Here is a 72,089-nt window from a genome sequence, read left to right on the forward strand (position 1 = left end):
AGAAACTTCTAGAAGCTTGACATCATTGCAGTTGTGAGAGGTCAGATGACTTGACCGCCACTTTTAAGGCTTCTTGTATCCATTTAAAAGATAGATAAGCTTTTTTTTACAAAATATATAATATTAAACCTCTCTTTTTCTCTTTCCTCCTCTAGGACACCTCTTAGTGCCTCTTTGACCAAACTTTGGCCATCTGTTATTTCCTCATATAGCTTAGTGCCAACTTTGTTTTATAATGCTCCAGAGAAGTGCCTTGGGATGTTTTATTACATTAAAGGCACTGTATAAATATAAGTTGTTGTTGTTCTTCTACTCCAGGAGAAAATTAAGGGTCTGCATCTTTCATGACCATAGCACTTTAAAGGCAATGAAGTATTTTTGAAGTGCAGTCACTGTTGCAATGGAGGAAATGTAACATGATTTGTGCAGAGCAAGCTCCCACAAGGATCATTGTGATAAGGACCAGATAATCTGGTTTAGTGGGTTGGTTGACAGATACTGTAAATGTTGGCCTGGACACTGGGTAAAACTCACAGAATCAGAATCACAGAATCACACAGTGCAGAAGAGGCCCTTCAACCCATCGTGTCTCCACCGACATGTGAGAAACACCTGACCTACCTACCTAATCCCATTTACCAGCACTTGGCCCATAGCCTTGAATGTTCTTTTTGCCATGGGATGTTCTGCACTCGCCTGAGAAGGCAGTAAGGGCCTTTGTTTAATGTATCATCCAAAAGAGAGTGCAGCACCCCATTAGTACCAAAAGCTGGATGCTATAGATCATAAAACCATAAGACGTAGGAGCCGAAGTAGGCCATTCGGCCCATCAAGTCCATTCTCCTATTCAATGAGATCATGGTTGGTCTGATAATCCTCAACTCCACTTTCCTGCCTTCTCCTCATAACCCTTGATTCCCTTACTGATTAAAAATCTGACCATTTCAGCCTTGAATATACTTAACAACCCAACATCTACAGCCATCTGCAATAAAGAGTTCCACAGATTCACTACCCTCTGAGAGAACAAATTCCTCTACAGCTCTGTCTTAAACGGGCAACCCCTTACTCTGAGATTATGCCCTCTGGTCCGAGACTCTCCCACAAGGGGAAGCAACCTCTCAGCATCTACCCTGTCAAGTCCCCTAAGAATCTTATATCTTTCAATAAGGTTGCCTCTCATTCTTCTAAACTCCAATGAGTTCAAGCCCAACCTACTCAGCCTCTCCTCATAAGAAAGTTCCTCCATACCTTGGATCAACCTAGTGAACCTTCCCTGGACTATGTCCAATACCAGTATATCTTTCCTTAGATAAGGGGACCAAAACTGTTCACAGTATTCTCGGTGTGGTCTAACTAGTGCCTTGTATAGTTTTAGCAAGACTTCCCTATTTTTATAGTCCATTCCCTTTCAAATAAAGGCCAACATTCCATTTGCCTTACCTATTACCCGCTGAACTTGTATGTTAGCTTTTTGGGATTCATGCACGAGGACTCCCAAATCCCTCTGCTCTGTAGCTTCCTGCAGTCTTTCTCCATTTAAATAATATTTAGCTCCTTTATTCTTCCAGCCAAAATGCATTACTTCACATTTTCCCACATTATATTCCATCTGCCAAGTTTTTGCCCCATCACTTAACCTGTCCATGTCCCTCTGTAGACTCTTTGCATCACCCTCGCCACTTGCCTTCCCACCTATTTTGTGTCATCCACAAATTTGGTGATAGTACATTCATTTCTCTCATCAAAGTCATTAATATAAATTGTAAATAACTGTGGCCCCAACACTGATCCGTTAGTTACAGGTTGCCATCCTGAAAATGCCGCCCTTCTCCCAACTCTCTGTCTTTTATTAGTTAGCCAATCCTCTATCCATGCTAATATACTTCCCCCAACGCCGTGGGCTCTTATCTTATTAAGTAGCCTTACATGTGGTGCCTTATCAAATGTCTTTTGGATATCCAAATATATTAAACCTACTGGTTGCTTTTTATCTATCCTGCTTGTTACCTCTTCAAAGGATTCCATTAAATTTGTCTGACATGATTTCTTCACAAAGTCATGCTGACTCTGCTTGATTATATTATGCATTTCTAAATGCTCTGCTATTACATCCTTTATAATAGACTATAACATTTTCCCAATGATGGATGTTAAGCTAACTGGCCTGTTTTTTTTGTCTCCCTCCATTTTTGAATAATTTAGCCTTGGCAGTTTTCCAATCTTCTGGGACTTTTCCAGAATCTAAAGATTCCTGGAAGGTTACTACCAGTGCATCCACTATCACTGTAGCTACTTCCTTTAATATCCTAGAATGCAACACATCAGGTCCAGGGGACTTATCAGCCTTTAGCCCCATTAGTTTCCAAAGTGCTTTTTCTCTAGTGACAGTTATTGTATGTGTTTCCTCCTCTCCCTTTTGCCCCTTGATTATTTAATATTTTTCCAATGCTATTAGTGTCTTCTACTGTGAAGACTGATGCAAAGTATTTATTCAACTCTGCCATTTCCTGGTTGACCATTATTATTTCCCCAGCCTCATTCTCTAATGGTCCCATGTTCACTTTGGCCTCTCCCTTTCTTTTTATATATTTAAAGAAGCCCCATTTTTATATTATTCTTAAATTCCTTGGTTAACCATAGTTGGTTTATCCCCTTCCTAGAATCCTTCTTTCTCGCTGGGATATATATTTGTTGTGAGTCATAAACTATTTTCTTAAACGTCTGCCATTGTTCATCAACTGTCTTTTCTGCTAAACTCCTTTCCCAGCCCACTCCAGCAAACTCTGCCCTCATTCCTTTGTAATTACCCTTATTTAAGTTTAACACAGTTGTTTCTAACCCAAATTTCTTACTCTCAAACTGAATGCTAAATTCTACCATGTTATGGTCACTGTTTCCTAGGGGGTCTTTTACTCTGAGATCATTTATTAAACCTGCCTCATTACACATTACCAGATCCAAAATAGTCTGATCCCTGGTTGGATCCACAACATATTGTTTTAGGAAACTGTCCAAATATACTCTATGAATTCTTGCTTGTGGTTACCTCTGCCAATTTGATTTTCCCAATCTACATGATGATTAAAATCACCCATGATTAAGCTACTGCCTTTTTTAAATGCCCTCATTATCTACTGATTTATTCTCTGTCCTACAATATAGCTACTGTTAGGGGCCTATAGACTACTCCCACCAGTGTCTTCTCCCCTTAGTTATTTCTTACCTCCACCCATATGGATTCTACATCTTCCTATCCAAGATCATTTCTTGCTTTATACTTATTCCATCTCATACTAACAAAGCTACCACACCACCCTTTCCTTCCTGCCAGTCTTTTTGAAAAGTCACATACCCTGAATATTTAGTTCCCAGCTTTGGTCTCCTTGTAACTATATCTCTGTAATGGCTTTTAGATCATACACATTAACCTCCATTTATGGCATTAATTCATTTATTTTGTTCCGAATACTGCATGCATTTAAGTAAAGAGCCATCAATTTTGCCTTTTTAACATTTTTTCTCCTTTGACCCTATTTGCTGCTTTTTAAAAATATTTGTACACTCTGTCCCTTCCTGTCACACTCTGGGTATCATTACCAAACTAGCTGCCCTGCAATGCTGCCATATCCTTTTGCTTTGTTAGCCTACTTATCCCCTCTCCAGAGCCCTTCCCCACTCTATTTAGTTTAAAGCCCTCTCAACAGCCCTAATTATTCAATTCACCAGGACACTGGTCCCAGCACGGTTCAAGTGAAGCCTATCCCACTGGGACAGCTCCCTTCTACCCCAGTACTGGTGCCAGTGCCCCATGAACTGAAACCCATTCCTCCCAAACCAATCTTTGAGCTACACATTTAACTCCTTGACTTTATTTACCCAATGCCGGTTTGCCAGTGGCTCAGGTAGTAATCCCACAATTATTACTTTGGAGGTTCTGCTTTTTAAAATTTAGCTCCTAGCTGTTCAAATTCTTTCAGCAGAACCTCTTTCTAGTCCTATCAATGTTGTTGGTATCAACATGAACAATGATAACTGGATCCTTCCCCTCCCAATCCAAGTTCCTCTCCAGCCCTGAGGAGATGTCCTTAACCCTGGCACCAGGCAGGCAACACAGTCTTCAAGACTCATGCTCATGGCTGCAGAAAACAGTATCTATCCTTCTAATTATACTGTCCCCTATCACTACTGTGTTCCAATTTCCTTGCCCCCACTTGAATGACTCCCTGTACCATGGTGCCATGTTCAGTTTGCTCATCCTCCCTGCAGTTGCAGGGACTGAGGCTCCTCAAACACTACCCCCTGTGTCCTCATTCCTGCCTCACCTCCTGTCCCTGATCACAGACCAAATTTGAATGACCTAGTCTGAGGGCTGTGACTACCTCCTGGAACAAAGTGTCCAGGTAACTTTCCCCCTCCCTGATGTGGTGCAATGACTGCAGCTCGGATTCCAGATCCTTAACACAATTCCAAAATTCCTTGAGCTGCACACACTTACTGCAGATGTGTTCACTCTGTATCACCTTGGTGTCCAGTGGTTCCCACGTGCTGCAGCAGCAACACATCATCCGTCCTGCCATCGCTATCATATTTTATTTATTTATTTATTTAATTGTGCTAGTATCCCCGCTCATTACATTGAAAAATCCCCACTCTTTACACTTTATTGTCATTTTTTTAAAGAGTGCTGTGGTCCCTGCCCCTCCAGCAAAAAAGTCAAGGCAAGCCTGCCCATGACCCTTACTGCTTCCCCACAGCAATTTGATGCTGGGTGCAGCATTTATTGCCTCAAGGCAAGACTTATGCCCTAACTCGGGAGGAAGTCCCATCTTAGAGAGCTGCTGGCCAATTGGATGGCCAACAGCTCTGCAGCAGCGCCAGCTGGGATTGGTGGCCACTGCTGGGACTACAGGCAGTCCCATCATGCTAAGGAGCCCACATAAGCCTGGGATCAGGGACCTCACCAGGGGAAGGTGGTGGGGGGTGGGTCTGGGGAGTGTGCTGCGGTCCATGTTCAAGAGACCAGGGGATTATTAAAGGGAGGTATGACCTTTGGGGCTGGTGCTTCAGATAGGCTCATGAAACCAACAAAATAGGTGCCAGCCCCCCTCCATCCCTTGCCTGACACCTGTCCTCGCAGTTAATTCTGGTCTTCCTGCATAGCTTGGGCCTCCCACGCTCATGGGTAAAATAATGACAGAGGGGTGGGGGGGCGGGTGTGTGAAGAGGACCTTCAGTGACCAATTAATGGCTGCAATAGGCTCAAGGATGGGTGGGGCTCCTGATGCCTCCCTTGGCCCTCACTATAAATAACAGGCAGATCAGATGGGGTGGGGGGGGGGGGGTGGTGTTTGGGGTGCAGCGAGAGGGTAGTGTGGTGCGAGTAGGGGACAGAAAGGCCAGCGATGGATTTTACATGTCCCCTATTTTCAAACCCACTGCCAGGTGAGCGTATAATCCTGCCCAAAATGTCAGCCTAGATTTTGTGCTCATTTCTCTGGAGTAAACCCACAAACCTCTGACTTAAAGGCAAGAGTGCCAGGAACTGAGCTACAGCTATAATACACACCTCTTACAGTGTCTTTTCGTGATATTTTTAAAATGTCTTACCTTCCCATTTCCTTTTATCTGACTGCACTCTTCATATTCATGCTGTACATCAGATGATGTTTTAATTCTATAAGCTTCCTAAGGAAATAAATAATATTGCCTCTCTCTTTCTGTAACTGCCTCTCTGCTTCTCTCCTGCTCTGTAATTCTTTTTTCCTCACACCTTCTCACCTGTTTTCCATCTACTCTGTGGCTGAGTATATTAAACATGGCAGTCATTAACAAAATATCCAATATTAAAAATAACAATCATTTTTGTAATAAATAGCTGTAGTGATATTGTAACAATCGATAATGCATTAAAGGTCTTTCATATAACATTTGTAATAAATGTAATATTTATGTCCTATAATGTTCTTCTCTACTTTTTGTCAGCCTTGCTTGTTCTTCCATACTTTCTTAATTGGCTCAAAATAAAACAGCAGCAAATAAATGTTAACCTATTAAATGCTTAAGCAAACTAGGGGAAATAGCCTGAAGTTTTATGAGGTCTTTGGAGATGTGCTGGGAGGAAAGCCAGAAAGTGGTGGTTGCAAGGCATTGTGCGGGGTGCCCAATGCTTTCATACTACCATGCCATTTACCCATCAGCAGGAACAATGGCACATGGTCTGCCCACCCAGAGTCCAACTGGGTCACCTAAGTGGCCAGTTAAGAGCTTCTTCACACTCCCACTAAAGTTTTGCCTCCCAGCAGACTCTGGGACAGGGTGGGGGGGGTGCTCCTTTTTGGGCACACTTTGGCCCAGGAGGGGCCACCCAGTGGCAAGGCCATCCAAGCAGGATTGGCAAAGCCTGCCCTCAGCCATCACCTCCCTTCCATCACTGGGGCCTAGCTGACTGACGCCAGCATCTCCACACCCCACTTACTTTACTTTGAGGGCACACGTCCATCAATATACCCTCTTCCTCCAGCTGCCACCCCAGCAGTGGCCACCACTAGTGGTGGCACTGCTGAAGCTGTTGAGCTGCTGGCCTTCTGATTGGTCCAGTCGCTCTTGAGCACAGGCTGCCACCTGTGGTAGCCCTGGTCACAGTCACTTAATTGGCTGCCATCAGTGAAATACAGACCTGGGTCCTGCTGCCTGCCAATGCAGAATCTCTCCTCTTCACCAATCCACACATCCCGCACCCTCCCGTCCCTCCACCCCTGCAGCAGAAAATTTCCAGCCTGATCTCAGGATAGATTCAGCCATTTTGAATTGAATTGAAAAGGAATTTCCTCCTTCAAGGGTTGTGAATTTTTGGAATTCTCTACCTCAAAGGGCTGGGGATTCTTATTCATTGAGAATATGCAAGGATGAGAGCAATAGATTTTTCAGCTTTAGGGGATTGAAGGAATATAGGGATAGGACAGGAAACTGGAGTTGAGGTCAGCTTGAGGTGGATTCAGATCGGCAATAATCTGAACAGTAGAGCAGACTCAAGGGGCCTTATAGTGTACTCCCGCTCCTACTTATTATCACCTAGTGCTCCAACTAATTGTGAAAGACCAGCTAACAAAAGAAAGGGAGATAAACTAATATAACCACTCAAAGCCAAGAAAACCTATCTGCAATTATTTTCTCTGAAATATATATTTCTGATATCCAAAATAAAAGTAAAAAGATCCCTTGGCATTGCTTCGAAGAAGAGCAGGGGAGTTCTCCCCAGAGTCCTGGCCAATACTTATCCTTCAAATAGCATCACAAAAATAGATTACATAGACATTTCTGTTTTTGGGAACTTGCTGTGCACAAATTAGCCCCCATTTTTGCATCATTGTGACAATAATGCATAGGAATTTAGACACAGAAATATACCATTCAGCCCTTTGAGCCTGTTCTACCATTGCAGTGGATCGTGGCTGATCTGGTTATAATACATGGCTGTAAAATGCTTTGGAAAGCCTGGAAATTGTGAAGGGTTCTTTTTAAACGCAAGTATTTCTTTCCTTCGTTTCTTTAAATAAAGATTGCGACTGCCGTTAGTATTTTTCATTATACTGTCCCCTCGCTGAGCAAGCGACACCCTCGATGCTGTTTAAAAAATAATGCATATTGCATATATAAATGGCCAATCTGCACCTTTGTTCCAATGTTTTCCTTTGATCAGCACAGCTCTTTGAAACCAGGTCTAATGCGCGGGTAACTATAGCAGCCTCGCCACAAAGCATTAAAGATGACATTTCAGTGAGCTTCCCCTTAAAATGCAGATTGAGACTAACGCAACACGTGCAATAGTAAATAGCCAGCAAGGAGGGAGGGAAGAATTCTGATTTCCAGGGTTGGGATTCTATGCAGATTAAACGATGACGCAACATGGGCGTGTCATCTGGTCGCCAGCCCCATTCTCCGCCAATGTAATTATGTACTTCAATGAAACCTTCTGAACTGGGCATGTACTCTATCTCCCTAGACAATTGTTAAGGTTTCTTTAAAACAAATACCAGATTGGTCGAAACCTACTTCATCAGCAGTGAGTGAGGGCGAGAGATCCAGCTGAGTAGAGGAAATTGGTCAGAGAGAGACAGAGTAGGAGCTAAAAGTCCGAACTAAAGTGCAAGACAAAGCAAGTGGAAGGCGAGCAGCATTTCAGTACCATGAGGGAAGGACAGCGACCTGGGCAAGTCCAGAGGGTCGCTTGAAGAAGTGCGAGCAATGGTACAGACAAGTTAACGCATGGGAACCAACGTCAAGTATCTGGAGCTGGTTTTATTGAGGAAATAATAGACATGCCCCCTTCTGCCACAGCGAACCATGTCTGAAACCCCTATCATTTGACCCCATCAACAGTGTTTCCTCGGTCAGTGGGGATCCCGAAGTGACGGGACCCACAATGGACACTCCAGCCGGGGGGAGATCAGCAAATGTATTTTTATTTTGTCTTACCCTCATCTGCACACTCCTCATCTTCCTGGGCAGCGTTTATTCGCTGGTTTGTCTGCTCAAGACGAGAAACAAGAATTTCCTGGTGGTCATCGTGGCTTCGCTTTCTGCAGATGACCTTCTTTGCGTGGTCGCTTTGTCCATGTTTATGTCCATGCAGTGGGTAAGGGAGATGGTGCCCAGCTCCCTCTGCACGGTATCGGCCGTCCTCTATTTATTACAGGGGGTCTCCAGCGCTCTCAAGTCCTCACTAATCGTCTCCTATAACTACTACACAACCAGGCGATCCAGACTTCACAAAGGCAGCCAGCGATCTGTCCCCATGACCTGGCTCCTTGCGATTCTTTGGGTCATTAGTCTGTTAGTGAGCGTCCTTCCTGCCTTTGGGTGGGGCACTTTCATCCCAACACCTTGGGGCTGCCTCGTCGACCACAGAAGCTCTTACGTGGCACTTCTCTTCGGTGTATACTCCGTTTGCCTCATAGTCCTCATCACGTTCTCTGTCCCCCTCACTTACAAACTGCTTTGCTCAGACGGGCAGCAACAGGGACTGCTCTCTCCCAGTTATCACCAAGTGACGGATGGTATGAATCCGGCGAGTAACGTGGAGAATCCCGTGGACAGAACTTTAAGGTGTTTGCAGCCCGATAGAAACTGGAGCTCGGATGCAAAGAGTCTGTCTGATATGAACAATTCACCGCATTGCCAAAGCGGCGGCTTCAAACACAGGAACCCAACAGTCGAGTTCGCCCAAAAGCGCTTTTCCTTGATTTTAGCTATGACAAAGGTTGTCTTTTGGCTGCCACTGATGGTAAGTGAAAATTATCTAAATATATCTATTTAACCCTAAAACATAAAAATCGACTTTTACCTCAAACTGCTACTTCTGGAGATAAACCATTCCAACTGATTTAACTCAACAACTTGTCTAACACCACAAAGCGATTACACAACATTCTAGGTTGAGAGCTATTGATTGTGAGAGACAATGGGGTTTATGTGCAATTTACCACAAAGGCTGGGTGCAGCATGTTTCACGGTGACCGGCTGGTACCTCACCCTAATCCAATCCATCTCCCACCGTCATCTCAATGTGCCACTCTTCGTCTAATCCTCAGATTAGGCAGGGACACCAAGTGCAAACTGGAAGCTTTAGGGTGTAAGAAATGTGAACTCTGATAACTTGACTGCTGGGTCCTGCCACCTTCAAGTTATAGAATGCTTTCAGTCCAATGCTCAACCACAACTTTGCCGAATCACAATGGATACCTTTGTTCCTACAACGCACAGGAAAACGACCCACATGATACTTTGAGATAGATGGACTTTCAGTTTGCAAAATATAAAATCCGAAAATATATGAGCACATTCATAGAATCATACAGCATTAGTCTGCTGTCTGTGCGGTCTCTTTGAAAGTTATCCAATGAACCTTATTCCCCTGCCCTTTCTTCGTGGCACTACAAGCATTCAAGCATTTGCCCAATTCTCTTTTGAACGTTGCTATTGAACCTGCTTTCATTGCCCATCTAGGCAATGCATTCCAAGTCATTTCAACAGGCTGGGGGGAAAAAAGTGTCCTCATTCCTCGTTTAGTTATTTTGTCAATTAAATCTGTGCTCTCTGTTTACTGACTGTCAACAATCCCAGGTACCAATCCATTAAATCACCTCTGTATCCTCATCCACAGCCTTGACACCTTCAAATGTAGTGCTCAGAATTGGACCCAGTGCTCCAGCTGAGGCCTAACCAGTGATTTATAAAGGTTAAGTAGAACTTTTCCATTTTTCTATTCTATGCCCCTGTTAAGAAAGTCAAGGATCCCATTTGTTTTCTTAACAGCCTTATCAATTTTTCCTGCCGCCTTCAAAGATTTGTGTGTCTACAGCCTCTGTTCCTGCACCCATATTCAAATTGGAACATTTAGTTTATATTGTATCTCATTTCTCTGCCAAAATGCACAGTATTTCTGTTCCACTTTTTTAAAAAAAACTTGAATTGTATCACCAACATTTATCTCTATTTTCCATAAAGTGAACAAAGATTCTACCTTCCGTGGCTATGATCTGCATTTTTGTTTCAGAGATTTACAGTTTTATTGCTGTGTTGTGTGGGTGGATGACACTTGACCATTCCCTATGTTTCACAGATACAACAGCTCATCCATCATATTACCAAACTTGAGAATGCGTCCTTCGAATCTCTGTGTTTTGTCCTGACCTTGCTGGCAACTGCTATAACGCCAGTGTTTGTTCTGTCTGAGCGATGGATTCATCTGCCATGTGGCTGCATCATCAACTGCAGAAAGAGTGTGTACACAGTCGCCTCGGAGCCAGCCAGGGGTAAGAAACATTCTATAAGACCTCTGACATGCTTACAATTCAACACATGCCAGGGGACCAATGCATGTGATGATAGGGGTAATGATAACAAGGAGGCTTCTATTCATCTCTGAAATAAAACTTCTTATTGAGACTAATGCAGTTCATTGTTAGTGTAACAGCATCCTTGATACATTGCTAACCCTGCACTGGCAACTTACACTTACAAAACACTTTTAACATAGTTAAAGGTCCAGGGCATTTTTACAGAGTGGACTCCAACACCCATTAAGAGTTTGAAGAGGGGTTGGGGCAGTGGGCAGGTGGTTGCAGGGCTAACTTAATATACAGTTAAAGAAGTCAGTCTTAAGACAATTCAGCTAAACTCACGAACTCAAGATACAGAGAGTCAACTGATCAATTATCCTCATCTGTCAATATAAACTCAACAAATGCAGGACATTATGAGGTTGCTGCCTTCACATTCAAATATAATGAAATTATGGGGATTTTTGACCTAAGCCCCCTAACTACTCATGTTATTCAAGTCAGGACAAATAAATCAATCAGGGAATTCAGGAAAAACTTCTTTCTCCAGTGAATGGTCAGTATGTGGCGGTCAGTATCACAACCATGGCTTCATTGGTAGAGTCATAACGTTCTGGGTTCAAGTCCCACTGCAGGGCTTGAGTGCAAAATCAATCATTCTAGTGCTGTAGGAGGCCTGTATTGTTGGAGGTGCCAACTGTTGGACGAGACTTTAAATTGAGGCTATATCTGCTTGCTTGGATGGATGTAACTATCCCATGGCACTACTTCAAAGAAGAACAGGAGAGTTATCCCTGGTGTCCTGGCCAACGTCTATCCCTCAGTCAAGGGCACAAGAAATAAATTATCTGGTCATTATCACATTACTATTTGTGGGAGCTTGCTCTGTGCATATTGGCTGCCCTCTTTCCTACATTATAACAGTGACCACACTTCAAAAAATACTTAATTGGTTGTAAGTGCTTTGAGATGTCTGATGGTTGTGAAAAGTGCTATATAAATGCAAATCCTACTGTCTTTCTCAAGCAGTAGCTGAGGTGAATAGCATCAGTGCATCCAAAAGAAGCTAGTTAAATACATGATGGAGAAAAGAATAGAGAGTCATGCTGTTAGGGTGAGACGAAGTAGGGTGGTACAAGACTCATGAAGAGTTAGTACATAAGCATAGCTATGGTGTAAAAGTTGATATATAAGCCTGCTAATTCATATGGAAGCACGCCAGCATTCGATAGATCAATTATCTCTTCTCACACATGCACACTACAGTTCGGTGTGTTGTTTTCCAAACACATCGCACACTTATCTTTCACACTGGCCATCTGTGGGGTGACATCAGGGCAACACTTCATTATCTCTGATGACATCTCTCACACTCAAACATTTTCCCATCCCTGTTATCACATTTTGTAAGCATGTTGGCACCTTGCACTCACTTAACTTTCTACTAGCAGTGTTTTCACACCTACATCTTCTCTGATGCGGAATTCGAGCCTGATAAATTTGTAACCACTACCATCTACTGATATGTCACCTAATAGTTGTCAAGGGTTTCTTCTTTTAAAATGGGGAGAGATGTTATGAGATTTGATGTGATGTTCGGGAGACAATGGTGTAGTGGTACTATCACTGGACTAGTAATCCAGCAGCCCAGGTTAATGATCTGGGGACTTGGGTCAAATCCCACCACTACAGCAGTTGGTGGAATTTAAACCCAATTAACAAAAAGAAATCTGGAATTGAAAACTAGCCTCAGGTAATGGTGACCATGGGTGGGATTGCCCAGTCCCATCGAAAGTCAATGGACTTTTGGCTGGCCCATCGCAACCCTCACAGCGAGTCCCACCATAGCAGGGCCAGAAAATCCTGGTCGATGAAACTGTCACCTGGTTCACTTCCCTTTAGGGAAGGAAATCTGCCATCCTTACCTGGTCTGGCCTACATGTGATTCAAGACCCACAGCATTGTGGTTGACTCTTAACTGCTTCCTGAAATGGTCTTTGAAGCTTTTAAGTTCTAGGGCAATTAGGGATTGCTGGCCTTGCAGTGACATCCATGGAAGAATAAGGAATGGAATTCCAGAGTGTTTGGTAGATTAAACAAGGTGCCGCCAATGGTCTATTCAAAGGAGACCCCAGTCAGAAGGGTAGAGTCTGTGGCTCAATGCGAGAAGTTAAGGAGGTGTGGAGGAGTAAGGGCAGGAAGGGATTTATAAGCAAGAATGAAGGTAAGCAATCTAGAATTTGCTGAAATGGGGCATCTTGCAGCATGGTCAGTTAGTTAGGCCTTTTCTTCCACCCTTCAGCTCAAAACAATTTTGCCCTGGAAGGTGCATTTAATTGTGAGTTGATAACAAAGCGGCAAGGACAATGGAACATCTGGGACTGAGGTGAGTGATTATGCGCCTTCTTAAACAATGAGATTTCAGGATTAAGAAATAAACAGCTCAAAGATCAAGAAGGAATTAAAAATTAGAATTAGAAATCAAGCAGATGTAGAAAGAAGAGTAAAGATATGAATGAAAGGCTGGGCTGGGAGTGAGAGAACAAGAGACAGGAAGGAAAAGTAAACAAAACAATTAAAAAACAAATTGAAAGTGACACTTTTAAAATCTCCAGCAATAATTCACTACCTGAAGGACTGAGTTTCCACACTTTTATTGTTCACTTTCTGGACCAGAGAAGTCAATTAACAGTCATTAAAAATTATCATTCTATTAAAAGTGTAATTACATTTTTAATTACTACACATAACTTTTTGTGGTGGGCATAACTGGCAATTAGTGTGCACAACTTCATGAAAGTCACAGCAATGTTGAGGATCAGCTGTCGTATTTGCGAAGCTAACAGTGGAGCGGTACAAAACATTGAGAAACTTGCAGTGATTCACAATTCATGATTACCTCTTCCTTGCCACAAGTTGCTGGATGCTTTACATTATCAACAGTGTGTGCCATTCAGAAATCATTATTTTTTCAGCAAATTTGTTTTCTATGGCTTCTCACAACTGACCAACACTAAATTTTAGTGAACAAGAATTCTGTATGGACTTTGTACAAATATATGTACGGACTAATTGTTTATCCACATTTCATTATGGTAATGCTCACAAATATTGGCACAATCATTGCTGTAGCAGAGTAATGACTGTTGCCCACAGCTAATTAGACTGGCCTTTGCCCATTTAATGTCAATGATATTTTACCCTGCAAGTTGGTAGAAGTGTGAGCTAGAAATGGCATGGTTCCTTCTACAGGGCATCTGAGATCTTAGTGAACAAGGTAAGCAACTATGTAGCTCCATAACCAATCAGATTGACAGTTGTGAAATTAACAGCACAAAATCTGAGAAGGAAGAGTCAGTTAGACTGGGTGAATTCAATGATAGCTCAGGTACTGAAAGGGAACTCAAAAGAGAGCCAGAACATTTGGATTAAGAGAGAGAGAAGAAACATATACAAAAAGATTTTAAAATGTGTTTTTAATATTTCTAACAATAATTAAAACTTGAAAAATGAAGACTCCATGCTTATAATAGTTAATTTTCAGTCCCAAAAAGGTTGACTGGCAGTACTTAACTTACCACATTGCTAAAAGGAAACCGAGACTTGAAGGGTTAAAAACTGACCAGGCTCATTACTGGACACAGGGATCATAATATTAGATCACCCAATACCTGGTGGATTTGAGGCAGACAGCATACAAACACAATACAGAGCAAGCCTGCACTTTTTAAAGGCAGTCTGCCCCTCTTAAAAGGGAGGTGCACTCATGCTGCAGTGGCTGCTGGAACTATGTCAATGGCTCCTGCACGACAGACACTAGGGAAATGCAGGGAGAGGAAGAGTTCCATTTTGTTTATATTATTAGAAGTGTTGTTATGGATTTTTTGTACGTGGTGTCCATTATTACAGGATATTGGCCATGAGGATGCTGTGATGCTATGTAGCAGAGGGATGGGAAGGTAGGCAGCTGTGGAGCAGTGTTGACGTGAAGGTGATATTTTAAGGGAACAGAGCTGGAGTAGTCTATGTGGGACAGCCCATCTAGTGTGAAGGTGTTCCGGAAGGCTCCTTCCTCCCTCCTTCTCTTCCTCATTTGTTTCTTCATCTACCCCCTCTTCCTCATCCTGAGGTGACCCCAAATGCCTCTTGGCAAGAGCTGTGCCCTCATGAAAGGGACCTTGTGGAGGACGCCACACACCACCATGAAAAGGAGTCACTCACTGGCCATTACTGGAGACTCCTCCCTAACATTCCAGGCAGCAGAACTATTTTTATCAGAATGCCGATGGTTTTTCCATCAAACCCACGTGCCTACTCCTACCGCTTCTCTTTGGCAAGAAAGAAGTCTATGAAATTGCCTGTGCTGGCATACATGGCCCCTGTCACTTCACTAAAGTATCAATACATTGCAAACATGATATGTTAGCAATGTTGTCTGCTCCTTCCTGGAAGGATCCGCTGGTGTTGAAATTAAAAGCCACAATGATCTTCACAGCCATTGACAGTGCTGTCTTCACCTTATTGTGCGGCTGTAGGCCTGGGCATCACACTTTGAGAAAGATGTCAAGGCATTGGAGAGAGTTCAGAAAAGATTCCCGCAAATGTAACTTTGGTTTTTTTGTAATCATTCACAAGATGTGGGCATTTATGAGCTGAGCTGAAAGTGACTGCCCTGGACATCAAGGCTGCATTTGACCGAGTGTGGTATCAAAGTGCCCTAGCAAAACTGGAGTCAATGGGAATCAGGGGGAAAACTTTCCACTGGTTGGAGTCCTACCTAGCACAAAGGGAGATGATTGTGGTTGTTGAAGGCCAATCATCTCAGATCCAGGACTGCAGGAGTTCCTCATGGTAGTGTCCTAGGCTCAACCATCTTCAGCTGCTTCATCTATGACCTTCCTTCCATCATAAGGTCGTGGGTGGGTGATTTTCGCTGATGATTGCACAATGTTCAGCACCATTCACAACTCCTCAGATACTGAAGCAGTCCATGTCCAAATGCAGCAAGACCTGGACAATATCCAGGCTTGGGCTGACAAGTGGCAAGTAACATTTGCGCCACACAAATGTCAGGCATTGACCATCTCCAATGAGAGAGAATCTAACCATCGCTCCTTTACATTCAATAGCATTACTATCGCTTGCTGATTTAAAGTATTTGCATAGGTTTAAAGTATTTGGCAAAAGAAGCAAAAGTGACATGAAGAAAATCTTTTTCACGCAGTGAGTGGTTAAGATCCAGAACACGCTGCCTGAGATTGTGGTGGAGACAGGTTCAATCGAGGCATTCATAGGGTAATTAGACTGTTATCTGAAAAGGAAGAATGTGCGGGGTTGCGGGTAGAGTGCAAGAGAATGGAACTAGGCGGATTGGTCACTCAGAGATGACAGGCTGAATGGCCTCCATCTGTGCTGTAATAATTCTGTCATTCTGTGAAGTCCCCCTTGAAGATTCTAGGCGGGTAAGGCTTTCCATTGAACGACCTCCTCCTCCTCCCTTCTGAACACATTTTCCCCTCACTGCTGCCTATGCCCCAACTCCCTGTCATGTTGCAGCCAAGAGGGAATATCTCCTTTTACTGAAAGCAGCCTCCTTGCTGACAGGCCTCCCAACCCCTCTGGCCTCCTTTTCAAATTCCAGTAAAAGCTTCCTCTGGACCCCAAAAATATTTCCAAACTCCTGCAACACCATCAAAATCAATACTTCCACATACTCTGCAGCTGCAAAAGAAAGTCATAAATGCCTCACCTGCAAGTCCCATTTTGATGCCTTTAAATAGCACTAGTGTGGTGGCGGAAAAGGGGGGGTGGGGGTGCTGGAGGGCCTGGTATGTTTAAGAGAGGACATTAACAAGACCTGCAGGGTCCAAAATGTAAGGATGTGTCTGCGTGCTTCTGGCGCACGCGGCACTAAGGAGCTGAATTTTGCAGCCGAAATGACTTAACCTCCTGTGGTGAGTTTACTTCCTACCTACTGTACAGGTGCAGGAACATCACGCTGCTCAATGGAATTGAATTGTCAGCCGGGCAGTGAGATTCCCTTCTTGTGAAGCTAATGACGGAGCAGTGCATCTCCGACAGGAATTCCTTGATTTCCCTATTGAACCGAGCAGCTACCTTTGACTGATCTTGCTGTGGCTTTTGCAGTTAAACCACAGTGAACGCCATTCACCTCACCATTATTTTAGCCAATAAACTGCACTTCTTTATCGATCATGTTTTGAATTTGGCTCTTCAAAAATAACACAGGAAAAATATACAGCAGACCTGGCTTTACACCTCTTCCCCTGAAGTCTAAAGGTCACCCCCACTATTCAGCAGATCTCTTCTGTGGAGTGCAGCTATGAATGCAGACTTATTCACAATTTGCATCTAATCCAAAGCCAGATGGACCAAGGTAATCAAAATTTCTCTCCATTGTAAGGCCACATTGGAAAGGAAATTGTTTCCTCCTGACTAATAGTTTTTAATCAGGCTTCCAGATGAGGCATGGGGTGGAAATGACCTGGTGAGTCCAGCCTATTATGTTACATACCCAGAGGCCCACAAATAGTTTAGTCCTCAGATAAATTATACAGTTTAGAAAGAACATGTGCACACATTACGCCTGTTTCAGCTAAACAAAATAAGCGACAGCCATTCATTGACTCATTCCTCAGGGCAATGCCTTAGCCAGTCAGGGTCAAGACGCCTGGTTTGAATTTCAAACAATACTTGGCAGTTAATTGTCAGTCACCATCACTGGTGCATTCTCCATGGCAATGCCTCTGCCAATCTAGAGTCTACTTGCCAACCAATCAGGACTCTCTTCTCATACAGTGTAAATTGTTGTTTTTTCTCTGATTTGGTATTCTTGCGAAGTGTCCTGATGAGTTCAAGATGAAAAGCTTTAACATGTCCCTTTTTTCAGCAACACTCAAGTTCTGTACTACCAAATGACTATCAGTTTAGTAATGTTGTCTCTCAAAACGTAAAGACCATTCTCTAAAAGTGCATTTAACTAACAACCGTATGCAATTTTTTCCCCAATCTGCTGTGAAGTGGCACATTATCAAAAGAGAATTGCTTCCATAAGAGATATTTCATTCACAATAGTCAGGGTTACTGGACAACCAGCAAACGTGAAAGTCATCATGAGGAAGTAAAATTTGCATGTCATGAGGAGTGAGTGAGAGTGTGAGAGAGAGTGAGAGAGAGTGAGTGAGAGAGTCACCCCATTTACTACTCTTGTAAATTATTGCAAACTAAAAATAATTACCTTCCGAGCTTTCTCTTTATTTGCCGAAAGGGTACGAGCTCATCACAAGCCATCAAGGTGCTAGAAAAAAGCTGTCGGGGTGAAGTGACTATAGAAAGATGAAACGGAAATGATTCTATAGCTGCCAAATCCTAATAGGACATCTGATAGCAAACTGTTACTGTGAATAAGCTGAAAGACTTCTGAGGAGTGATATTGGGGTCAAAATAAAAATCTATCAGTCTTATTTGTAGCAACATCATAAATTTATTTTTGTAAAGATTTGTTCTGCTTCACATTCCCAGGAAGTCCATGAACATTAGATTAATAATGGAACCATTTATACCATTCAAAAGATCTTACATATGCCTACCATTTTTTCTCTGAAAATTCTTATTTCCTATTCAGTGAATCAGTATCACAGAATTTTAACAACTCAGAAGGAGGCCATTCAGCCCATTGTATCTGCACCGACTCTCCAAATGAGCATTATGACCTGGTGCCATTGCCCTACCTTTTCCCCGTACCCCTGCACATTGTTTCTATTCAAGAAAATCATCTAATGCCATCTTGAATGCCTCAATTAAACCTGCCTCCACAACACTTCCAGGCAGTGCATTCCAGACCCGAACCACTCGTTGTGTGTAAAAGTTTTTTCTCACATCACACTTTTTCCTTTTGCAAATCTGTGCCCTCTCATTCTTGATCCTTTTACGAGTGGGAACAGTTTCTCCCTATCTACTCTGTCCAGCCCCCTCAAGATTTTGAACATCTTTATCAAATCTCTTCTTAGTCTTCTTCTCTCCAAAGACAACAGTCCCAAACTCACCAACCTATCTTTCTCATCCCTGGAACCATTCTTGTAAACCACTTCTGCACTCTCTCCAATGTATTCACATCCTTCCTATAATGAGGCACCCAGAACTGTACACAATACTCCAGCTGAGGTCTAATGGGTGTCTTATATAAATTCAGCATAATCTCCATGCTCTTGTATTCTATACTCCTATCAATAAAGCCCAGGAAACTATATGCTTTATTAACTGCTCTCTCCAACTGTCCTTCAACTTTCAATGACCTATGCTTGTATACACCCAGGTCTTTCTGCTCCTACACCCCTCCAAAATTTCAATCCTTAGTTTATATTGTCTGCCCGTGTTCTTCCTACCAAAATGCATCACCAACACTTCTCCATATTGAACTTCAACTGCCACCTATTTGCCCACTCCACCAACTTGCCTATGTCCTTCTGAAGTTCTACGCTTCCCTCCTTGCAGTGTACAACACTCCCAAGCTTTGTATCATCCACAAACTTTGAAATTGTCCCCTGCACCCCAAGATCTAGATCATTAATATATATCAGGAAAAACAAGGGTCCCAATGCTGACTCCTGGGGAACTCCACTACAAACCTTCTTCCAGCCTGAAAAATGTCCATTGACTATTGATCTCTGCTTCCTATTTTTTAGCTAATTTTGTATCCACTTTACTACTGTCCCTTTTATTCCATGAACAATAACTTCTCTCACACATCTGTTGTGTGACACTGTGTCAAATGCCTTTTGAAAATCCATGTACACCACATCAACAGCATTACCCTTATCGACCTTTTCTATTGACATTCCTTGTCACGCTTCCATGGAAACTGTTTCCATTATAAATTCTGACAACGAGCTTCATAATACTGACTACACAAACTTAAACCAAAGTGGAAAAATGGTGGTGGGAGAATTGGGAAGAGGATATAGCAAATTGGAGAGGGAGGGTGGAGAGAGGAGTTGAGGAGGGAAGCAGGGAAGTGTGAAGAGCGAGGGAACAGGGTCAGGAGAGGAGGAGAGAGAAAGGAAAGGAAGGAGAAGTGAAGAGGGCAGTGGGAGATGAAGGGAATGGAAAAGGGAGAAACTGAGACAGGAGGTGAGAGAAACAGAAGGAAGCAGAATTCAGATCAGCAATGTTTGGGAGATTAGAGCATGGAACACCCCATAATTAGAGGAGAAGGAATACAGCCTGTGGCAGAATGTACAGTGTTTACAAAATGCAGTCGGGGGTTCTAATTGAAGAGAATTGAAGTGAGATAGAGATAACCTATGCAGGGAAAATGCAGCTGGTGCAGGAATTCAAGGAGAAGGGATTGGCACCTAGTGCGAAGTAAGGCATCAAAATTTTATTCCGTGACCGTGCGAGTTACGGGCTGGAAACTTTATTTGAGGAGAGTTGAGGGTAACAAGAATAACCATTGGGATGTGGCTTGTAGGCCACTAACCTGCATGGTGGGTGACACAGAGCTGAAGTCTTGCTAAATGGGATTGATATGGGGCATTACGGTTCAGGGCTGAAATCTTGCTCAGTAGGGAAGGATTATGAGTAAGAATCTTACACAAAGAGTTGGGGGAGAAAATTCCTTGTCAATTTTGAGCTTGGCTTGAGGGCTAAAATATCGCTTGGTGCAGAGAGGGGTCACATAAGTGAATGAAAATTATCCATGCTGGGTGTTCATTTGGGAAGATGTGGTGTTAGAACAGCACTCCCTTTGGTAAGGGGTTGATTACATTGACACCTACAGGGGTGACGCCATTGGAGTGCTTGAGCTCAATCTTCACACGGACTTCAGGACCCCAATACTGGGACCAGACGGGGGTCCCAAGCCCAAACTTGCAGCACGCCTGATAGTGCAATCTTCCCAAAGATAGCCTCCTAATTGAACGTCTCCACATTCAGTATCCTGTTAAATACAGGAGGCGAGCGCTTGATGCTGCTGGCCCAATTAGAGGGCCCAAAACTCTGGAGCTTCAGCAACCACATCAGGACAGGTGGGTGCTGCTGAGGCAGGTCAGAACCATGAGAGCACCTCAATATGGAGACCCTCTCAGAGGCAGGGAAATAATTCAAGCATTAAGAAGGCCAAAGCCATTAGAAATTTCAGACGGGGGGTGGGGGAGGTGGGGGGTGGGGGGGAACGCCTCCACAGGAATTGTTTGAGCCGCGTGTATGGCTTTTCTTGCCTGGGGCCCCGTCACTGAGGCATGGAACCTCTGGTTTCGAAGAGCTTCCAAGATTGCCGCAAGGATGCTGCCTCCATTTAGCTGGTGACCCACATATTGGTGGGGGGGGGGGGGCAGGTCCGTTCCACCAGTGGAAAAACACCAGCGATGGTACAAAATTGCTACAATTGAGGCATTTTGAATCTTAATTGGCTGTCCACCCCCATGGAGCAAGTGGCCATTATGGTTCCCTGCCCCTCCCTGGAAAACTTCCCCAGCCATAGGAATGCATCAGGGAGCCAGCCTGATGCTGCTCTCTTATATTTTTCCGGTCCTCTTGCCTCCAACCCTGTCACCACAGGGCCAGGAAAATCCAGCCCTTTGAGTCAGCTTTTGAAGCCTTTTGACTGCTGTGTAAAGTCATATTACCAGGTGCACTGTCATATTATCACTAAAGAGCCTCAAGTCCCATGCACCCATCACCACTGTCCACAGGGATCCATCTACATTGGTTCCCTGTCTGGAAATGCCATGATTTTTAAATTCTCATCCTTGTTTTCAAATCCCTCCCTATCTTTGTAACCCCCTCCAAGATCTGTTCTTTTCCAATTCTGACCTGTTTCACATCCCCAATTTTCAACTATCAACATTGGCAGTCATGCTGACAGCTACCTAGGGCTTACACTGTGTAATGCTTTTCCTAAATCTCTCTGCCTCTCCACCTCTCTCTCTCTTCCCTCTTTTAAAATACTCAGTCATAGTGTCATAGAGGTCTACAGAACAGAAAAAGGCCCTTTGGTCCACCGAGTCTACACCGGTAAAACAAGTACCTAAATATTCTAATCCCATTTTCCAGCACTAGGCCCATAGCATTGTATATATATTCCTTAAAACATGACTCTTTGACCAAACTTCTGATCATCTGTCCTAAAATGTCCTTATGTCATTCAATGTCAAATTGTGTTTGATAACTCGTGTGAAACATCTTGGGCAATTTTATTACATTAAATCTGATATATGAATGCAAGTTGCTATTATGTAATAGAGGAGAAACAGGCAACTTTCTGATGGTGGGAGACCTTAATTGTCATCAGCACACGTATTAAACAACTGTGGGGAGAAAATTGAACATATCATACATGGCAAGGGTTCCTGGAGCAAGGAAATTTGTACTTGGGAAATTTGTTTTTAAACGAACTGCGGTGATTTATAATGAGGGTTTAATGAAAATATTTTTCTTTAGCTGCACATACAGAATAAAATGATTCAACTGTGAGAACCTGCTTTCCATCATGATCTGTTATAATGCTATACCTCCGTCCCAACAAGAGACAGGAAATTTGAATATATGGCCTGGAGTGTATTTCAATGCAATGATGTGTTGGCAAACTAAGCTAGGATTCATTTGGAGTTGCTTTCTTCATATGTTTTTCTTCCTGTTCTTTTCCTAAAAGTATTCTTCTAACTTCTTTACCCAGCAAGTGTTTCGAATGTGAACTTGCTACCACAGGGAGTAGTTCAGATGAATAGCATTGATGCATTTAAGGAGTAGCTGGTTGAGTACATGAAGGAGAAAGGAAAAGAAGGATGTATTCCAGAACAGCCTGAGCCATTGTTATGCAATGAATGTGCTGAGCAGTATGCTTTAGTTTAAGAGACCAGGAAGATGGACATGGCTTTTTTTTTGTTAAGAGATTCCCTGGAAATATGAAATCTATATTTGTAAAATGTGAAATATGCTATACCCATGTAATGTGCAGTGAAGTAAAGCTTGATATCATTAGCAGTTTACATCACATGGTACAATAACACTTCATTCCAAAATTACCCCATTCCCTTATGGGAGATCACCATCTGTCAGTGTCCTTACAACAGCTGCTGTCAGCCAAAGTCTAACCAGAAATGAAAAGCTGCATTTATTAGAGAGAAATGCCACTGGTCAGGATATATTTCAAAGCATCTGAATGTTGAACATTCTACAAGGACACACTGTTGATATATGTACATGAATAATGGTCATTTATGCAATGAAGGCATCTGGAGCCAATGGAACCTAGTAAGGGATCAATAACTTTTTATTTAATTGTTTTTTTTTTTAACTCACAGGCAAGGCCATTACTTATTACCAATTCCTATTTTCCCTTTTTTAGAGTGCTAATGAGCTGTCTTCTTGAATACAACTGAATGGCTAGTAAGACCATTTCAGAGGGCAATCATCTACTGTGGTTTTCGTGTTACGTATAGGTCAGACTGGAGAGGATGGGAGAATTCATTCCCTAAAGGACCTTAGTGAACCAGATAGGTTTTTACAGCTATCCAGTAGTTTCATGGTCATTATTACCATTACCAGCTTTTTATTCCCAATTTATTTAATTAAATGATCCTAAATTCCCAGCTACAGTGGTGGGAATTGAAGTCATATTGCCAGGTCATTAGTTCAGGCTTCTGGATTACTAGTCCAGTAACATAACCAGTATGTCTACTGTACCTCCCCACATTTATGCAACATTAAAATAATTTACAAAACCGTGGGCGGAATTTTCCCAGAATTGCTCTAAGTGCAGAAGCGGGCGGGTAAATTGTAGTCCTACCCGCCGATGAAAATGGTGGGCTTTCACATCATATCTTCCCGAACCCACCTCATTATATATTCACTCCCATGAAACACGCCGTTTCTATGGTGGACGGGTTCTCATTCGCCCGCTCGCCATCATCCCATTGTTACATCACACCTGACGCCATCTTTAAAAGGCAGCCACCAGCAAAGCGCTCATTGCCACCAGCTCACCACCGCTGCCTGGGAGACATGGTCAGCAAAGGCAAAAAGACTGCAACTCCTCCCCCCTCTTCAACGATGGGTCCCTCGAGCCACTCCTGGATGGCATGGAGGCCTGTCGGGATGTGATCTATCCCCTGCGCTGGCCACAGGATGGGTAGCAATGTCACCAACCCAGCTTGGGAGGCGGTAGCAGCGGTGGTCAGAGTGAACGCCCTGCAGAGGAGGACAGCCACCCAGTGCCGCAAAAGGATGAATGATCTCCTCTGTTCTACCATGGTAAGTCACTCTTCTCATCACTCCCAACTCACAGTCACAAATCCATCACACATCCACAGGGCCCTCATTCACTTCCAGTGCAAGGGACATCACCATTCACTCTTTCACACACAATGTCATTGTCCTCATCATGTTCATGGGACCACTGACCACCCACACAGGCCAGGCATAATTATCATCTGGCCCGGCCGGTGTCCTGATACACTCTCCTCATCTCTATCCATGCAGGACAAACTGGCTCACAACAGGAAGGAGGGATGCTGGAATTCAAAGTTCTGACAGAATTTGAAAGCAGAGCCATCCAGCTGGCCGGCAATGGTCCTGCGCTAAAGGTAAGGTCGCCGCTGCTCTACCAAGTGAGGATCCAGCAGTGCAGCTTCCATCAGACAACTATGCCATGAGTGATGTGTCCTCTTTCACAGGTCACTGCCGTGCACTAATTATCCCCCCTTGCTTTCGCAGGCACATCTGGGAAGCAGCCAACGAAGTCCATGACCCAGAGCCTCCACCCAAGCTCTGAAGTAACCTCTGAAGAGGAATCTGAATGCACCCTCCCTCAAGTACCATCACAGTGCTCAACCACACCTTCCACCAGCGCAGAGGCACACACCTCAATAGGACCTAGCTTTAGAGTAGCCTTGGGGTCACAAACTGGTGAGCACATTGCACTTTCTGATCCACAGCATGCAGAGGCATGGTCCCTGGCACTCGGGGGACTGCTGGAGGCCAGAACATTGCTGAGTCCAAGTCAAATGATGAGTCTCTGGACTCGGTCCATGTCACAGTTGCTGAAGCTGCAAAGGCAAGCTCGGGAACTACAGGAAGGGATGTCTGCTGCACTCCTCAGATTGCAAGGCATGATGGAGGAGTCCATTCGAGTTCAGGCTGAGGTGATAGCACCAGCATTGCAATGCACCAAGGTCAACACTGGCAGGATAGTGGCCGCCATGGAGATCTTGCTCCAGGACATCACTGCTGCATGGGCTTAACTCCATTGCTGATGCCATAGTTGGCCTCCAACAGTGTGTACAGAAGAGGGGTGCTGGGCAACTTGATCTCACTCCAACTATCCCTGCTCCTCAAGGAGTCAGCCTGGGGCCCTCAAGCACCCACAGGGAGGAGGATCAATAGGCGCTCGATCTAGGGCCATCCATGCAGGTGACTCTGGGATTGACCAGCCCATTGACTCCTCTCTTCCTGTGACCTCCGCAGATCCAGCTTCACAGGCCGAGGAGGGTGCCACTGCCACACAGCAGGACCCTGAACGCAGGCCGGGGCCCTCCAAGTCTTGACCCTCCAGAGGACGCCCGCCAAAGTTGTCACAGACACAGCGTCACAGTTAGCAGACTGCCTCCACCTCCGCTGTGGATGTCCGGGGAGCACCAAGATGTAGCAGCAGGGTTAGGAAAGTTAAGGAGAATCAGTTGCACAGCCTGGCCACAGATGTTAATCACTTGTACATAATGTTCACTATTGTCAGTAAACTCCCAAGTATGTCTCCCTGCCTGTGGCTCCTTGTTCTGATGAGCAGTGTTCTTGTCACTCAAATAGGAAACCTTTCTGAACAAGATAAAAGGCAGGTGTCTCAGTCCGGGGCCTCTTCCCTGTGCTCTGTGCAGCCTTCAGACCACAGTGATGGTCTAGCCTCACACTCCTTGGAAACATTACTTATGCCTGCACCTCAGCAGTGCTGGTCATTGCTGCTAGAATGTAGTGGGCAGGCACCACAGAGTTCTCGCATTCTCTCTGTGTGCTCTCAGCACCTTTAAGGGGTGGCCAGCCCCTATCTCTTCAGCATCTGTGACCAATGATGCTGAGCACCAGCTTCTGAAGGGCTGAGGTGCTGAAGGCGGACACAGAATCAAATGCGTCTAAAGTTTCATGGCTGCATCTCTGAGATGGCATTGATCATGGAGCACAAATGAACTGCCCTCAGCCAGTCAGGAGTCAGAGATTCTCAGAGGCTATGTGAAGACTTAGGGAGTGTCCTTACTGCATGTTGTCATCATCCTCCTGCAATCAAATGGTTATTAGGGCCTCCACTGCATCTCCATGACAGGAGCATTCTCACAGAGGGTATTGGCGCTGCCATAAGCCAGACTGGAGTCAAACGTTCACAACTGCGATATGAGGATCTATGGGGGCATCCCATTGCATGTAGTCATCAACCTCCACAAATCTGGCAGCTATGAGGGCCTCCTGAGTGCGCCTGCTTGTCTAACCAGTGCGAGAGCCTCATCCCCATCGTCATCACCACCAAAGACCCCCTCACCCACTCATTGGAGAAGACATGCCAGTCCTCCATCTCCTCCTCAGCCAGTTCCTCACCCTGTTGCAACGCCAGGCTGTAAAGGGCACAGCAGATGACGACGATGTGTGACACCCTCTGTGAACTGTATTTCAGAGCTCCACTAGGCTGGTCCAGACACCAGAACTGATCTTCAGTATCCCGATGGTCTGCTCCACCAAGTTGTGAGCTGCTGCATGAGCCTCATTATAGTGTCACTCTGCTGCAGTCTGAGGCCACCACACAGGTGTCATCAGCCACGGCCTCTGTGGGTAGCCCTTGTCCCCAAGGAGCCAACTCTGCAGCCTCTGTGGACCCTGGAAGACTCCAGGGATCCGTGAGTGACTCAGGATGTAGGCGTCGTGCACAGTCCCTGGAAATCGTGCACATACCCGCAGGATGCGTTTCTGGTGGTTGCATACCAGCTGCTCTTTCAGTGAGTGGAAGCCCTTGCAGTTGATGAAGTCCACTGAGTGTAGCGATGGAGACCTGAGTGCCACATGGGTCCATTCAATTGCATCCTGCATCTCTGGAAATCCTGAGATCAGGGCAAATCCTTGCATCCTGGCTGTCCCGGTCCCAGGCTAAATGCACAAAGTTGTGTGCCATGGAGAAGATGGCATCTGTGACCTCATGGATGCATTTGTGGGTGGCAGCTTGTGAAATCCCACAGAGGTCACCTGTGGAGCCCTGAAAGGAGCCACTGGCATCAAAACTGAGTGTCACGGTCACTTTCACAGCCACTGGCACTGGATGCCCTCCATGTCCCCTTGGTGCCAAGTCCTGCAGTAAGTGGCAGATGTGAGCCAAACTAGACATGCACAATCATTGATGACACTGGATCTCAGTCATCTGCAGGAATGGCAGGCAGTGCCCATTGACCCTTGGCGTTGCTAGGCGCTGACCAGCCACGGCTCAATGTCGCTCCTGGGCCGTGTGTGCAGGAGCCCCTGCTGCCCTTTCTTCATGAGGTTGCTGCTCCTGCCTTTGCACAGCCAGGAGCCTCAGTCGCCCTCTCCTCTGTCTTTTACAGTCTCTGTAGGCCATCAAGCATACGCTAGATCACCAGGATCCATGATCCTGATGTTGTCCTCCTGCAGCATGAAAGAGAGAGATGGTTTTCATGGCTGTACTTAGCACCTTTCCTGGCCCGGTGTGACTACCCCTTAACGCTTCCCAGAGATTGCTGGTCACCCCTTGGATGGCCAGAGATGAGTGTGCTGCAAGGCAGCCCTATCAAGCTGTGACATGGGAGACACTGGTCCAAACCAGGATGTTGAGATTGCAAGGGGCTGTGAGCACCTCCAGCAGTGACTGCTACACGGTCAGTGCTGGCGAGGGGATTGTACAACTGCTCCAATAAAGTGGTGGCGAACTCAAAGTCTGTGCTGGGGAGTGGGGGAGGGGTGGTAAGGTATAGAGCATTTGATGGTCCTTTGGTGCCTCCATGTTGCTTGCATGGGTGGACAGGCTAGGATCCTGACCCCAATCATATCACTGTGGCTGCGCCCGATCTGTTTCAGTTGCAGAGGCATGGTCAATTGATATTGGCATCCCTAATGCGTGGCCACTTCCCTTGCCTACCCTGCCCCCAACCTGTTCACAGCATGCAGCCCCAGGGCAGCACTTGACCACCCCCCACCCTCAGCAGTCACCTCTGAGGCTGGCCAACACTTGTCCTTAGACACCCCCCACCCCTCAGCAATCGCCTGTGGGGCCAGGCTTCAGTTTCCCCCACTCCCCTGGTGCCCCTGAGGCCTGTAAAATATGGGCAAGCTGTGGAGAATGCTGCTGCTCACTCATCTCGGTTCCCCCAAAGTGAAGGCCGCCAAGTGCATGTCACCTGCGTGCTGTTGTGAAATACATCAGCATACTTTCCCGCCAACGTGGATGGGAGATACAGTGGGGTTCCAAGAGCCTTGCAGGTTGGCCTTTTAATTATATGCTAATATATTACAATTAGCTCCCTGCTGACCAATGGTGGGAGACGGGGCCCGCTGTCAGCGGGCTGAACAGAAGATCATGACCTGCCTTCATGCTGTTGTGAAGTGGGTCCGGCCATATTTTCCACGCAGGCCACTTATCACGCCAGCCGTCAGTGGACTCGGAAAATTCTGCCCTGTGATTATTCCTTTGTGCAATACAATCATTTCATTATCAATTTTCAGCTATGTAAATTAATCATAAAGATGTTAACTGTGCCAGCATTATTCCATTGTGTTATACAGACCTTTTAATACTACTTATTAGCTTCAGAAATTAAAGTTCAGTTTGTCACTCAGTATATATATATATTAATCTACTGAACTTTAAAAATGGCCAGAATGTCATCCTTCAATTTATTTCTGAATAATATGATCCTTTTAATCTATATCTTAAATACTTCCACGTTTCACAAGGGAAGATATAAGGAGAAATATGGCAGGAAAGATCTGAGAAAAAAATGGTTCAGATGCAAAATTGCTCAAGTTACATTCTCGTCGATCATTTTATTACCTCAGTCCCTCAATTAGTAACTGTCAAGGAAATTTGAAATAAAACAGAACAATGCAAGCAATACCACAACATCTGAAAGAGAAAAAAATAATATTAAGGTCAATTTTTCTGAAGCATTACACCCAAAGCATTAATAATCTTTCTGCTTCAGATACTGACTGTCCAGCTGGAACATTCCAACATGTTCTATTTTACCAAAAAAACAGTCAATAATTCCTAGGCAATAATCTCCTGAAAGGGATTTCAATTGTATAATAAGTCTCACAAGTAGAGCTGAGTTTAGACCATATCACCTCATGTTCCCATAAGATGTTCTGCCTTGCAATTGTTAGTGCCTATCTGGTGCCCTGGCGAATATTTGTCCCTCAGTCAATATATAAAAAAACAGATTATCTGGCCATTATCACATTGCTGGTTGTAGAAATTTGCTGTGTATAAATTAGTTGCTCTACTTACTACATTACAACAGTGACTACACTTCAAAAAGTACTTAATTGGCTGTAAAGCACTTTGAGACGCCCAGTGGTTATAAAAAGTGTTATATAAATGCATTTCTTTATCATATCTATAATATCTATGGTGGTTAATACGTTTTTATGAGAGCCTTTAGTAAGATAAATAAGGAAAAACTGGACAAGAGGTCCATAATTATAAGAGATAAATTCAAAATAATCACTAAACCGATTTAAAGGCTTAGGTTCAGAGCTTTTTTTAATATAAAAGATTCTTGGGGAATAGAATGCTTATCAAAATAGTGAAAGCAGGAAAAGAAAGACTTGCATTTACATAGCTCCTTTCATAAACTCACGTTGCCCAAGGACATCCTTCAGGCAATAAAATGCCTTTGAGATGTAGCCACGGTCATAATGTACAATGCAGTCGCCAATTTGCACATAGCAAGTTGTCCCCAAATAATAATTCTATAAATAGTCTGTGATGATCAATTTGAAGTATAAGTTTTATGCCCAGCTAAGAGAGCAGATAGAGCCTTGATTTAACATCTCACCTGAAAGAGGTCACCTCTGACTGTGCAGTACTCCCTCAGGAGTACTAAAGTGGATTATGCGTTTAAATCCCAGGCATGGGGCTAGAACATTTAATGTAGAGGCAAGAACATTATTGACTGAGCCTGACACCGTTCCTAATTGCTTCAAAAATAATGTCTCGTAGCTTCTCTCCTCACTATCTTTGTATTAGTATTAAGTAAAAAACAGGCCTCCTGATCAAGGAGTCCCTAACTATTGGAAACAATCTTCCTCTAATCCATTTGTCAAACCTCTCATCCTGGTTTGATTATTGTGCTAAGTGTGTTGCCCTAACATCTCTATTTAGAACTGTTGTTCCTATTGTAATCAGATGCTTATCACAAATTCAAATGTACAAATAATTGGTCAATATGATTTACTGCTGCTTTAGTGACATCATGGCAACAGTTATTCCTTAATAAATAATTTTGTTCTTATCTAGCGAAACGAAGAGGCTTTGAATTCAATCTGTCCTTCCAGCAAGGATATGGAGTTTATAAGATATCCCAACCAAACAGCTGCGGTGCTGAAGAAAGCACGTCTCTGTCTTACCATAATCTTACCGCCTGCGAGCTTGAGCGCAACAAATTTGTCCCCGTCCAACTCAAAGAAACTCCGAGCGACGCGAGAATCGAGATCAGCACCACCGATTTGCCGGACAGCTCCCTGCGGGTTTCAACGGACCAGAGCGCAGAGCTGTGCAAAGTCAGCGCGGGTCAGGACAAAGAGAACGGTAACGACCCCGGGAAACCGGTCGCTGGCTCCACCGGCACCCCGGAGGGCTCAGAGCGCAAACTGACTCAGGAGGAAGGGCGCAAGTTGGAGCTGGTCGACTGGGAGTGGTGTCGGAGCAAGTCTGAAAGGACTCCGCGACAGGTGAGCGGATTCGCAAGTGGCTTTTCGTGCTGCACAGCGGGGCATCCAAAACATATTCCTGTGCGCTACGTGTAAACGAAATCATAAACACAAGGCAATGGCAAACCAAAGAATTTGCTGTAAATGTTCTGTGTCATTACTATTAGCAATGCGCAACACCAACTAATGACTGCGTTGTTGGGAACGTTTTCAGCCTTTGCAAGTGTATTTGTTTAACTTGGGGATCTCCAAATGGAACGCCCCTTGTTTTTCTGGTTATTCATCAATACTATAATATCTATCACACCTCCGCCCCACCCCCACTCAATTTCTTTTCCTTCCTGAAAGGTGTTAGTTTTGCAGGAACAAAAACTAAAAATGCTGGAAAAACTCGGCAGGTCTGACAGCACCTGTGGAGAGAAAGAAGGAGTTCACGTTTCGAGTCCGTATGATTCTTCTTCAGAGCTAAAGGGAAGCAGATATGTGGTGAAATATATACTGTTTAAGGGGGCCGGAACAGGTGAAGCTGGATAGAAGGCCAGCAATAGGTGGAGGCAAAGGAGAGATAGCGAAATATGTCATTATCAAAAAGTCAAAGGGTTGGTAATAGTGGTGGTACTGGTTAAAGGAGGTGCTAATGGTGACATTAAGATTAGTTTTGCAGGCAGTGGTAGCACTCGCGTGTGTAACCCAAATGCTGATGTGAGCCCTGACAGCGAGTACTGCTAGGCTATTCAACAATTATTCAGCAACCACATTTTGTTTCAGTGTCTGTACACCAACGTTCTCATGAAGACACATGCATACACATGAAGGCACATGCACACATACACAGAAATGCAAGATTACACACATACACGCTCTTTCTACCAGGAGTGGTTGAATACTGGTCAGGAGCAGGATCCAGTAAAAGTTCCCATGAATAAATACAGTGGAGTTTTCCCTCATGTCCTGAACAATATTTATCACTCAAAGGTCATTGCTAAAACAGTACTGTGGGAGTGCTGCATTGTCAGAGGCACCATCTTTCAGATCAGTTGTGAAATCAAAGCCCTGTCAGCCTTTGCAGGTGGACAGAAAATATTCTTTGACACCATTTCACACAGATTATCTGGCCATTATCACATTGCTGCTTTTGGGAGCTTGCTGTGCATACATTGTCTGCCACGTTATAATAGTGACTACATTTCAACAGTATCTCGTTGGCTACTAAGAGTTTCAGAATGTCCTAAGATTGTGAAAAATCCAATTTCTTTATTTTATTATAACTGTACTTCAGTCACTGAGACCAAATTATGAGCTGCATTTATGAACTCCCCTCACACATGCTGTGAAGCAGAAATGCACCATTTTACTGGGACCAATATTTCAGTCCACCCTAGGGGACTTATCTGTTGGGAATTAAGAGGTATGTTGTTTCTTTGTGATTTGTCTCCTGTATTTGATATTAAACTAAAGATTTTGATGAACTGAAGAGTTGGCAACCTGCTCTGGCAAGTGAAGTGTTTATCTGCACTCTGTGGGAAACTGCATTAAACTGGATTTTAAAGTAATATGCTCAGAACTGGAGAGAGGTAGAACGGGTTTGCATTCTCTTCATTGATTTCCTTCAGTTTTGTGCATTTTATCATTCTCATCTTCCTATTCAAAACTATCCATGGCTTCACCCATCCCAAATTCTGTAAACTCCTCCAGTCCTGCATCCTTCTGAGGAATCTGTAATCCTCTGGCCTTTTATTTTATTCATTCATGGGACGTGGGCTTCGCTGGCTGGGCCAGCATTTATTGCCCATCCCTAATGGCCCTAGTTCAGAAGGCATTTAAGAGTCAACCACATTGCTGTGGCTCTGGAGTCACATGTATGCCGGACCAGGTAAGGATGACAGATTTCCTTCCCTAAAAGACATGAGTGAACCAGATGGGTTTTTACAACAAACAGCAAAGGTTCCATGGTCATCATTAGACTTTTCATTCCAGATTTTTACTGAATTCAAATCCCACCACAGCAGATGGTGCTATTTGAACCCAGGTCCCCAGAGCATTACCATGGGTCTCAGGATTACTACTCGAGTGATGATACCACTACACCATTGCCTCCCCTGCAAACTGCAATTTCCTTTGCCACTTAATTGATTGTTGTGCATTCAGTTCTCCATGCTGGTGGTATCCATGCCCAGCCATCTTCAGCTGCTTCATCAAAGACTTTCCTTCCATCATAAGGTCAGAAGTGGGGATGTTCATTGATGATTGCACAATATTCAGCATCAATCACGATTCTTCAGGTACTGAAACAGTCCACATCCAAATGCAGCAAGACATGGACAATATCCAAGTTTGGGCTGAAAAGTGACAAGTAACATTCATGCCACACAAGTGCCAGGCAATGACCATCTCAGACAAAAGAGGGCCTAGCCATCGCCCCTTGATATTCAATGTCATTGCCATCACTGAAGCCTCAACTATCAACATCCTGGGGGTTAACATTGATCAGAAACTGAAATGGACTAGCCATATAAATACTGTGGTATAAGAGCAGGTCAGACGCTAGGAATCCTGCAGTGAGTAACACACCTCCTGACTCCCCAAAGCCTGTCCATCATCTACAAGACACAAGTCAGGAGTGTGATGGAATAGTCTCCATTTGCCTGGATGAGTGCAGCTCCAACAACGCTCAAGAAGCTTGACACCATCCAGGGCAAAGCAGTCCTCTTGATTGGCACCCTTTCTACAAACATTCACTCCATCCACCACCGATGAACAGTGGCAGCAGTGTGTACTATCTACAGGATGCACTGCAGAAACTCACCAAGGCTCCTTAAGCAAATAACTCGCCCACTACATTCTAGAAGGACAAGGGCAGCAGATACATGGGAACATCACCACCTAGAAACTCCCCTCCAAGCCACTCACCAACCTGAACTGGAAATATATCACCGTTCCTTCACTGTCGCTGTGTCAAAAACCTGGAACTCCTTCCCTAACAGCACTATGGGTGTACTGACACTACAGGAACTGCAGCGGTTCAAGAAGGCAGCTCACCATCAGCTTCTCAATGGCAATTAAGGATGGGCAATAAATGGTGGTCTAGCCAGCGACATCCACACCCTCTAAATGAATAATGAAAAAAAAGCTCCGGAATTGTGTCCCTACACATCTCTGCCTCTTTACCTCTCTCTCCTCTCTCAGGACATGCCTTACAGCCTGCCTCCAATTCGGCATTTTGTCACTTGTCCAATATCTCCATGTGTGACTCAATGTCAAATGTAATCTGATTTACACTGTGAAGCACCACATGATGCTTTACAACTTAAATGTTGTTATACCTGGATATACCTTTATTTACATTTGCCAAATTCTCGGTTCAGGAATAAATTGCTTTATTTTTGAAACTGAGAAAAATCTCAATTTGAAACTAAGGAAACCCAGGAAAAGGACAATGCAGATATAGGCATCAGGGTGGAGGACTGTGAAATATTAGAGGAAATTAATATAGAGAGAGAGAGGAGGTACTAGTGTGTTTAGCAGCCTTAAAAGTGGATAAATCCACAGGCCTGGGTGAGATGTATCCCAGGATGTTGAGGAAGGCAAGGGAAGAGATTTCAGGAGTCCTGGCAGTAATTTTCAAATCCTCTCTGGCCACAGGTGAGGTGCCAGGGACTGGAGAACTGCTAACATTGTCCCATTATTAAAAAAAAGTGGAAGGGATAGACCAGGAAATTACAGGCCAGTCGGTCTAACCTCAGTGGTGGGGAAGTTACTAGAAAGAATTCTGAGGGACAGAATATCTCTGCACTTGGAGAGACATAGATTAAACAGGGATAGTCAGCATGGATTTGTTAAGGGAAGCTCGTGTTTGACAAATTTGATTGGATTTTTTGAGGAGGTAACCAAGAGTGTTGATGAGGGTAATGCGTTTGATGTGGTCTACATGGACTTTTGATAAGGTCCCTCATGGCAAACTGATCAAGAAAGTAATAGCCCATGGGATCCAAGACAAAGTGACACATTGGATGAGAGGCAGGAAGCAGAGTGTGATGGTAGACGAACGTTTCTTTGACAGGAAGCCTGTTTCCAGTGGGGATCCACAGAGCTGGGAGCTGGGGCCCTTGCTGTTTGTGGTGTACATAAATGATTTGGATTTAAATGTAGGAGGTATGATCAAGAAGTTCACAGATGACATGAAAATTGGTAGGGTGGCAAATAGTGAGGAGGATAGCCATAAACTGCAAGAGGATATCAATGGACTGGTTAGGTGGGCAGAGCAGTGGCAAATGGAATTCAACCCGGAAAAGTGTGAGGTAATGAGATAATGTACTTGGGGAGGGCTAACAAGGCAAGGGATTACACTATGAATGGTAGGACCCTGGAAAGTAAACACTAGAAGAAACTAGAGAAGGGGAGATCAGCCAAAGTTCTTTCACTGTTGATTATCCAGCATAGTCTTTGTGTGAGGATAGAATTGGGCTTGGCTCTGAAAGCTGTCACAGTGGAATAGCTTGATAACAGTCACTTCCTAGCTCACACATGAAGAATGGTTCCTTGGGCAAGGTACCAATGCCAATGGAAATGTAGCCCAATAAGCCAGCTCCTTTAGTTGGGGGTGGGGTGGGGGGATGTTTTAAAACTGGGCATTTACATCACAGAAGGAGCCATTCAGTCAAGCATACCTGTACCGGTTTCTTGCAAAAGCAATTTAAAACTAATCCCATTGCCTTGCTTTGTCCTCATATCCCTAATTTGTGCTCTGACATTCAAAACTCTGTTGGTCATATCTTAACTCACATCCAAGTCCCCTTTACCTATCACCCCTGTGCACATTGATCTACCTTAGCTCGCGAAACAAAAACAGAATTACCTGGAAAAACTCAGCAGGTCTGGCAGCATCGGCGGAGAAGAAAAGAGTTGACATTTCAAGTCCTCATGACCCTTCGACAGAACTTGAGCTCGAGTCCAAGAAAGAGTTGAAATATAAGCTGGTTTAAGGTGTGTGGGGAGGGGGGTGGGTTTGGGTGGGGGGAGAGAAGTGGAGGGGGGGTGTGGTTGTAGGGACAAACAAGCAGTGATAGAAGCAGATCATCAAAAGATGTCAACAACAATAGAACAAAAGAACACATAGGTGTTAAAGTTGGTGATATTATCTAAACGAATGTGCTAATTAAGAATGGATGGTAGGGCACGCAAGGTATTGCTCTAGTGGGGGTGGGGAGAGCATAAAAGATTTTAAAATATTTAAAAATAATGGAAATAGATGGGAAAAGAAAAATCTATATAATTTATTGGAAAAAAAGGAAGGGGGAAACAGAAAGGGGGTGGGGATGGGGGAGGGAGCTCACGACCTAAAGTTGTTGAATTCAATATTCAGTCCGGAAGGCTGTAAAGTGCCTAGTTGGAAGATGAGGTGTTGTTCCTCCAGTTTGCATTGGGCTTCACTGGAACAATGCAGCAAGCCAAGGACAGACATGTGGGCAAGAGAGCAGGGTGGAGTGTTAAAATGGCAAGCGACAGGGAGGTTCGGGTCATTCTTGCGGACAGACCACAGGTGTTCTGCAAAGCGGTTGCCCAGTTTACGTTTGGTCTCTCCAATGTAGAGGAGACCACATTGGGAGCAACGAATGCAGTAGACTAAGTTGGAGGAAATGCAAGTGAAATGCTGCTTCACTTGAAAGGAGTGTTTGGGCCCTTGGACGGTGAGGAGAGAGGAAGTGAAGGAGCAGGTGTTGCATCTTTTGCGTGGGCATGGGGTGGTGCCATAGGAGGGGGTTGAGGAGTAGGGGGTGATGGAGGAGTGGACCAGGGTGTCCCGGAGGGAGCGATCCCTACGGAATGTCGATAGGGGGGGTGAAGGGAAGATGTGTTTGGTGGTGGCATCATGCTGGAGTTGGCGGAAATGGCGGAGGATGATCCTTTGAATGCGGAGGCTGGTGGGGTGATAAGTGAGGACAAGGGGGACCCTATCATGTTTCTGGGAGGGAGGAGAAGGCGTGAGGGCGGATGCGCGGGAGATGGGCCGGACATGGTTGAGGACCCTATCAACGACCGTGGGTGGAAAACCTCGGTTAAGGAAGAAGGAGGACATGTCAGATTTTTTTTTTATTTTTGTTTTTACCTTAGCTCGCGGTCTGGCTATCTCTTGATTTAAAAACTCTCATCCTTATTTTCAAATCCCTCCTAGGCCTCGTGCCTCCCTATCTCTATAGCTCTCTTCATCACTAATCACTCTGAGATCTCTGTATTTCCCCAATTCCCACCTCTTGTACATTACCAATTTAATTGTTCCACCATTGGTGGCCATTTTTCCAGCCATCTAGGCCCTAAACTCTAGAATTTCCCTTCCTAACCTGCCAGCCTCTGTGCTTTTCTACCTCTGTCATAAGAACATAAGAAATAGGAGCAGGAGTAGACCACATAGCCTTTCAACCCCTCAACCCTGCTCACCATTCAATACAATCATGGCTGACGTTCTGCCTCAGCACTGCTTTCTTCCCACTCCCCATATGCCCTGATTCCCTGAGGGACTAAAAATCTATCTACTCGCCATAAATCTATTCAGCGAACCCCTTGTTAAACAATCCCAGAAATTCATAACCCTCTGAATAAAGAAATTCATCTTCTTCTCAGTCCTAAGTGAACCTTATCTTGAAACTGTACTTCCATGTTCTGGATTCCCAGTCAGGGGAAACAACCTCTCAGTGTCTATCCTATCAAGTCCCATCAATGAGATCACCTCTCATTCTCCTAACCTCCAGGGAATATTGTCCCAGTTTACCCAGCCTTTTATCATAGGACCTTTCATCCCAGGAACCAACCTAGTGAACTTTCATTGAACTGTCTCCAATGCAAATATGTCCTTCCTTAAATATCAAGACCAAAACTGCATATAGTATTCCAGGTGTGATTTCACCAAAGTCCTATACAATTGAACTCCTTTAAGATGCTCCTTAAAACTTATCCCTTTTTGTTATGTGATCCAGGGCTGGATTTTACAGGGGGAGGGGCCGAGGGGTGGGTGCATACTGCTCTGCTGCCCCAACTGAAAAGTCAGTCAGAAACCAACCGATGAACAAGATGGCCCCACAGCAATAAGACGCTGCAGGTGGCAATGACAATGGTGGGACTTACACCCCTCCCGCCATCAGGTCAATCGAATTGGGTGCTGCTGGGACTGCAAGCAGACCCAGGATGAAGGCCGCAATGGATCCCAAGCTCAAATAAGTTAGGGGCGTTGACTGGGGTGAGATCAGGCACCTTAGTGAGGGTGTGAGGGGAATGGTGACCCTCTTCTTTTCCACACTTCTAAAAACCTTTTTTGAAAGAACAGGCTGCCTACTCCTGCCATGCCAACCATGATATGACATTGGTGGTGTAACACTGGGGTCAATCAGCCTGTAACAAAGCTCAACTGACCCATAATTACGTATTTACATACAGCAGGCAGGCTGCCAATTTCAGTGCCCGCCCACCACACATCTTATGGTGTACAGCTGGGACATGGCCGAGAAAGTGAGGGGCTAGCCACCCCTTGTATTTTCGTGCTCTCCTATCAAAAACACACCCAGTGGGGGGGAGGTGGGGTGGTGTGGGAGGCGTAAAACCCAGCCCTCAGTGTCAAATATTGTCCTATTATATTCCTGTGCAGCCATAGGAAGTTTACTGTTGATCCAATTTACTCTTAATATAGTCACTGCCTCAGAAGTTCACTGCTCTAACAACAACTGCATAAAGACATTTCTCCTAACCTCTGACAATTTTCCATTGATGATCGCCTTGTTAGCTACTTCTCAATCAGAAGAAAGCTTTTCCCTAATCACTCTTCATGTTTTATTTTTGTCCAATCTTGATTAAACCTCCACTCAGTCCTCTTTGCTCTAGTGGAAATAGCCCTAATGTCTCAAATCTCTCACTGCAACGTCATTCCTGGTGAATCAACTTGTATGGAAGGGAGAGAAGCCTAAAAAAAGACCTGCCAACATTGCAGTTGCATTTTTGTACCTAATCAGTTGATTGCTAGTACTGCTGTCAAAAGTGATAAATTGAAAAGGTATTTGTCAAAAGGCCTGGAGCAGCAGAACTAGAAAAAGTGTTCATCATTGTCATATTGTTCATGGCTGAAGGAAGAGCTCAGCATTTATCAGCTCGCATGAGTGATGGCTGCTGAGAATGTTGTGAAATAAAAATCACAAAGCCGTTGATAGGATCAGTTCAAATCTTGCTGTTTCCATACAGTACCTCCAAGGATTCTGTTTTTTGCAATGCATGTGCTAACCCAGCCTGTAAAAATCCTTATTCATACCAGTTTGTTGTGTGATCAGCCTGGGCAAAGATCACAATCAAATAATGGAGCCAGGACCAACTCTGCTCCATTTTTGAAAAAGTACCAGGAGCTTTTCTTGCTCGGCTTCCTTTTTCAAGGTCGTACTGCTAGATGAGGAAGGAGGAACATATATCAACAGTTTACAAATCTATTTGTTCAGTTAAGCGCTAAAGCCTGCAATAATTCACATTGCCAAGATGGACTGAAATCTCTCACATGTTAAGCATCCTTTCAAGCTCTGTACAGCTGTGTAGAATCACACAGCACAGAAGGAGACCATTCAGTCCATCATGCCATTTCAAAAAATTATCCAATTAGTTCCACTTCCCTGCCCTTTCCCCATAGCCCTGTAAATTTTCTCCTCTTCAAATATATATCCAATACTCTTCTGAAAGTTAAAACTGAATCTGCTTCCACTACCTGCACTGGCAATGAGTTCCAGATCTCAACAACTTCCTGTGTAAAAAAATATTCTTCTCATCTGCCTCCTGAATCCTTTGCAAAATACATTAACTTTGTGTCCTCTGGTTACTGACTCTTTTGGCAATGGAAACGCTTCCTCCATATCTACTCTATCAAAACCCTTCATGATTTTGAAGACCTCTATTAAATCTCACCTAAACCTTCACTGCTCTAAGAAGAATCATTTGAGAATATATACATTGCTCTCTTCCCACAAAAACCACAGTGAAACATTCTTTTCTATTTTTAGTTCAGAAGGGAAAAAGTGGTTCGAAATACAAAGTTTGGCATATAATAAGAAATAAAAAGGGAAGGAACTTGCATTTTTACAGCAGTCCAAAAGCAAAATACTGCAGATTCTGGAAATCTGAAAGAAAAACAGAAAATGCCAGAAAATACTTAGCAGGTCTGGTAGCATGTGAGGAGAAAGATAATCAGAGTTAACATTTCAGACAGCTCTGCTGAAAGTTCAGGACCTGAATCATTAACTCTTTTCCTTTCTCCACAGATGCTGCCAGAGTTGCTGAGTATTTCCTGCATTTTCTGCTCTTATTGCACTTTTACAACACCGTTCATGCCCTCAGGACATGTCAAAGTGCTTCACAGCCAAAGAAAAATGACTTTCAAAGTGTCATCGTTGTTGTAATGAAGAGATATGAGGAAGCCAATTGACGCACAGCAAGATCCCACAAATAATCATGGAATAAATGACCTGATAACCTGTCTTAGTGATATCCATTGAGGGATGCTAGGAGAACTCCCTTGCTCTCTTTGAATAGCGCCATGGATATCTTATATCCACCTGAGAGCAGACAGGACCTCAGTTTTATGCCTCATCTGACAAACAGCAGCAGTCAGGGCAAATATTCTTATCATGATTACAAGTCACAGCCACAATGCAGAGAGGAATCTTCTCTGGTGGTGATTTTAGCAAGTAGGATCAAGATACAATTAGGAACGGACATCAATATTAAAGCTAAAAGTTTTTTTTTCACCTTGCCCCTAGAAATACCAACATTCTTGTGAGATTTGTGAAGTGGAACAAGAAAGTTAATGCAAGATGAATAGCTCCACAGAGCAGCGAACCATGCTAACTGGCTTCAGCTATCTCAGTTAGACAGATATGGCTGTCAGGCTCCACCAGTGGCTGTCATACACTATTGACAGCATCTCTCCCTGGAGACAGGCAGTCAGTGAGCTATTCTGTCTGCATCAGGCATTCATCTCCAGAAACCCTTTGTCAAGGCTTCACCTTTGCATTCAGGACGTGTAGCAGCTGCCAGTCACCACACCGCAGAAACCAAGCCATCTTGACCCCTCAGTGGGGTGTGTTTCATCAATGCCCTTCTAAATTATTTGTTACTGCATGAATGAGAGCTTTCAGCTTGTTAAATCAAGGATGGAGACTAATTGTCTCCACTCTGCAGAGATTCCACTGTTAGATGCTACTGCTAAATTATTTAACATGGGGGAAGAAATGGAAACTTAGGAAAAAGAATCACAAGGACCCCATTAACAAAAAGGCAAGTTGAACAATACAGTGCATTGAACTGTGGTGCTGAACACCAATTTAGCTTGTTTGACAACAGTCCTGGCTTTGAGATCAGCCAGAGGTCTGCAAAATATAGTTCAGAAGCTGCATGCAGCCCATTAAGGACTCACCTGCATATCCCGAACTTGACCGATCAAACCCATTTTAATGGTAATTGAATGGCTGGTTTCATTCTTTTAGACTTTTATTAACATTGATACTTTTTCACTAGCACATTCAGTTAACAACTTTTTTCTAAATATAGGGCACAATTTCAACATTTGTGGATGATACAAAATCTGGAACCTATGTAAATTATGAGGGGGATAATGTAGAAATTCAAAAGGACATGGACAGGTTGGTGGAATGGGCGGACAAGAAGCAGATGAAGTTTAATGCAGAGAAGTGTGAAGCGGTTCATTTTTGTAGGAAGAATGTTGATAGAAAATGTAAAATGAAGGGTACAATTCTAAAGGGGGTGCAGAGGGACTTGGGTTTTTTGTGCATAAATCATTGAAGCTGGCACAGCAAGTTAAGAGAGAAGTTAATAAAGCATACGGCATCCTGGCTTTATCATTAAGGGTATAGAGTACAATAGCAAGGAAGTTACGTTATGTATAAAACACTGGTTCAGCCTCAATTGGAGTATTACATCCAGTTCTGGGCACCAGAGCTTAGGAAGGATGTGAAGACATTAGAGAGAGTGCAGAAAAAATTCACAAGAATGGTTCCAGAAATGAGGAACTCCGGTTACATTGGAAAATTGGAGACATTCTGCTTGGAGAAGAGCTGGTTTAAAAGAATATTCAAAATCCTGAGGGATCTGGACAGAGTAGAGAAGGAGAAACTGTGCTCACTGGTGGAGAAATCGAGAACTAGAGGTCAGAGATTTAAGGTAATTGGCAAATGAAGCAATGGCGACATAAGGAAAAACTTTTTTATGCAGCAGGTGGTTAGAATCTTGAATACACTGCCTGAGAGTGTGGTGGAGGCAGATTCAATTGAGGCATTCAAGAGGGAATTGGATTATTATCTGAAGAGGTAAAATGTGCAGAGCTACGGGGAGAAAGTGGGCAATGGCTCTGGCTGAATTATCCCTACAGAGAGGCAGCATAGACATGCTGAATGGCCTCCTTCTGTGCTTTAACCATCCAATGATAAACTTTACAATGTTGTTGAAACGTGCCTCTTGTTTTTCATTATTATTGCCATTTAAGTAACAGCATAGCAGCTCTTAAAATATTGTGTGTTTGACTAAATTTAAAACATGGCTCTTCTTGGTGTTAAGGTTTCCGAACCCTGTGTTGGGTGGTCGCATATTCAAGTCCTAGTACAGACCTGAGCACATGATCGAGATTGGAACTTTAGAGCAGGAATGAGGGAGTACTACTTCGCTGGAATAGGCATCTTTTGGATGCACAATTAAGCTTGGACCTGACCTGTCCTCATCTGGATAGCCCAGGGTGCAATTTGAAAAGCAAGAAAAGATTTTCTGTTGGCTTGGTCAGCATTCTCCGTCAACTCTCATTGCCAGAAAATGAAGGCCTCAATATTAAACGTCCCAATCAGCCCCCAGTTGAGGGTAGGGGCAGGAGTTCAAGAGGGGAACATGTCCCCTCTCATTATCACAGACCTTTTTCACCTCAGCCTGTTTGCTGGTGAGTGAGACCAAAGGACCCCTGCTCCAACAATCTGCCACTAGTGTTCCTTCCCATCTGTCATCCATATTTTCCATTTGACCAGCTTCCAGGCAGGTTTAACATGGCACTCGCCATTATTGAGATGTAAATTCAAATTTACATAGATGGCAGCCAAAATTCTGATGAGAAAGAAACAAGCCCATCTTTGTTGGTAAGGTTAAAAAAAAAATCCATGTTGCCTGACAGAATAAGTTTTAAGCACAGTCCATTCTGATCTGTCAAAGCGCACTCATCAGAAGCAGATGCAAGAATTTTATTGCACTGGTTAAGGTGGAGCTGTACAAATCCTGCAACAACTTGTGACTAGTTAGGCCTCATCTGGAGTACTGCATCCAGTTCTGGATGCCTTACTTGAGGACGGATGCGAAGGCACTGGAGAGAGTACAGAGGAGATTTACAAAAATGATTCCCGGGATGAAGAACTGTAGCTATGAGGATAGATTGGAGAGGCTGGAATTGTTTACCTTTGAGAAAAGAAGGCTGACAGGAGACTTGAAAGAGGTATTCAAGATCCTGAGGGGTATAGACAGGGTAACTAGTGAGAAACTCTTCCCACTCAAGTGAGCATCAAAAACTAGAGGACACTGATTCAAAATAATGGGCAAAATGTGATGTGAGGAAATATTTTTTCACCCAGAGGGTGGTTGGAGTCTGGAACAAACTTCCTGAAAGGGTGGTGGAGGCAGATTCAATCGAGGTATTCAAAAGGGAATGGGATTGTTACCTAAAAAGAGAGAATGTGCAAGGTTACGGGGTGAAGGCAGGGCGATTGCTCTTTTAGAGAGCCTGTGCAGTCTCGATGGACTGAATGGCTTTCTTCCGCATTGTAAAAATACTATGTGATTCTGTGTGAAGAAATAACCTGTGAGTTGTGAATTCCCAAAAGTTGTTGAGTGATTTGTTGTGCTCTTCAGTCTCTGTGACAAAGCTCTATGTAATTCAAATGACAATTTTGGTGACTGATGGGTTTTTGTAATGAACATGTCTTGCTCTGCTGACCAGCGTCAATGACGATTTTCTTTTCTTCCTTCCTCCAGAGACCAGGCGGATTGTCTATCCCGCTGTGTGCCTTTCAGGGAATGGTCTCACTGCACGCTCCGAACACCGGCAAGACCCTCTCCTTATCCACGTATGAAATCAGCGGTGAGGGGCGGAAGATAACGCCAGTGGCCAAGAAGGTCGAGGTGTATCGCTCCAAGAGCGTGGGCCACGAACCCAGTGCTGACGACACGCCAGGCAGCCTGGCCGACACTAGTGTCAAAATCCATTTGGAAGTGCTGGAGATCTGCGAGAATGACGAGGCACTGGACACCGTGTCCATCGTCAGCAACATCAGCCAGTCGTCGGCACAGGCCCGCTCCCCTTCCCTGCGTTACTCGCGCCGCGAGAACCGTTTCGTCTCGGTGGACCTGGCTGAGTCGGCCTCCTACTCACTGCTCATTCCCACTGGCCACTCCGGCAGTGACATCAGCATATCGATCCCAGACACGGTGGAGGCTCATAGACAGAACAGCCACAAACAGAACCGTGACAGATCTGGCTATCAGGAAGAGATACAGCTCCTGAACGAAGCCTACAGGAGACAAGAGGAAATATCTAATAACTGTTGAACGAGCCAGTATTCCTCATGTGTCAGTTGTCACAGAGTGCATGTGTGTGCGTGTGTGTCTGTGTGTGTGTTGCACTTTCTACATCTCACCACATAATACTAGAGATAACCTCAAAGTGACGTGCGGATCTGGAGGTCCTGTTCAATTTCAAAATTTCCAGTTTTCGGCCAATTTGCATGACTTCTGTTCGGATTCGCTTCATGTTTAAAGAAAGATGATGTAATCGTGGCTACCCTGGCATTCCCATGTACATGTGTACACTTTCTTCAGCTCTACATTTTATGGGCTTGAGTTTCCTTTGCATTCGCTGCCAAATACAACCAGCATCTAGAGGCAAATCAATTACATGTCTTTAAAAATGGTAGAATTTTGGCCGTTAAGTGATTAATGTGTGGAATCTCAATACACCCAAATCTTCTTGACCATTTATACCTCTCCAGTGATTGAATGGATTTCCATTCACAAAACTCACCCCGACTCTCAGATGTGTGTTTCCTCCAATAGCACTTGTTTGGGGAGAGGTCTCTCAACACTGTGGCCTGGTTTCCAGGTGCAACAGGGACCAAAGCTCTTTTTCTGGTCTTTTGATCATGATTTTTTGAGCCTTTTAAAAAATATTTTCATCGCTGACATCTGTTTCATTTAATGCATTTTTTACAGCATAGGTATCAGCCCACATTCAAAATTGGAAAAATTTTGTCTTCTTAAACATTTTCAGCATAAAATTGAACAAGGTTCAATCCAGCCAGCATGACATTGGTCTCTATTTATCTACATCCCCGCCATCTCGATTCCATTGACACCAATCAAGCTGAATATCAGATGTAAAAACAGAAAATTCTGGAAAATCTCAGCAGGTCTGGCAGCATCCACAGTATTTTGCTTTTATTTGAATATCAGATGTGTTGTTTAAAAGGTGACAAATTTGAGACCTTGTTTGCCCACCACAACCCATATCCAATTTCACTCCCAATGGGGCTGATGTGCATGGATAATGGTGGCATGAACACAAACCTTAAATTTTAAGACACAGAGAAGAGTTTTGTCATTTCCTTGAGCCCTGATTCTTTACACTGATTTATGCCAATTTTCACTGATTTTAAATTCCGGTGAGAGGTGTCATACCAGAAATAGGCGAGTTCGGTTCCATCACAGGCAAAGACACATCAAATACCATTCTAGTGCTGTGCAACATAAATGAGAAGCATGTCTGAAAGCAAAATGACAAGGAATTGCAGATGCTGTTTGTGGACTACACAAAGTCATTTGACTTGGTCCACCATGCTGAGCTATGGAAAACCCTGAGTGATGTGATCTGGCTCGCTCAGAGACTTTATGAAGAGACAAAAAATGGGAGCAGGAGTAGCTCATTCAGCCCTTTGAGCCTGCTCCACCATTCAATATGATCATGGCTGATCCTCTATCTCAACGCCGTGCTCCCACTCTCTCCCCATACCCCTTGACACCTTTAGAGTCTAGAAATCTATTCCCTTCTTAAATGTATTCAGTGACTTGGCCTCTATAGCCTTCTGTGGTGAGAATTCCACAGGTTCACCACCTTCTGAGTGAAGAGGTTTCTCCTCATCTCAATCCTAAATGGCCTACCCCATATATTGAGATTGTGACCTCTTGTTCTAGACACCCTCCCAGCCAAAGGAAACATCCTGGCATCCAGTCCATCCAGCCCTGTCAGAATTTTATATGTTTCAATGAGATCCCCTCACATTCTTCTAAACTCCAGTGAATACAGGCCTATTCGGCCCAATCTCTCCTCATACGACAATCCTGCCATCCAAGGAATCTGGAATCCCAGATGTAAAGCATGTATTTGGATAGAAGGTGGAGGTATTCTCATTTGGTAGAGGAATGAGACAAAGATGTCTGCTTTCATCACTATGTTTCAATGCCGTAGGTGAAAAACGTCAAGTGAGAAGTCAGGTCTGCTCTCCCGGAACATCTTGGGGCCAGTTTTAGTGGTCGCAACATTTGGAACTCAAGATATGTTGATGAGATTACCTTAATGATGAAGATAAACAAGAACTACCCATGATGGCTGAAGAACTGGGGAAGTCAAGTCTGAAGTTTGGGTTGCGCATGAACAACAATAAGACATTCAATTCACAGTGACAGGAGTGTGATGATTTAGTCCACAACGAACATAGATCAATTTTGATTTCTGGGACCAAAAGTGGCCACATATGAGGGTAGCAACACTGAAATCAAGACAAGGCTAGTAACCGCCTGCACTACAACTCATCAGCTGAATGAATCTGGAGGGCACCCAATATCAGCCTTCACTTAAAAAAGCAACTTGCAACATCCCCAGTATGGAGTATCACACTGTGTGGGTGTGAGAGCTGGGCCCTCAATAATACTGACAAGAAGAGGATTACAGCTTTTGAATGTGGCTTTAGTGAAGAATCAGACGGACAGAGCAGAGAACCAATGATTTTGTCTGCAAGAAAATTGGAGTCACAGCACCTTATGGGCTTTTAGCTGAAATGAAGAAGTGGAAATTGAGGAAGTATGACCACTGGAAAAGGCAGGGTGAGAATCCGGTGTTAATGTCAATAGAAGGTGAAACATCAGAAAAGGACAGGCCAGGTTGCAGAAGGACCAGATCAGAGGACCAGATCAGAAACTGGATGGAGGGAGGAATGACAGTGGTGTGCAGAGTTGCAGTGAACAGAGAGAGAGAGAGAGAGAGAGAGATACCAACTGCCCCTCCTGGTTTACAGCTAGTAATGGAATGGAGAGTTGGAGTTGCCAATACTTGACATTAGAAAAATGAGGGAAACAGTTGGTTCATTTTGCACCCAAGGAAGCAACTCCAGGCATTTGTGTTTTGCCACTTGGCTTTTGCCATACTGTCCATGATGGGTAAACAACTGCTGTCTGTGGATGAAATCTCAGGACCCGGTCTTTTCAAAAAGATTAGATTTTTGTTTGAATTCCTTGTAATGTCATCTATCTCTGGCAGTCAAGCATGGGGTGGGGGCAAATGCTTAGGAATATGGTAACACTAGAACAGGAGGCAGCTATTCTTTCCCTTGGGCCTGTTCTTCCTCTCAGTTGGACCATTACATCCCCAAACCAGAGGAAATTGATTTTCTTTACCTGTCCTATTAAATCCTTTAATCATCTTAAACACCTTAATCAAATCAACAATTAATCATCTATACTCGAAAGAATGAGGTACTTTGACACAATAGCCTTGTGATAGGCAGTCCCTACTGGTCCTGCCAGGTAAATCAGTCCATATTACTTCATGCTGTTAGCAAGCTGCTAACCTAGTGAGAGATATTTGCGCCCAGTCCTGCCAGTGACGACATCTCTGTTTCACAAGTGTACAAGCGTTTAGAGACAGTCACGTTCTTAGATGACTTACCAGTCTGAAGGACCAGGGTTGACTCTCAGATCTTGACCATCTTTTGTAGCCAAAACCTCTAACAAAATGTATCCTGTTTGTTGTTGACACACTTATTCATTGGGGTTCAATCCCTGTATCGGCTGTGGTAGTTCATGGAGATCTGCCTCCTTACCTTGCCGCAGGCTTGATGTGGAGTGGTGCCCCTCAAGCTACACAACCAGTTGTCTCTGTTTAATGGAGAGAGATGCCTATGATTCTTCATGGACTCTGGCTAATTACCTACTTATTGAGGGTTGATTTTGAGCTGAAGCATCACTTCCAATTTGAAAAGCTGTGGTAACAGCTGCAAAATGGCTGCATAAATTAGTGATGAATAATGCAAAAAATGCAATGTTACCAGGTTAAAGATCTCCAATCATAGTTGTTCATAACATTGACAATGGAAAATGGCATGTAAGATTAGTGTTGCTTTTGGTGCTACCTTTCTGATTTTGCTTTAAGAATTGTAGGGGCAAAGCCAGAGCCATTAGTGCAAGATGCCACCAAGATTAAAAAAGGCACCAGAGAAGATAAGGTCAATCACAGAGTTAGTGACGTATTCCTAGGTATTAAAGCCTGTGGACTGCCAGGAACTCTGACGGAGTTAATAGGCGCCAATGTCTGAGAGGTAGAATTTGAATATTTGCTGTTGTATTTGAGTGAAGTCAGCTTTAATTGTCAATGCAGATATTTGTGAATATTTTGTGATGAATTGTGCTGTGCCTGTACCAGGTATTCTATATGATGGGTGTGAATGGTCAACCAGTTCTGTAAATGCATTGCCTAGACTTGAATTGGGTTTGGGCTGGACATGTAGTTATCTGTCAGGGTGGTGTTGTGGGGGGAGGGGGTGTGGTGAAATCAAGAATTCTGCAGATGAAATTGCAATAACAAGTTGTTAATTTTACTCTAAATTCAGTTCACATTTAGCAACAGTTATTATTCATACTGCAGGCCAAAAATACAGTAAGATGCAATCATTTCTGCTGGCAGAGCTTGGAATAATATTTCATTGTTTTCGACATCACAAAATGGTGCAATTTGCAAGATCAATGAACGTTCCACAGTATTTTTACCTGCAAATAATTAATGCAGATTTATGTATCATATTAGTCATGCATTAAGTTTTTTCAACACATAAAAATAAGTTTTACAGACAGAGCTTCACACAATCTTAAGTAGAATTTACAATCCGAAACTCAGAATGGCCAGTTCTTCTGCTTCAGGAGACTGTGGGGTTAATAACCCACTGGCATCCTACATGGCGTTCATCGTTTTCCCATGGTTGCACAGATTGACGCTACAAAAGCCGTATCTGATGTTCATGATGATTTCCATTTCTCAAAGTTTCCTTATCCTTAGCCTCCCAGACAGTTTTCAGAACACTTTTCGAATTCTTTTTCATTTATTCTTCTCATCGGATATGGACATCACTGGCTAGGCCAGCATTTATTGCCCATCCTCAATTGCTATTGAGAAGGTGATGGTGAGTCACCTTATTGAACTGCTGCTGTCCATGCGGTGTAGTTGGACCCACAGTGCTGTCAAGGAGGGAGCTTCAGATTTTTGATCCAGTGCTAGGGAAGGAACAGCGATATAGTTCCAAGTCAGGATGGTGTGTGGCTTGGAGGGAAACTGACGGTTAGTGGTGATTCCAAGCATATGCTGCCCTCGTCCTTCTAGGTGGTAGAGGTCGTGAGTTTAGAAGGTGCTGTTGAAGGAATCATGTTGAATTGCTGCAGTGTATCTTGTGGATGGTACATTCTACAGCTAGTGTGCATCGGTGGTGGAGGGAATGAATGTTTAAGGTGGTGAATGAAGTGCCAATCAATTGGGTTGCTTTATCCTGGATGATGTCAAGCTTCTTGAATGCTGTTGGAGCTGCACTCATCCAGGCAAGTGGAGACTATTCCATCACACTCTTGACTTGTGCATTGTAGATGGTGGACAGGCTTTGGGGAGTCAGGATGTGAGATACTCGCCATAGAATTCCCAGCTGCCAACCTGCTCCTGAAGCCACAATATTCAAATGGCTAGTCCAGTTCAGTTTCTGGCTGATGGTAACCCGCTGGGATGTTAACGATAGGGGATTCAGTGATGGTAATGCTATTGAATGTAAGGCGAGATGGTAAGATTCTCTCTTGTTGGAGATGGTCGTTGCTTGGTACTTGTATGATGTGAATGTTATTGTGATAGCCATATCCTAAGTATTGCTGAAAAAGGAGACATGTTGAAGCTTTTCGTCTTGCACTCATCAGGACACTTCACAAGAATACCAACACAAGGGGGGAAAACCACAATTTATATTGTATGAGAAGAGAGTGCTGATTGGTTGGCAAGTGGACTCTGATTGGTAGAGGCATTGCCTTGGGGAATGCACCAGTGATGGTGAATGACAGTTAACTGCTAAGCATTATTTGAAATTTAAACCAGGCAGCTTGCCCCCGATTGATCAAGACATTGTCCTGAGGAATAAGTCAGCGAATGGCTGTCACTTATTTTGTTTAGCTGAAACAGGTGCAATGTGTGTACATGTCCTTTCTGTTTGCAAAGACCAGGGCCTCATGTATTAATACATATAGTTTCCAGTACACACAAATGCACCACACTGCGAACCCAACTGACAATCTTAAATTGGTTGTCAGTGTAATACTTAGCACACTGAGGATTATATAAAAAATGTTATCCAATTGTGGAATCACATTTAATGTTGGGCACTTTGTTTTGAGTTTTGCAAGCATGAGCTGGTTGGGTACTGTCTGTACCTTGCCCATTGCAAACAGTGGCTGGTACATGCTGTTTGATATGACCCACCAGGCTTTGGGACAAACGGCCTACAAACCTAGCATCACACTGGCACTGAAAATCATATACCACATTACAAATAGATTTTTGATAGAGAAGGACAAAAAACTGAATGGGCTGGAGGGGCTGAGCAGACTTGGCGGGGCTGAATGGTCTATTCCTGTTCTTAAATTCTGAGACCATGGGTTCAATCCCCACCCCAGGACTAGGGTACATAATCTGACACTTCAGCACAGGGCTGCATTATTGAAAGTGACACCTTCCAGACGTGATTTTAAACAGAAGGTCAACCTGCCTGTTCAGACAGATGAAAAAGATCCCATCGCACTAATGAAAGAAGAGCAAGGAATCAGCTAGCCAATATTAATTTGGCAAATGCTACCAGAAAAAAAAAAGATTAGTTGGTCATTTACCTTGTGTGTTTTTGAAAATGTGCTGTGCGCAATTGGCTGCTGTGCGCCAGTGAAATGACAATGACCATTCTGAATTGATTTGCAGTGTCCCCGCAGAGACCAAGGGGGTGAAACTGGTCTTTGGTAACAGTGAATTGGCAGCTTCTCTGCCTGACAGGCAAAAACCCGACAATACCACAGCTTGCATTTACATTGCACCCTGATGGAGGAGAAGTTTCTCAAGGCACTTCACAGAGCCAAAATCAAAATGAACAAAGTTATGAACATGGTAACTCACACAACTGAGTTCAGTTTTAATGATACCATGTGTGCCCAGATAGATGGTGTTGCCATGGGATCCCCTCCAGGCCCAGCTCTTGCAAACATCTTTGTTGGGTTCCATAAGAATGGAATGACACCTAACCTCCTACATATTCGATATGTGGATGATACGTTCACTTTATTTAAATCTGCAGCTGCATGTAATAATTTCCTTACATGTCTTAATGAGCTCCATCCTGCACTCAAATTCACCTTTGAAAAGAAGCAGTCAAATGAAATCCCCTTGATGTACTAGTTGAGAAATCTGCCAGGGGATTCTCTACCATCGTCTACCACAAGCCTACCTTCACTGGTCAATACACGTGTTCGAACTCCTACAGTTCCACGCGCTATAATATTGTCTTACTGGCAACCTGGGTAAATAGAGCCATTTGCTCACCCTGCAAGTTTTATGATGAAATACAGCGCATCAAAGGCATCCTGTGGGATAATGGCTACACTGATCAGATCATTTTGTGCTGTATATCACGCAAACTCATGATCAGGCCTAAAGCCATCACTTTCCGTCCTGAAAAGTGCCCAGGCTACCTCAGATTACCCTGGAAGGGCAAGGTATCTCAAAAATTTGAGCAACAGGTGAAGCTAGCTGTTTCCCACTGCTACTATGCAATAGCAGCATGAATGGTATTCACCACTAACAGGATGCTGCTGTCAAACCAAAAAGACATTCTGCCTATCACACAAATGAGTAACATGGTATATGAATTTCAGTGTTAGTGTGATGCTAAATTTGTAGGCCATAGACAGGAGGATCATATCAAACAGTATGTCTTAGCTCCTATTGGCAATGGGCAAGGTACAGAACAAACCCAACCAAACTGTGCTTGCAAAACTCAAAAGACAGTGTCCAACATTAGATGAGATTCTACGATTAGATAATATTTGCTAAATAATCCTCAGTGTGCTAAGAATTATGCTGACAAACAATTTAAGATTCTCAGTTGGGCTCACAATGTGGCGCATTTCCATGTATTGAAAGCTACATCAGACGTCTGCAGACAGAAAGAACATGCACACATGTTGCACCTGTTTTAGCGAAACAAAATAAGTGACAGCCATTCACTGACTCATTCCTCAGGGCAACCCTTGACCAATCAGGGTCAAGCTGCCTGGTTTAAATTTCAATCAATGCTTGGCAGTTAAACATCAGTCACCATCACTGGTGCATTCTCCATGGCAACGCCTCTATCAATCTGAGTCCACTTGCCAACCAATCAGCACTCTCTTCTCATGCAGTATAAATCATTGCTTTCCCCTTGTGTTGGTATTCTTGTGAAGTGTCCTGATGAGTGCAAGATGAAAAGCATCGGCATGTCTCTTTTTTCAGCAATACTCAATTTCTGTACTACCAAACAACTATTTGATATCCTAAGTATTGTGGGAAAGGATTTCCCTTTCACTATTAGTTAGCAATACATTTAGGTTAAACACTTTCTAATAGTAAATATTAGTGCAAGACATTTCCTGAAACTGTGACACAGAAAGCTTGATCCATCTCCCCTAACCCCACAAGTAAAGTTGGCAGGAAGCCAACATGCTATGTGCAACCAGGTTAATAAAGTTTGATTAGTGGGAATTCTTGTGTGGGGGGGAGGGGTGCTTACTTGCCTACCTTACTTGCTTCCACCCCTCAGTGAGCTGCTGACCAACCTGATTGGCTGGTAGCTCCAGCAGTCCTGGCAGTGCTAAGAGTGCATGAGTGGGCACAGCCGGGTCTGCAACCAGTCCCAAGAAGAAGGCCCAGGTAAGTCTGGGGTATTGGGCAGGGAGGGATCGGCCAGGTTAGGGACGGTGGGTTTTGGCGAGCAGGTGGGTAGGAAGAAAGATTTCTTAGGGGGGCACAATGCACAAGTGGCAAACCACACCCGAAGATAGTTCCCTCCTTCCTTTCCATCCTTTTAACATGTTTTCAAGAAAACAGCCTCTCCACTCCTAGCTGACTGCACATGCCAACTGTATCATGGCATGGGCAGTGTATTATCGGGATCAATTGGTTGTTAACGAGCGCAATTGACTCTTGATCATTTATTTAAATATGGTGGGCGGGTTGCTGATTTCAGTGCCTGCCCACCTGTCGTGTTATGGGGAACTGCTTGGGGATGGACAGGAAGGCGGTGGGGTTGGCACGCGCTCTATTTTAAGTGTCCCCCCCCCCGACCCCCATCGAAAACACGCCCAGAGGGAGCATGTAAAATCCAACCCTGTGATAGAGAGTGTTCCACCCAAGTGTAGCTGGAAGATTTCTTCTGATTGCTGTTTCCAGACAAATTGTAAAGACAACTTTTAAAACAGCTTGTCAGTATCACTAAATGGAGATCATGGTTAATCTCCCACTACATCTACACCACAAATAATAGTGAGAATTTTCCCTCGTTTTTTTAAAAAAAACTGTGAATTTGGTGAATTTTTAGCTGACACTCTACTCAATTTTATATTTCAACAGGTTAATAAAGGTTGATCAGAGGGAATTTCTTGAGTCGCTGCCTATCTAATCTGGCAACAACCAATGAATTGCCTTTGTGATGGGGATTCCATCACTTATGCCTTTCACTGCTAGATATTTTGATGTACGTGCCACTTATGTTGCCTCTCAGGATACTGATGGCCATGGACACGAGTACTGAACCTAATGTCAATCTGCGAGTTGGATTCAGACCAGAATTCTATCCTTCTTGTAACAGAACAGAATTATATTGATGTAACTTTCCCATCTAGAGCTCTCCTTTCTTTCTCCTGATATTGGGGGAAAATGGAGCCACTTTCTGGTAGCTCAACCAGTGGTCAATATTGATCCATGAACCAGGACAGAAAGAATCCTATTTCAAAGTTAGGGGTGTGGTTTGAGGTGTAGATTACTGCCAAGCCTGGCCTGGTTGTCACCTGATGACCAGCAACTCTCCACTCCACAAGCGCACTTTGGCAACAGAGGTCATTGGACTTCCTGGCCCATGGGCACAGAGGCCGACTGAAGCACTGATATCACCATACAGCAGAGAGTCAACTCCAAAAATACTTGGCTCTCTCTGGTCAGCATGGTAAAGTTACAGCCTCAGCAGTGTGCTAACCAGTTGTGGCATCAGACCATCTTGACGGAGACACTTTTGAAGCCGCTATATCACTTGATACTGTTTCTTTCCCAGGTGCAATTTGAATTTATGCAAATACATTCAAATGAATCACAATATTTATTAGGTGAGGAATCTCAAACTGGTGCCTTTTTGCCTTTGGATAATTGGTTGCAGTTTCCACTTCAATACTTCACAGCCTATGATTAATGTTAGTTGTGGCTCTGTTGGTAACACACTGACCTCAGTCACTCTGACTATATAGTCAGAAGATTGTGCATTCAAGCCTCACTCCTGGACTTGAGCTCATAAATGAAGCTGACACTGGAGTGCAGTGGGAGTGCTGCACTGTCAGAGGTTCCATATTTCAGATGAGAGGCCCTGTTTATCCTTTTGGTTGGATGTTAAAGATCACATGGAAGTATTTCGAAGAACACCAGGGGGTTTCTCCCTGGGTTCCTGGTGAATGCTTATCCCTCAAATGACGCCTAAAAAAAACAGATTATCTGGTCATCATCACATTAGTATTTGTGGTTGAATAGAAACTGGTATGCATTAAAACAATGGCCACATTTCCTAAAAGGTTTTAGAGCCAATAAAGTACTTTTGATGTCCTGAGATTGTCAAAGACGCTAGATCAATGAGAGCAAGAGCAAGGAAGAGAAGGAAAAGTTGCTTTTTCATCAAAATGAATTTGAAGGGCAGAGGAGATGTTCAACACACAAGCAGAAAGCCGAGGCTAATAAATGAAAGAGAATAGTCTATTGTTATTAGCAATGAGTAATCATAGACAAAAGATTCCTTCCTCATACATGAAAAACTGTTTAGATATTGACTATTTTTAGCACTATATATAGGTGTGGAATAGAGCATATGACTAGACTGATAATTGACAAGCGACTTCACCCTCAACTTTTGATAATAATGCAATGTGTAATTATGCCACCTGAGTTCCATTCACTGTAAGTTTAAAAACAGTGCCTCCTTTCCATAATCTGTGTTATCTTTTTTGAACTGCTCTATTAATTAAGTCTGACCCATTCAGTGAATCTGTCTGAATGATCACTGTGATCAAGCCTCTGTTGATTCATGGTTTCTGCATGGTTTTTAGTTTTTGATTTTGTGTAGATCTGTATTTAAAACCTCATGTGGTACAGCTGCAAGCACAATTTGTCTTTCTGCTGTTTTGACTAATTAAATGTATTAAAAAAATAGAATATTCAGATTTCCTCTCTGATGGATTTTTGCACCTAATTGGCAATGTCTGGTGTTTTGTTTGTTCAATGTTGATTCCAGGATATCGCACGTGATTTTTCTCATGTTGTCCAAAGATAGAAGCTTTTAGAAGCTGTATCCCACAGAAATGGAACGAGAAGCCAAACTTTCATCACAGGCTCTGAATCACTTGAATTTTCCTTTTTCTGAATTAGGTCAGGACTCACATCCTATTATGACACCACCGATGGTAAAAGCAGAGTTGTTCATATCCCAGAGGGAAACTTGAAACTTCCTCACCTTCTGGTGTCTCTTTTTTAACTGCCAACATTTTCAATTGGAATTCTGTCTCTCTTTTTCTCTTTCCTCCTTCTCTTTCTTCACAATTTCTAACTCCCTTTCCTCTTTTCTTTCTCTTTCCTGACTTTCTGCCAGTTCCCTTTTGAATGCCCTGTCCCTTTCCTTTTCTTCCAATCTGATCATCTGCATTTGCAACTGAATTTGAGCCCATACCAATGAACCACCTCTTCAAGAACTCTGTCTCTCAGGTATTCCTTCCAACTTCAAATGCTGTGCTGTCAATTCAATTATGTCTGATTTCCTACTCCTCGCCCTCCCCCATAGGTAACCCCAATTGTAATTTATACACCAACTCTGTTAACTTACTCTTGGTCATATTTTTTAACCCAATCAGAGTTATATCTTCCACTTCCAAAAAAGATTTAGCCATGGACACAGCCATTTTTGCAGTCTCACCGCTTCTAAAAAACCTCACCAACTCCTAAATTCAAAGCACTTTGCGCACTCATAACCTTAAGATTCACCAATTCCAAACCAATCAAGGAATTGCAAATATATCCCAGACAAGCCCCCAATTATTATGACACGGCCGATGATAAAGGCTGAGTTGTTCAAATCTCAGAGAGAAACTTGAAACAACTGTCATAACCCATTTTTGCAATTTGTAATTTTGAGTTGCAGACATCGAATTCAGTAGAAATAAGACTATCGAGTCTCACGTTTTTTATAAAAAACTAAATTAAACATTTATTCATTTAATAACAAATTAAACACATACACATGGCTACAGATTACTACTATAATAACTTGTTAACAAATCCCCAAATTAATTACCCCCAGGTAAATCCCCACTAAGGCAACAGTAACCCATAGACTTTAAATAGACACCAGGCAAAGTACAATAGACCTTACAAGTTCCAAATGTGGTTCATTTGCAAGTTGGTTGGAGGCATTCAGGCTGGTTAGGTCTTAAGTGCCTCTACCTTACATACACAAATTCCTATCTTTATATACCTAGCTTTCCCTTTGAATGTAAATTTTCCATTGTATCACTAGTTCTTTTGAACTTCTAACAATAAAACCCTTTCATAGCATCAATTTTATTAGTAGGCTGAAAAAATAAACAAATTGTTTGGCTTCTTCTAGCTAGGTGCAAGATTTTACCCGTGATCTTGAATGGTTTATTCCACAAATGCAAATGAACACTTTACCTTACTGTTCTTCTTACTGTTCACACAGTTAAAATCTCAAAACCACTAAACATCAAAGCACCCAGACTAGCTGGCTTTAATCCAGTTAAGACACAAACAGACACACACCTAGGCACAGACCCCGACTAGAATTCTATTTTAAAAAATAATTTCCAATAACATTGTACACATTAATATCTCTTCATGACACAGCCCGAAATGTCAGCTCAGCTGGCGTTGTCCACACTTCTACCTCTGAGTTGAATGAATGTGTGATGAACTTGCACAATGAGCTTGAGCAAGTATTTTAGGCTGATGCTTGCCTGTATTGTGGAAGACTGCGACGAGGGAGGGGCCATCATTTGGCTGAGACATTAAACAGAGATCTGTCTGCCTGCTCAGGTGGATATTAAAGTTCTGTGGCACTATTTAAAGGGAGCGAGCAGTATAATGAGGGGTCATACTGATGGTTTATAAATAGAGGCATGAAGTATCAATGCAAACAAGCCATGGAGTCGGCCTCAGCTGGAGCTCCCGTATTTTAGGGGCAGTGTCAAGGCCTTGGAGGGGGTGTAAAGAAGATTTACCGGAATGTTACTAGGGATGTGGAACTTCAGTTACATTGAAGATTTAGGGAAGCTGGTATTGTTCTCCTTAGGCCTTAAAATCTGAAATTAAAAAGTCTAATGATGAACTTGAAACCATTATCGATTGTTGTAAAAACCCAGCTAGTTCACTAATGTCCTTTAGGGAAGGAAATCTGCCATTCTTACCTGGTCTAGCCTGCATGTGACTTCAGACCCACAATGTGGTTGACTCTTAAATGCCCTCTGAACTAGGGCAGCTAGGGATGGGTAATAAATGCTGGCCTGGCCAGCAAGGCTCACATCCCATGAACGATTAATGAAAAAAAGACCAGAGAAGGTTATGGGGAGATTTCATAGAGGCATTTAAAATGATGAGGGATTTTGACAGAAAATATAGGCTGAAACTATTCCCACTGACAGCGAGAGTTGGCAACCAGATTTAAGGTCATTTGCAAAGGAAGTCAAGGGAGGCGAGGAGAAATTTTCCTATGCAGCAAGTTGTTGTGACCTGGAATGCACTGCCTGAAGGGATGGTAGAAGTAGATTCAGTCATAACTTTCAAAAGAGAATTGGATAAATACATGAGAGGAAATAGTGCAGGGCTGTGGTGAAAGAGCTAGAGAGTGGAACTAATCGGATAGCTCTTTCAAAGAGTCAGTACAGGCACAATGGGTCAAATGGCCTCCTTCTTTGCTGTCAGGTTTATGGAGAAGGGAGGGAATTTTAAATCCAAGGAATGGTTAAATTGCTGGGGACGGGGGGGGGTGCTAAGTGAGTTGAAAGCTAAAATGATGGATTTTAGATCATGACCACCATCCAGCTCCAACGGACCCGCTTACACACAAATGTAGGAACTTACGAATTAGGAGCAGGAGTAGGTCATTCAGCCCCTCGAGCCTGCCTAGCTATTTGATAAGATCATGGCTGATCTGTTTATGGCCTTAATTCCACTTTCTTTATGACCCTTTGACTCTCTTGTCAATCATGAATCTGGCGAATTCGGCCTTAAGTATATTCAATGGCCTTGCCTCCGCTGCTCCCTGATGAACAGAATTCACAGACCAACGAGCCCCTGAGAGAAAATATTTCTTCCAGGTTTAATGGAAACCCATTTACCCACTGCCAGAAACCTACTCGCTGCAGTTAGTGCTAATTAGTGCTGGTGCGCGGGAATGCATCGCCACAGTTAATGTCCTTAGAAGGTGCTAATGAAGTTTTTAAAACGAAATTCCAATGACCTTTAATTTTCACGATTCCAGCCAGGTTTCCAGACCTCAGGAAACCTTGCAGCTGAAGAAAGGCAAATGAGACCAGCATTCCTCCCCCTCCCCCACAGCGATTGGACCCACTACTCCCCCAGGTGATTGGAGGCCTGCCTCCCTATGATCCGATTGTCTACCCTCCCTGCTCCCCATCCCCCGGCAATCGGACCCCCTCCCCCCTGCATTCTGAATCCCTTCTGCAGTTGGACACCCTGTCATCCCTGTGTTTGGACCGCCTCCTCTGCCAGGCCGTCAGATGCCCAATATCCAATGCCCTTTCCCATTTCCTGATGCTCAATTCACCTGCCAACCTCCAATGTCAAATTCACCTCCACCCATGTCCAACTTTGCCCTGCGTCACCCAACTGCCACTTTATCTAGCTCTGGCTGGGATTTGAAAAAATACTGCCAGGACCTCCGGGAAATTTATTTACCCAGGTTTCCAAGTGGCTAAATCTCTCCCTTGCCCACCTGCATCCAATCACCCTAATCTCAGTCCTTTCCAGCCCCAAAGTTATTGTCAAGGCCTTATGGTGTGATTTCTACCCATTTGATAGAACAAATGTATCGTAAAAACACTCCTTTATATTTATTTTGGACGGTTAAAGTGTGAGTTGCATCTTGCAATCAAGTTCACTTTCACTATAAAATCATTGAGGAATGTGATTGCTTGATATTCATGAACGAAAACACGGCTGGAGTAAAGTTAACCTTCAGGCTGCAGGAACTGAATGGCAGACTCAGCAAGATGAATTCGATCATTGTATCTCCTTAGCCCAACCAGGAGGCAATGGGCGGGATTTACCACCCCACCAGCGGCGGGCATCTTTGTGGGTGGGACGGGAAAATTTGGAGAGCGGCCAAAAGTCACCGGTCGGAATTTTACAGCCTTGTCGCAGCGGTGGGGGAGGTGGGGAGGGGGGGCTGTAAAATGCGGCGAGCCGTTCAAAGTTCTGTTGACTTTGGCGGGATTATAAAACCCCAGCAGCACAAAACGCCACCCGTCGATTTTTGGCCGCTCTCCAAATTTTCCCATTCCATCTGTGACGATGGACAATTCTGCTCAATGTTTCTATCAATGATAACTGTTTGAAGAAGCAGCTCCTAGGCCAGAACTTTCCGCTCGTCAGGCTGACCGCATGGCCTACCAAAAGGGCCTAAAATGGCGCGCGATGACGTTGGGCGGGCGTCCCAACATCATCGCGCACTCGCGCGATATTTCGGTCGGCGGGCACTCAGGAATCGGCAGCGCAGCAACGGATGGGTCCATTTAAGGCCATGAAAAAGTACCAATCGAACTCAATTTTTCACTGTCCATCCAACCTTACAGTTGGCGGTCAGGTGAAAAGGTCAAGCAGCCTTTGGACTTTTTTGCGAAACCTCCTCCACGGGGAGGGGGTGAGGTTTCGTTCAGTGAATAGAAGATAAATGAAACATTTTCAAAGTAATTGCTAACATGTCCCTGCTCATGTGACAAAGTCACATGAGGGGATATGTTCTCAACATTTTTAAATTCTTTATTTTCATTGTGCAAGCTCCTCATCTCCCTGTGCCTGCAGCTCTGTGCCTCAGGGATCTTTTAGTGCACACACCTAGGCACATGTGTGAAGTTCTCCGCTTGCCCTCCTCCCCCCCCATCCCACACAGGCAGCGCCGGGCGCTGCAGCACACCTTTCACACGCCAGTCAGCATGAAATTGCAGTCGGGTCCCGATTGTGGGCGGCAGTCAGAAGTCAGCTTCCCGACCACTCCCCACTTGACCCCTGCTGGACTCGCCCGACAAGGGAAAAATTGTGCCCCTAATGTTTTCCAAACCAAATGAAGATTCAGGTAGATTGTTTCACACATTACTGTGAGCCAGACAAACCATTCCCTGCAGCCTGCTTTTCACTGTTGACCTAATTGGACATCATAATATGACTCATGAATGGTGTATCATTTTACATCAGAATCATTTATTTTGATGACTAATACGAGAACTGGCAGACTGTTGGGCTAAAAATAAGAATACCCCGACGTACCTATCTGTGGCCGATCTTCCAATTTCCAGGTAATTAACTTTCTCCTTAGAAATACTTAATTCGTGGAGACGGTGGTTTATGCTTAATGATTTAAACTTTTAAATTGATCTCCCATTTCCTCTTCCAAAAGGCCCCATGTCTGATTCATTTGTTGGAATGATAGCCATATGTCTGGTCTGTCCATTCTTTCCCCTGTCATTGAGTATGAGTTCAAAGATATCTGGAAATCATCGACACTCATCCGACTGAGAAATTGGAGAATGAAGCATGAGGACCATTTGGCTATCAGCCCATAACTCACTGCAGTAGTGTGAGGATTACTGAAAACCAAGCTTGAACAGCAGAAAGGCTCTGCTCCCATCCTGTTTCATTCTTGATCATTTTACGAGCGGGAACAGTTTCTCCCTATCTTCTCTATCCAGCCCCATCACGATTTTGAACAACTCTATTGAATCTCCTCTTAACATTCTCCTCTCCAAGGATAACAGTCCCAGCTTTTCCACTCCAACTTCATAACTGAAGTGCCTCATCCCTCGAACCATTTTTGTAAACCTCTTCTGCGCTCTCTCCAATGCGTTCACATCCTTCCTAAAGTATGGTGCCCAGAACTGTACATAATAGTCCAGCTGAGGTCTAACTAGTGTCCTATACAAATTCAGCATAACCTCCTTGTTCTTGTGCTCAATGCCCCTATTAATAAAGCCTAAGATATGCTTTATTAATTACTCTCTCCACCTGTCCTGCCACTTTCAATGACTTATGCACATATACACCCAGGTCCCTCCGCTCCTGCACATCTTTTAGAGTTGCACCCCTTATTTTATATTGTCTCTTTTTGTTCTTCCTACTAAAATGAAGCATCTCACACTTCTTTGCGTTGAGCTTCATCTGCCACCAATCTGTCCACTCCACCAACTTGTCTATGTCCTTTTGAAGAGCTACACTGTCCTCCTCACAGTTTACAATGCTTCCAAGTTTTGTATCAGCTGAAAGCTTTGAAATTGTCTCCTGCACACCAAGATCTAGATCATTAATATATATCAGGAAAAGCAAGGGTCCCAGTACTGACCCCTGGGGAGCTCCACTACAGTCCTTCCTCCAACCTGAAAAATATCCATTAACCATTACTTGTTGTTTCCTATTACTCAACCAATTCGGTATCCATGTTGCTACTGTCCCTTTGTTCCATGAGCTATGACTTTTCTTGTAAGTCTGTTGTGTGGCACTGTATTGAATGTCGTTTGGAATCCATATACACCATTATTCCCATCAACCCTCTCTGTTACCTCTTCAAAAAATTCCAGCAAGTTAGTTAAACCCGATTTTTCCCTTGAGAAATCTATGCTGGCTCTTCCTCATCAGCCCACATTTTTCTGTGTGACTATTATTTCTATCCTGAATAATTGTTTCTAGAAGATTCCCCACCACTGAAGTTAAACTGACTGGTCTGTAATTGCTGGGCTTATCCTTACAACATTTTTTGAACAAGGGCGTAATTTTTACAATTCCCCAGTCCTCTGGCACCTCCCCTGAGTCTAGGGAAGACTCAAAGATTATGGCCAGTGCCACTGCAATTTCCACCTTCACTTCCTTGAACATCCTTGGATGCATCTCATCAGGTCCCAGTGCCGGGTCAGTTTACCTACTACCTCCTTCTTATCAATTTTGAACCCTTCTAGTGACAGAGCTTCCTCTTCTGCCACCATGGCCTGGGTAGCATTTGCTTGCTTGACAAAGACAAATGCAATGTATTCATTTAACACCTCGGCCATGCCCTCTGCCTCCATGTGTAAATCCCTTTTTTGGTCCCTACTTGGCCCTACTCCTCCTTTTACCGCCCTTTACTATTTATGGGCATATAGAAGACTTTGGGATTTCCCTTTATGTTGGCTGCCAGTCTTTTCTCATAATCCCTCTTTGCTTCTCATTTGCTTCTACACTTCGCCTCTGAACCTTCTGGTTGGTTCTCAATTGTATTTCCCACCTGATACCTGTCATAAGCACATTTTTTCTTCTTTATCTTAAATCTTAACTCCTTTTACACCTAGGGATCTGTGGATTTGTTTATTACTGTTTATTGGATCATGCTGTACAAAATTAGGCTACATAAAAGGAAGACTTCCATTTATATAGCATCTTTCATCATATCAGATTTCCCCAAAGCACTTGACACTTTATTGAAGTGTAATTGCTATTATAATGTGTGAAAGACATCAACCAATTTGCACTATTCTTTGAAATCGTGAAGTATGAACCTTTACATGAGCAGACTAGGGGGAGAACTTTCTCCCCATGGGCAGGGGGAGGGGCGGGGAGGGTTGGATGGGAGTGGGCGCGGGCAGGCGTGTAGCTGATGGTCGCCCGCAATTGGCTGCGCACCGCCACTTTACATCAGCGGGCCAATTAAGGCCCACCCGTCCAGCGTAACGCGCATCCGGAAGTGCTCAGCACTCCCTGTACGGGTGGGGTGAGGAGGCTGAGTCGGGGCCTGCGTGAAAGAGTGCAGAAATCTCCCTGAAGCACAGAGCTGTCTCAGGGAGATTAGTTTGATTTTGGAAAATTTTAATAAAGAAAAGAAAAAATTTTAAGGCGTGTCCCCTCATGTGACGGTATCACATGAGCTGGGACATGTCAATGAATTTTATTTAAAATTTTTATTAAACTTTAAGAATCTTCATGAAACCTCATCCCACCTGTGGATGAGGTTTCGTGATAAATGCGAAGGCCACCTGGGCTCTTCGTCTGCCCTCCGACCTTAATGTTAAGCTCAGTTGATTACTTTAATCAGTTTTTAAATGGCCTTAGCGGGCCTTTGGCAGTTCGATGGGTGCGCAGCCAACTCCGGTGTGCGTGCCCGCCAAACTGAAGATCTGAATGACGCACGGTGATGTTGGGACGCATGCCCGACATCACCGCGCATCATTTTATATGTCAGCGAGCAGGGCCCGCCCCCTCTTGCCGACCCGAAGGTTCTGCCCTAGGACTTGGTTTATCTCATCTGAAAGAATGCATGTCTGAGAATGCAGCATCTCTCTGGGAATCTTAACCCAGATTTTGTGCTCAAGTGTCTGAGGCTTAGAACCCAAAATCTCCTTACTCAAAAACAAGACTGTTAACCACTGAGCCAGAGCTAAACTTTGTGTAGTAACAACAGCATTAACAATACTTTGTAATAACATAGATTTGTTTATAATGAAATATTATTATGGCTAAACCACATGAGTAAATCAGCATTGGTTGAAGCAAGGCGCTCGCAAATCATAGCCTTTGATCACAATAACATTGATAACGTTGGAGAAAGATGAATTTCAATGCTGCAGAGATGGTGCTGTGTGAAAAAAGGCACATATGGATCATTAAATGGAATAAGCTAATTGGCATTATATAGAAGCCCATTGAACTAGGGTAAACCGCTCTCAAGAGAAAAGATACTACATAATTGGAAGAGACAGATGTTTTAATCACAACATGGGGTAGCTTTAAGAAGAAACTTTGATTACCATTGTAGACAAGAGGAAGCATTTCCTTTGCAATAAAGATTGGGACACAGCAGGGATATAGACAACAGCAGGTAGCTGAACGACAGCGGTTATATCAACAGGATATATGATACCCACATTTGCCCTCGTAATGAAACATTAGAATTCAACTCATCAAAGCTCAGTAGGAACTTCAAGCTAGCTTCAAGGAGAGTTACTATGTATTATTCTGGATAAGCAGCATTAATGATTCCCAAGAATTTCTTTACACAGAGAGGAGGGCTGCATGTCCTGCTCTGTATGTAGTCTTAAGGTTGTCATGATAATATTTGATTGCGGTATTGGACACTGTATGTACTAGATAGAGGGTCAACTGATCTGGGAATTGAAGGTCAGATAGGACATGTTGGAGCCTGTCTTGATAGAATTCAATTACTGCAGATATGTGTTCGTTTTAGGAAAATGTATTATCAATAAAGTTAGCTCAGCTACGATGTTGACTGCCTGTGTGCATCATTGAAACAGAAAACGAGGTATGGGGGAGAATTTTCTGTTCAGCATGCCGGGGCGGGGGGCGGGGCGGGGGGGGGGGGGGGGGTGGGGGGGGGTGGGGGGGGGTGGGTGGGTGGGGGGGGGGGACCAGCTCGCCGACATGTAAAATGACGCGCGGTGAAGTCGGGTGTGTGTCCCCACGTCACCGCACATCATCCCGACTTCCATTCAGTGGGCGTGCACCGGAGTCAGCTCCACGCCCACCGAACTGTCAAAGGCCATTAATAAACCAATTAAAGAAATTAACAGGGCTTCCCATCCAACCTTAAGGTTGGTGGCCAGGCAAAGAGCCCGAGCGGCCTTCGCATTTTTCATGAAACCTCGTCCATGGGTGGGATGAGGTTTTCTGAAGGGTTTATTAAATTAATAAGTATTTTTCAAACATTTTAAAAACATGTGCCAGCTCATGTGATGCATGAGGGGACATGTGTAAATGAGTTTTTACCTTCTTTATTGAAAATTCTCATGATGAAATTAATCTCCCTGAGGCAGCTCCGTGCCTCAGGGGGGTTTCTGCACTCTTTCGTGCACACGCGTGAAAGAGCGCAGGCCCCAACTCTCCCTCCTCCTGCCCCTGCCTGCTCAGGTAGTGCTGAGCGCTACTGGCTGCGCGTCACGCTGGGCGGGCCTTAATTGGTGCGCCCACGTAAAATGGCGGCGCGCAGCCGATAGCGGGCTGCGATTGGCTCTGTGCTTGCCCACTCCTGACCGGCCCGCCCGATGGGAGGGAATTCTCTCCATGGTGTCAGAAGTAAGCTAAAACAGCAATGGAGGTTATGAAAGCACCCACAGGGCTCAGTTTGGAGGGCAATCTCATCAAAAACTGGAGGAGGTTCCAGCAGCGATTTGAGCTGTACCTCACAGCAACGGGCAGTGCTAAAAAAGGCCCTCAGATACAGTCTTCCATCTTTCTTCATGTAGCAGGGGAAGAAGCCCAAAAAGCCTATAACACATTCACATTGGAAAGTGATGTGAAACTTAAATGACTTAAAAGAAATAATTGAAAAATTCGAAGCCTACTGCAGCTCTAAGAAAAACATCATGTATTAAAGCTATCTATTCTTTATGTGCACTCAAGGCAGTGTCGACATCCGTACGTAACTAAGCTGAAAGGATTAGCTCAATTTGGAGAATTTAGTGAAATTTGGTGAATTTGGAGAGCTTGAGGAATCACTCATTCAAGATAAAATAATTTACGGGATCACAATTGACTCTCTGAGAGAATGGCTTTTGAGAGAAGTTGATCTCACACTGGAGAAAGCAATAAATATCTGCAGAGTGGCACAGATAACAAAATGCCAGATTAAAGAGATGACAGAAGATGATAAGCTGCACACAGTCAAGAGGTTAGGTGCAGTTAAACAGAAACAACCCCGGGAATGAATAAATAGAAATTCTGAACATAAAAAGAACAAAACTGCTATTAAAACATTTAAATGCAGCCAGTGCAGAACAAAGCATTTACAACGTTGTTGTCCAGCCTTTGAAAAGCAGTGTAAGAAATGTGATAAATTAAATCACTTTGTTAAGATGCGTAAATTGAACAAAGTGCACACAATTGCAGATGATGACACAGACACAGATTTTACTCCCTTCTTTTGAATGGCTTATTTAACAAATGCAAATGTACTCTTTACCCTCTAGTCTTATGTTTCTCTAAGTAACATCTCAAACCACGATACATCAAAGTACCCAGACTACCTGCCTTTAATCCAACTAAGCCACACACACACACACACACACACCCACAGACACAGACCCTACTACAAGTCCAATTTAAAAGTAATTTCCAATGACATTATATACATTAATATTTTCATGAGAACAGGTGAAACAATTGCAGTAGAAAGCAAGTGCACACTTAAAGTGAACTACAAAACCAGTTTCAAGCACTTCCATTCATAGTGGTGAAAACTGATGCAAAATCCATTCTCGGAGTCAAAGCTTGTGAAAATCTGAAGCTAATCAAGCGAATAATGATTGTCACCACTGATGACATCCTGAGTGAGTATAAACATTTGTTCCAGGGGATTGGTTGCCTTGAAGGAGAACACACCATCAAGAATTATGAAACTGTGGCACCCAAAATACACTTGCCCAGGTTAATACTAGTAATGCTGAGAGACCGACTGAAAGCAGAGTTGGACAGAATGGAGAAACCTCATATCATCAAGGAAATTGAAGAACCGATAAAGCTGGTTAATCAATTTGGAACTGTAGAATGGAATTCCCCTATCCCAAGCTGTGGATAATCCTGACAGTACGCTCTCATCATGGCTTTTAAAGTTTGATGCCACCTTTCCAAAGCTCCTTGTGATGGTGGATGATAAGCTGTTGACTTAAACTGTTTTATCCCCAAGCTGTTCATTACTTCCTTAAACAGCTGTGACATAAAATTTGACAATGATCTGATTATATTTCCTCATGTAAACCATATATTGTAAAAACTTTAGTTAACTCTTCCACAATCTTCTTGATTGTAATATTTCTTGAAGGTATCACTTCAGGAAACCTGATAGACACATCATTATTGTCAGTAAGTACTGATTTCCACTTTTAGACTTAGGGATGGGTCCTACGTAACCCATCATGACCCTCGTAAAAGGTTCTTCAAATGCTGGTATTGAGATTAAAGGCAGCAGCTTAATCACTGCCTGTGGTTTCACTGTTACCTGACATATGTGACATGTTCTACAATCCTGGCCAAAAAAAACCCTCTGTATCTTTTCCTGTGTCTTTCTAATTCCTAAATGACCCCCAATGGAATTTCATGAGAAATTCTCAGAATTTCATTTCTATACCCTAGTGGGATAACAATCTGTTGCACCTCACTCCAGCTTTCATTTGCTGAGACATGAACCAAGCTCCATTTTCTTATCAAAATATCACCCTTAAGGTGATAACATATTGGAATACATTTTGTTTCTGTTTCTGAGTAAGCTTTCTGATATAACTGTTTTAATTGCAAATCCCTTTTCTGTAACTCCACTAGCCTCCTTGAGTTAAACACTTCAGCTGAATTATCCTGTAATCTTTCCTGCTGAACAATGTTATCAAACACAGTGCCAGCTAATTGGATTTTGACACCTTCTTCTTGCCTTTGAGCTGCCTGCTTTTCTTGTTTTTCTTGTTTCAACCTGTGTGCCTGTGATCTCCTTATCACACAATCTGAAAACAATCCAGGATGCTCCTTCTGTAACACCTCTGTTGAAAACACTTCTACAGGCTGCTCAACTACCATAGGCATCACCCACATTTCTGAACAAGCTATATCACTGCCCAAGATAAATTGAACTCCTGCAATGGGCAATTTTTTCACCACCCCAACAATAAATTCACCTGTCTTCCATTTGCTCTTTAAATTTATCTTCCACAAGGGGATAGGCTCAGCATCGCCATGAACCCCACTTATTATCACCTGCTCCTGCAATATGCCCCCTGAATGACAAATGTCACTTTCCCACAACACTAAGGATTGACCTGCCCTGTGTCTCTTAAAATTTTAACATCTTTACCTACTCCACCCTGTACACATGGAAAGACTTTCCCTTCAGACACATGTAACCTGCTCCTCAGAATTCTCTTGGGTAAACTGTGAACACATTCAGACTTCTTTGCCTATCACTGATTCTCCCAGTTTCACTTGTACACAAACCATTGGTTTCTCCTGTGCCTGAATCTCACAACCCACAACACTTTTACTTCCAAAACTTTTCTGCACCACTATAATTCTAACAGATTTTCCCAGTAATTTCCAACACAATGACTTTGTATGCTCCACTTTATTTCAATGAAAATACCTCAATTTTTGAATGTCAATCTTACCCTCAGCACCTTTCTTTTTATTCTGAAAAAATACTTTCTATGAATTACCAGCTATTCCTTCTCTTCCCTGACCACCTACCTTCCTCTCACCTTCCCACTTTCTATCTTTTTCTGATGTAAAAGGGTGACAAAAAAAGGATTAGCTCCATGAACTAACTCATAATCATTAGCTAGCTCTGCTGCTTGCCTTACAGTTTGAACTCTCTGTTCCTCCACGAGTTCTCACTACTGAAGGGATTCAGTCTTTAAATTCTTCTAAGAGAATTACTTCCCTAAGAGCTGCATATGTTGTCTCTATTTTTAATGCCCATATCCACCGGTCAAAATTACTTTGTTTTATCCTCTCAACCTCAACATAAGTTTGCTCAGGCTGCTTTCTCATATTCCTAAATTTCTGACTGTATGCCTCAGGAACCAACTCATATGCACTCAAAATAGCCTTTTTACCTCATCATAATTCGCCAAAACTTCTTCAAACAGCAAATCATATTGCTTTGCCTCTAACCACCAACTTAGACTGTAACAATAATGTCCAGTTTTCCTGCGACCATTTCATCTGTTTAGCTATTTCTCAAGTAAAATAAAGAATGCTTCAATATCTTTTTTCCTCAAGCTTTGGAAGAGCTTGTACATATCTAAACATCTCCCCACTGGGTTTTACCTTAAAGGTTTTTTCGTCATCAGAACTCTCCTCAGAATCTGAGATCTCTTTTTTAACTTCCAGCCTTTTAAGCAGGTATTCACTTTCTCTTTCTTTCTCTCTTTCCCTTGCCTCTCTTTTCTTATCCTTTCCTCTTGCCTGAAATTCCAGTTCCAGCTTCCTTTCTTTCTCCTGCCTTTCTGCTTGCTCTCTTTGAAATGCCCTTTCTATTTCCTTTGCTTCTAAGTCAAGTTTTTTTTCAGTTCCTTTACTTGTTCAAGATCAAGTGTCTTCATTTGTAACTGAAGCCTCACTACCTCCAGCTGTGACTTACTAATGTCAAGTAGCACTTCCAACAGTAGATGCTGTGCTATATCTTTAATTATACCTGCTTTCCTAACCCCCAAAGGTAACCTCAATTATAACCTATCCACCAACTCTGTTTACTTACTCTTGGTTACTTTTTGTAACCCAATCAGAATTACATCTTCTATTCCCAGACAAGTCTTAGTAATTACCAAAGCCATCTTGCAGTCTCAACACTTATAAAAAACCTCACCAACTCTTTAATTCAAAATGCTTTTCATATTCATAACCTTAAGATTTACCAATTCCAAAACAATCAAGGAATTACAAATATTTTCCCACCAAGAGCCCCTAATTGTTATGACACAGCAATTGGTAAAGGCTGAGTTGTTTAAATCCCAGAGGGAAACTTGAACAATTGTCATAACCTATATTTTCAATTGGTATGTTTGAGATGCAGCTCTGAATTCAGCAATAAAACCACCGAGCCTCAAGAGGTTTTCACATCAAACTAAATTAAACATTTATTAATTTAACAACAAATTAAACACATGCACATGTCTACAAATTACTACCATAATAACTTTTAAACAAATCCCTAAATTAATGACTCCCAGGTATATCTTCACCAAGGCAACAGTAACCCATAGACTTTAAACAGACACCAGGCAAAGCACATTTGACCTTATGAATTCAAAATGAGGTTCCTTACAATTTATAGTCACAGTTGTTGGCTTACAGGCTGCTTAGATCTTACATGCCTCTGCCCTGCAGACACAAAACTCATTTCTGTTTATCCCTTTGAATGCAAATTTTCCATTGTATTACTAGGTTTTTAATTTTACCTCTCCTAACAATATTCCTTTACTCCACCAATTTTATTATTAATATAAACACATTGCTTGGCATCTCCCAGCTAGGTGCAAGAGTTTATCCAATCTTTTGAATGGTTTATTCAACAAATGCAAATTGCACTTTACCCTTTAACTTATGTTTATCTAATTAACATCTCAAACTACTATACATCAAAGCACCCAGAATAGCTGGTTTTAATCCAATTAAGCCACACCCAGACACGCACATAGACACAGACCCTACTAAAATTCCAATTTTAAAAAATAATTTCCAATAACATTATACATATTAATATCTCTTCATGACACTGGATGAGATCAGGGAAGTGAACAAGAATGATGCCACCCTGAGAAAACTGCAGCAAATTGTGCAAGCTGTCCGGCCCACATGTAGGAGTGGAGCCCCTTCCGCTGTACAAGAGTACTGGAACTTCTGTGAGGAACTTCATGTCACATAAGGAATACTTTTTAAGGGAGAAATTATCATAATTCTTGCAACACAGAGGAAAGAAATGCTGCAAAGCATAAATGAAAGTCACCTAGGCATAGAAACATGCAGGAGAAGAGCTTGAGATGTAATGTACTGGCCTGGAATGGGAGCACAAATCCGGGAAATGGTGAATATGTGTGCAGTGTGCCAGACGTACAGTAAATCACAACAATAGAACCATTTCAACCACATTGTGTTTCAGAGACGCCCTGGCAGAAAATTGGAGTGGAGTTGTTCACATTTGACAACAGTGAGTACCTACTAGCAGTAGATTATTAGTCAAGGTTTTTTAAGTCTGTGCTGCTGAGAAATAATAGTAAGCGCATCACTGTAATAAAGCATTTACAATCAATTTTTGCTTGCCATGGTATACCTGATAACGGTCCACAATTCTCAGGCACTGAGTTTCGCAAATTTGCATAGAACTGGGAGTTTTGCCACATTACGTTAAGTCCCAAATATCCACAATCCAATGGAATGGTGGAACGCTGAAGAAGGCAAAGGCGAATGGAAGAGACACCTACCTGGCTCTGCTGGAATTCAGGAATACTCCATTATAGGGCATTGTATCATTTCCAGCACAGCTCCTGTTGGAGAGAAGATGAAGAACTAAGCTCCCAACTATACTGCAAGTGTTATTTCCACAGCCAGTGAGCCACAGCATGAAGGACCTGCTCAAACTCAGACAGCAGAGGCAGAAACAGTACTTTAATCGAGGCTCCCAACGTCTGCCTGACCTGAACATGGGGGAGACAGTGAGGATTCAGCCTGAAGGGACCTGGAATCCTGCTGTTGTCACAGGAATCACAGGCGATTCAAGATTTTACATAGTGCAGACTCCAAACGTACAACAGTATAGGTGAAACTGGAAATTCTTTTGGAAAATAAATGAAACGCAACACTGCTCTGAACCAGAAAGTGTAGCTGAAGGTCAAAAACCAGAATGCACAAGTGAAGCAACA

General features: G+C 43.4%; 1 protein-coding gene across 1 annotated transcript; it reads left to right on the forward strand.

The window, feature by feature from the left end:
- The first annotated feature begins 7,898 nt into the window (after positions 1-7,898).
- LOC121275280 (probable G-protein coupled receptor 149) lies at positions 7,899-44,393 on the forward strand. Its single transcript, XM_041182723.1, has 5 exons — positions 7,899-7,957; positions 8,341-9,286; positions 10,625-10,817; positions 30,367-30,800; positions 43,821-44,393. Exons 1-5 carry the CDS (start codon positions 7,899-7,901, stop codon positions 44,391-44,393), a joined length of 2,205 nt encoding a protein of 734 aa, XP_041038657.1.
- The last annotated feature ends 27,696 nt before the right edge of the window (positions 44,394-72,089 follow it).

This window comes from Carcharodon carcharias, chromosome 2 (genome assembly GCF_017639515.1).
Source record: "Carcharodon carcharias isolate sCarCar2 chromosome 2, sCarCar2.pri, whole genome shotgun sequence".
NCBI classification, from domain to species: Eukaryota; Metazoa; Chordata; class Chondrichthyes; order Lamniformes; family Lamnidae; genus Carcharodon; species Carcharodon carcharias.

What these genes read in the sequence shown, in the direction of transcription:
- LOC121275280 (XM_041182723.1), top strand. Translation starts at nt 7,899, where the DNA reads ATGACGCAACATGGGCGTGTCATCTGGTCGCCAGCCCCATTCTCCGCC. An exon ending in CGCCTCGGAGCCAGCCAGGG is followed by an intron (nt 10,818 to 30,366) that starts GTAAGAAACATT and finishes GTTCTTATCTAG; the next exon opens with CGAAACGAAGAGGCTTTGAA. An exon ending in CTGAAAGGACTCCGCGACAG is followed by an intron (nt 30,801 to 43,820) that starts GTGAGCGGATTC and finishes TCCTTCCTCCAG; the next exon opens with AGACCAGGCGGATTGTCTAT.